General features: G+C 47.3%; 1 protein-coding gene and 1 pseudogene across 1 annotated transcript; one reads left to right on the top strand and one right to left on the bottom strand.

Annotated features, from left to right (window-relative positions):
• Positions 1-25,824: 25,824 nt before the first annotated feature.
• LOC147635122 (peptide-N(4)-(N-acetyl-beta-glucosaminyl)asparagine amidase-like) lies at positions 25,825-67,826 on the bottom strand. The gene is made up of 10 exons (XM_086804417.1): positions 67,729-67,826; positions 67,538-67,624; positions 67,371-67,426; positions 28,589-28,648; positions 28,281-28,368; positions 27,409-28,170; positions 27,255-27,315; positions 26,626-26,728; positions 26,400-26,537; positions 25,825-26,205 (listed from the first exon to the last, which is right to left on the bottom strand). The coding sequence occupies exons 6-10, from the start codon at positions 27,799-27,801 to the stop codon at positions 26,124-26,126; spliced, it is 777 nt and encodes a 258-aa protein (XP_086660543.1). The 5' UTR covers positions 27,802-28,170; positions 28,281-28,368; positions 28,589-28,648; positions 67,371-67,426; positions 67,538-67,624; positions 67,729-67,826; the 3' UTR covers positions 25,825-26,123.
• LOC147635123 (uncharacterized) lies at positions 28,809-31,313 on the top strand (annotated as a pseudogene).
• Positions 67,827-72,089: the final 4,263 nt, after the last annotated feature.

Genomic DNA, 72,089 nt, shown 5'->3' with positions numbered 1-72,089 from the left:
TAGAGAGTGGGATCTGTAGCACCTCCAAAAAGGGAGGGAACAAAGTGACGAAAATTTTCAAACATTCTTTGTGAAAGGTACTTCACTACAAGACAAAAAGGCAGTTAGGTCCATATTCCTTCCCAAGGACAGAAGATCTAATGATTAGATTACCTTTAGGCCTATTTTCTTTTTTGTAGAAAAGGAAAAATGCATTTTCAGGCCTAGGCCACTAGCTTGGTCAAAGCTTGATTAGCATTTTAAGCATTTCACTAAGTGTCCAAATAAAAGGGCCCAAGAAGACCCCAAACAAGTCCTAATGGTTCTACTGGAGCATGGGTTAGGACTAACCTTAAGGGCTAAGGTTAGGGTCAGGCATCCAAGGGTCACAAGAGTTTGTATTGGGTGATTGGGTTCTTTTGCGCTTTGAAAAAGCTAGGCTCAAGAAGATGAAAGGGTAAAGAGCGCTTATTTCCTAAGTTGAGCATGCGCTATTATGGACCTTTTCAAGTATTGGAAAAGATTGGTGAGGTGGCCTATCGCTTGAAGCTACTAGATCACTGGAGGATTCACAATGCATTTCATGTGAGTCTACTTAGACCTTTTCGTGGGGATGTGCATGAGGATGTATCAGATGAGGCTTAGCCGGAAGTTGAGGAACTTGATGTGGTTCTTATTCCAGAGCAGATACTGGCACATAAGGAAAGAAAGGTACGAGGTAAAGTTTCCCGTCGCTATCTTGTGAAGTTCAAGAACTATTCACCAATGGATGCGAAGTGGATGGAGGAAGGTGACTTAACAGATTCACCTCAGGTTTTGCAGCTTTATCTCGATGCCTTTGAGTTGGAGCCGACTCTTGTTACGGCTCATTCGGGTTCAGCAGAGCATGGGTGTGGAGCATTGCCTGATGCTCAAGAGGGGGGTAGCACCTCCACTCCCTTGATACAGACAAGCTCAGATGACATGTAGAGGCCGCTTGGTGCAGCTTTTGTCTCACCCGAAGGTACTGATGGCTGACAGTACATCTGTTTATGGGAATTCTATGATATATGTGTACTAGTCACATTGGATGTTGTGGTTGTGTATGGTTCACAGTGGTATACAACTTGGACTACTACTACGCCATTGGTTTGCAGTGAATGTTGTTACATATGCATGGCTTAGAGAGATTGGGACGCTGATCTTGCCATATTGTACATTTCACTTTGGATATTTTGCTGTATCACCAGATTGCAATCGAGGACGCTTGCCATTTTTCAAGAGGGGGGTATGTCATGACCCTGTGAAAATGGAATAGCACAAGTGTGGGCATGGTGGTTGGTGAGCAAGACAAATATTAAATGATTCATATTTGGGATGCGCGAACAAATGTTATGATGTGTGGACATCTTCAAGTGTGAAGGGGGACCAAGAACATTAATATTTTTAATGTTCTAACCATGGGTGGCCCCTAGGCATACGTGGCCCTTAGAAACTTTAATAAACATTAAAGAAAGAGGCCTAGGATATTTTTGGAGAAAGAGGCAATTCCACTTTTGGTACACGCCTCTCTCATCTCTCTCTCTCTTGCTTTTAGGGAAGCGTGCAAGCAACCTGCGTGGAAGAGGAGAATCCCTAGTTGACTGGCTGCATAGGAGGGACTGCTGGTTTCCGTACAGAACATGCCGTACAGACCCTGGCCGTAAAGTCCACATGGCTGCAAGCCGTACAGCGCTGAAGGTTGTTGCCCGTACAAAGCAAGCGCATCTTCTGCAGGAACAGGTTGCTGCGCACAGGCTGATTCAGGCGGTGCTGGCAGGTACGGACAACAAGTACAGTCCGTACTGTTGGCGGCTGTATGACTATAGGTACAGGTTGCTGCCACACGCTGGTTGCAGGCGATGCTGGCGACAAAGTACTGACAACAGGCCGGCAGGTTCAGGCGACTGCAAGTACGGTCCGTACAGTCCTGTACGGACAGGTACAGTCAGGTACTGCAGTCCTGTACGGACATGTACAATCAAGTACTGCAGACCTGTACGGACAGGTACAGGCTCCTACAAACCTGTTCCGTCCTGAACAGTGGTAGGCGGTGTTTTATCAGAGCATAGTTGGTGCATCAGTCAAGTGGTTGCAGGGAGGAAAGTACAAACACTCTTTGGCAAGGACAGACTGGTACGATCAATCCCACAGGTGCAGATACACGCATTGAATTGGTAAGCTCTGAACTTGTCCATCTTTCTTTCTTTCCACTAGCTTATGTCTGCTGCAAAGTTGTGTCATCTGGCCCCTTGTGAGAGGAGGGGTACGGCAATTTGAAGGGTGGAAACAAAGACTAGATAGTGGATGTATATTTGAACCGAGTTGTGCAACCATATTCATGGAATATGCTAGATGTGTGCTCAAGGCTGCCCTGCTGAATTGTCTTGGTTGATCAGAGGGAAGCACAGTGTGTTGCTTTTGTGGGACACAGATCTGTGTGTGAATCCTCTATGCTAAGAGGTCTTGAGGGCTGCCAGATTGGACATACAGGTTTATTCTCCTGGTTGGCTTTGTTGTACTCAGTTTTACATCTCATTGAATCTGAATAAAGAAATACCGAAAGGGGCGCCAAGCTTGGGGACCAACAGGTGTCGATTTCATTTCAGTTTTGGGGCATTCTAGCTCCAGTTAATTTTGTTATTTATTTGGACTACAAGTGGAAGGGTGACTGCTAGTCTACCGCACTTTGGTTTCTACCAGAGGCCGGTTTCAAGGTTCCGTTGTTGCCGGGACCCATCATCAACTTTCTTAAGGGGGTGAGCTCGTGGTTGACTCGAGGAAAGTCATTGCTGAAAAATTCAGCAACATGTTAGACACAAAAGATGAATATTTTTATAATGAAGAGGAAGAGCAAGAGACCTCTCTTGAGAGAAATGAATCTGAGGACATTCTTGCAAGAGAACAGGCTGCAGATGATGAACAATATGAGGATGCAACACAGCCAGAAGATATGCCTAGTAAAGAGGAAGATGATGCTGAGTTTAAAAATCGTTTGGCAGTTGTAATGGATGTGTTTATGCAGCTCACACAAAGTGAGAAGTTTGCTGAATTTATGAGATCCCATTCTGAGCCTAAAAAGAAGAAGAAAGTGCGTTCTAAGAACCCACCTCAGGGCAATAGTGGTGCCTTCCGACAGGATCCATCTTTTGGACAGTTTTCGAACATGCAACATACTTTTGGTGCTAACTCACAGAGTTCCTTTTTCGAACAGCCATCTAATCCTCAGCAGTCTATGCATCCAGGTTATTTTGGTGGTGGCTCTGTGTTCCAATCCATGACTGGGGGTTATCCTCAGGGAGGCATGGGTATTCCAGAGAATTATGGAGCTAGTTTTCAGCTTGGTATGCAAGGGAATATGTATGGTGGTATGCAGTCCGGAATGCAAGGAAACATGTTTGGGGGTATGCAACCTAGAATGCAAGGAAATATGTATGGGGGCATGCAGCCCGGTATGCATAATGGTATGTTTGGAAACATGGCTGGAATGTATGGCATGCCAGGTGTGGGAATTGGTAATGTTGACCCTATGATGGCATGAATGCTAGGGGTAGCAATCTTGTGAAGTCACTTCCTTACGATAATCTAACGCCTATGGGTAAGGCGAAGGATTATAAGGAAGGGGGAGCTGCTGTGAAATTTGACACATTCAGTGGGGCCAAAGATAAGCTAAAGGCACTTACCTTCTTAAAGCAGTTTGATGCTACTTTTTCTGGTGGTAATTACACGGAGTCCTCTAAGCTGAGAAAAGCTGCTACTTTTCTCAAGGGCAATGCATTGCAGTGATGGTCCACTCTTCTTCTACAGGACATAGCACCATCTACTTGGGTACAGTTTAAACAGGTGTTCTCTTCCGTATGGCTCACATCTACTTTTGAGGTGGATGTAATGATAGCATGGCACAAGTTGGATGCATCAAAGTGTGAAAATTTAGAGGGTTATAATAAGAAGTTTTGGGAAGCTTTACTCCCAGTTACTTATCGTGCAGTGCCTTTGTCTGAGCAGGTAGAGAAGTATTGTTGTGGGTTGCCCAAGGAAGTGCGTGACTATTGCATAAAGACTCGAGTAACGAATATGTCACAGATGATAGAGAATGATATGACAACAAATGCGTAACTCACTGGGGTCTCATCTGGATTTAAAGGCAGTAAGAGCTCAAGCAAGAAATCTAAAAAGTCAGGGCATGCTTCGCGTGATGCAAAAGGGTCTATAGAGAAGCGGTATAAGAAGTTACCAATGCCCAAGAGAACTCCTGAGGAGAGACAGGCTTTGATGGATGCTCAAAAATGTTTTTACTGTACAGAAGAGGGACATATGTCTTTTAATTGTCCCAACAGAAAGTCCCAAAAGGACTCTGACACCAAAGGAGAGCCCAAGTCAAAGAAACCAAAACCTTCTGCAGGGTTAGTTCCTGATCTTGTTGGGGAACAGCCAGGTGGTGAAGAGACTGAGTTGTGCAGGGCATGGGGCAAAGTGAGAGATCAAAATGCCTTGATATTCTTTGACACAGGTGCTAGAGCCAACTTTATTTCACCGGATTTGGCTGGCCGATTGGGGATTCGTGCAGATTACTTTGACTCATAGAGGGAAAGAACATGTTTTGGATGTAAAGCTTAAAGGGGAATCTGTTCCTATTGTATCAGCTTCGACAATTTCATCAGTAATGAAAAAGCATCTTTCCGCGTACTTGATTTATGTAAAGGATGCAAAAGATGATGAGTCTAAATCTAATTTGTCTATGTTAGATAACGACAGGACTGATTTCTTATGTGAGTTTCAAGATTGTTTTTCCGAGTCATTGCCAGGAGAAATTCCTCCGGAAAGGCCAGAAGATCATGCCATTGATCTAATTCTGGGTAGTACTCCACCAAATAGACCGCCATACTGTGTTAGGGCAGCCCAACAAGAAGAAATTATGAGTCAGGAACAGGAGCTTGAATAAAGGACTGATACAGCCTAGCTCATCACCCTTTTGCTCACCTGTACTCTTAGTGCAAAAGAAAGATGGTTCTTGGCGCATGTGTATTGATTACAGGGCACTGAACAAGAATACCATCAAGAATCGATTCCCTATTCCGAGGATCCATAAAATTTTGGACCGTTTACAGCTCCACAGTCTTTAGCCAGATAGACTTGAAAAGCGGGTATCATCAGATACGTATTAGACCCGAGGATGTGCATAAGACAGCATTTCGAACCACTTTTGGGTTATATGAGTTCTTGGTTATGCCCTTTGGTTTGACAAATGCACCTGCCACATTTAACAGAATGATAGACTGGATTTTCCGGCCTCGTAGAGTGTTTGTGGGCACATTCTTTGATGATATGATTGTGCATTCACACATTGAGGAGGAGCAGAGAAGGCATTTGGCCATTGTGTTTGACGAACTCCAGAACCATAGGCTGGTCATTAATGGCAAGAAGAGTGAGTTCTTCTTGCAAGAGATACACTTTTTGGGGCATATTGTCTCTAAGCATGGAGTCCGTATGGATCCATCGAAGGTGGAAGCAATTCTTAATTGGCCTAATTTGAGGACCGTGCATGATGTACGTAGCTTTTTGGGATTGTGTTCCTATTACAGGCGGTACATACGGTATTTTGCTGAAATTGCTTCGCCCCTTCATGCCTTAACAAAGAAGGCAACTCCATTTAGATGGGTTAATCAGGAAATTACAGCCTTTAAAAAGCTTAAAGAAAAGCTTACTTCGGATCCAGTATTGGTATTACTGGACCTCCGAAAGGCTTTTGTTGTCCAATGTGATGCATGTGGAAACAACATTGGGGCAGTTCTCATGCAGGAAGGACATGTGATAGCCTATGAGAGTCAAATATTGCAGAATGCCGAGAAGCATTTACAGGTTTATGAGAAAGAGATGTTGGCTGTAATTCATGCTCTTTCTACATGGAAACACTATTTGCTTGGGGCTGATTTCACTGCGCAGACAGATCATCAGACCTTGCGTTATTTCCTCACGCAAACTAAGCTTTCTGAGAAACATATGCGATGGGCAAACTTTTTGTCTATGTTCCACTTCCAGATTGTCCATGTGGAAGGCAAAAAGAATGTTGTGGCAGATGCTTTGTCATGCAAGCCACAGGTCTCAGCAGTTTCACTTGCTTATCATCATCAGCTTCATGAGATGAAAGAGTAGTATGCCCATGATGAGGATTTTCGAAGGTTGTATGATCAGATGTCTGAGGGTCAGCGGCATGACCATTATACTCTCAGAGATGGGTTTTTGTTGATGCATGGAAGACTGTGTGTTACCAGGCAATTGCGAGTCAAGGTTATGATTGAAAGTCATGCTCCACCGTATGCAGGTCATAGAGGTATTGATGCCACGGTAAAAGCAGTTGAGACTTTCTTTTATTGGCCAACCTTGAGAAGAGATGTCGATGCTTTTGTTAGGCAATGCATCGTATGTCAGAAGGTAAAGTTTGACCGTCAAAAGACACCAGGGTTACTACAACCTTTACCTATCCCAGATAGACCATGGGAGAGCATTGCCATGGATTTTATATTTGATCTTCCACGTACACAAACGGGGAATGATGGCATTTGGACTATCATATGCAGGTTCAGTAAGCAGGCTGATTTCATTCCCATGCGTAAGACGATCAAAGTTGATCATATGGTGAAGTTGTTCATGGCGAACATCTTCAAATATCATGGCTTGCCTTCGTCTATCATTAGTGACCGTGATCCACGGATGACGAGTTTATTCTACAGAGGGTTGTTTGACAACATGGGTACAACTCTCAAGTTTTCATCTTCATTTCATCCACAAACAGATGGTCAATCGGAAGAGGGTAATTCTACAGTGTTAGATCTTCTCAAGTGTTATGTGTCAGAGCACAAGCAACAATGGGAAAAGTATCTTCCTTTGGTGGAGTTTGCATATAACAACACCGTTCATACCTCGACCGGCAAGGCGCCTTTTGAGATTGTGGAAGGAGGGAAGAAGGTACCACCCATTTTGCACACAAAGGATAAGATCTTTGAGGCTGATCAGTATGTGGAGAATATGGATGAAGCTTATCGGAGAGTTAAGTTGGCACTCCAGAAAACTCAGCAAAAGCAAAAGAAAGCAGCAGACCGTCACAGACGTGCTTTAAGAGTTTGCATTGGGTGATTGGGTTCTTTTGCGCTTTGAAAAAGCTAGGCTCAAGAAGATGAAGGGTAAAGAGCGCTTATTTCCTAAGTTGAGCATGCGCTATTATGGACCTTTTCAAGTATTGGAAAAGATTGGTGAGGTGGCCTATCACTTGAAGCTACCAGATCACTAGAGGATTCACAATGCATTTCATGTGAGTCTACTTAGACCTTTCCGTGGGGATGTGCCTGAGGATGTATCAGATGAGACTCAGCCGGAAGTTGAGGAACTTGATGAGGTTCTTATTCCAGAGCAGATACTGGCACATAAGGAAAGAAAGGTACGAGGTAAAGTTTCCCGTCGCTATCTTGTGAAGTTCAAGAACTATTCACCGATGGATGCGAAGTGGATGGAGGAAGGTGACTTATCAGATTCACCTCAAGTTTTGCAGCTTTATCTCGATGCCTTTGAGTTGGAGCCGACTCTTGTTACGGCTCATTCAGGTTCAGCAGAGCATGGGTGTGGAGCATTGCCTGATGCTCAAGAGGGGGGTAGCACCTCCACTCCCTTGATATACAGACAGGCTCAGATGACATCTAGAGGTCGCTTGGTGCAGCTTTTGTCTCACCCGAAGGTACTGATGGCTGACAGTACATATGTTTATGGGACTTCTATGATATATGTGTACTAGTCACATTGGATGTGGTTGTGTATGGTTCACAGTGGTATACAACTTGGACTACTACTACGCCATTGGTTTGCAGTGAATGTTGTTGAATATGCATGGCTTGCCATATTGTACATTTCACTTTGGATATTTTGCTGTATCACCAGATTGCAATCGAGGACGCTTGCCATTTTTCAAGAGGGGGGTATGTCATGACCTTGTGAAAATGGAACAGCACAAGTGTGGGCATGGTGGTTGGTGAGCAAGACAAATATTAAATGATTCATATTTGGGGTGCCCGGACAAATGTTATGATGTGTGGACATCTTCAAGTGTGAAGGGGGACCAAGAACATTAATATTTTTAATGTTCTAACCATAGGTGGCCCCTAGGCATACGTGGCCCTTAGAAACTTTAATAAACATTAAAGAAAGGGGCCTAGGATATTTTTGGAGAAAGAGGCAATTCCACTTTTGGTACACGCCTCTCTCATCTCTCTCTCTCTTGCTTTTAGGGAAGCGTGCAAGCAACCTGCGTGGAAGAGGAGAATCCCTGGTTGACTGGTTGCATAGGAGGGGCAGCTGGTTTCCGTACAGAACAGGCCGTACAGCGCTGAAGGTTGTTGCCCGTACCGAGCAGGCGCATCTTCTGTAGGAACAGGCTGCTGCGCACAGGCTGGTTCAGGCGACGTTGGCAGGTACAGACAGCAAGTACAGTCCGTACTGTTGGCTGCTGTACGACTACAGGTACAGGTTGCTGCGCACAGGCTGGTTGCAGGCGATGCTGGCGATAGAGTACTGACAGCAGGCGAGCAGGTTCAGGCGACTGCAAGTATAATCCGTACAGTCTTGTACGAACAAGTACAGTCATGTACTGCAGACCTGTACGAACAGGTACAAGCTGCTACAAACCTGTTCTGTCTTGAACAGTGGTAGGCGGTGTTTTATCAGAGCATAGTTGGTGCATCAGTCAAGTGGTTGCAGGGAGGAAAGTACATATAGTCTTTGGCAAGTACAGATTGGTACGATCAGTCCCACTGGTGCAGATCCACGCATTAAATTGGTAAGCTCTGAACTTGTCCATCTTTCTTTCTTTCCACTGGCTTATGTCTACTGCTGCAGAGTTGTGTCATCTGGCCCCTTGTGAGAGGAGGGGTATGGCAGTTTGAAGGGTGGAAACAGAGACTGGAGAGTGGATGTATATTTGAACTGAGTTGTGGAACCATGTTCATGGAATATGCTAGATGTCTGCTCAAGGCTGCCTTGCTGAATTGTCTTGGTTGATCAGAGGGAAGCACAGTGTGTTGCTTTTGTGGGACACAGATCTGTGTGTGAATCCTCTGTGCTAAGAGGTCTTGAGGGCTGCCAGATTGGACATACAGGTTTATTCTCCTGGCTGGCTTTGTTGTACTCAGTTTTACATTTCATTGAATCTGAATAAAGAAATACCGAAAGGGGCGCCAAGCTTTGGGGCCAACAGGTGTCGATTTCATTTCAGTTTTGGGACATTCTAGCTCCAGTTAATTTTGTTATTTATTTGGACTACAAGTGGAAGGGTGACTGCTAGTCTACCGCACTTTGGTTTCTACCAGAGGCCGGTTTCACGTTGTCTTCTGTTTGCTTCTGCATTTGTTTGCAAATTCTTATACACAACACTAAAAATGTCTCTTGAAGTTATGTTGGGTACTTAAGCACACATAGCTTTTGATAACCTATAATTGCAAGCCTCTTACCCATCTCTACAAGCCATTCTATGTCTACTTGGTTTGAAAGGTGGCTTTGTGCATGTACATATCAGCTTCCAACACTATCTTTTGCTCTTCCTCTAGCTTTTATGGGGTAGCGTTGTCAAATAAGCAGAACCAAGCTATGAAATTAGTCACGATGGGGTTTTGATTTGCAGTATAAACATCCATGGGCTCCTGTAGGGATATGGACCCTTGAAAGATCAACATGGTCATGTATGTGTCCATTAGCACAAGAACTTGTTTGTTTATGATCTCCAAGCTAAGAAGAGAAAGAGGCACTTCTAGTGATATATTATGATAGAAGGCCAAGTGCATGCCTAACCAATTTAAGTGATATATTTTGATAGAAGGCTGAGTGCATGCCTAACCAATTAAGTACCTTACTCGGTGGTGACCCTCGTGCACAACACCACCTAGCCCTGGCTGAAGTTTTCACCATGAAGAAGCCTTCTCTCTCAACATCACTCTGTGAGACATGGTCATACTCTCATACAATGTCACGAAGATCCAAACCACCATCTCCCCATGCCAATCATTTCATCGTGATCTTGGTGCTCATTATGCAAATCACAAGATGCGGACCGCTTCTACCAACTTCCCAATGTTGAAGAGTCCAAGCCACTTTCAAAGATGACTACATCAACAAACCAAATTAGTTTGACATGTTCGAGAAGATACCAAACAAAAAGAAGAATGCTTGCATGATTACTAGACTCTTCTTTAGCATTTGGATCTATATCAACACACTCGGATGCACATTGACAATAATCACGACGTTTAAAACTTCATGCATCTCAATTATCAAGAGCCACTCCTCACGTTATATCACCCCTCACCTTTTTTTTAAAACATTTTAACGTTGTCGTGAAGTGTGCGGTACAGCCAGGAAAGTACGAAACTTCTAGCTGTGAGAGTGAATGTCAAATCCAACAAGGAAACTCACGCACAAAATTTCCCAAGGAGTATTGAACATCACTACTTCCAATGACAATTGCATGTGTCAACTTGCCTCAATACATCCTTGAATTCATCCTGATGATTGCACAGAATTGCATGAAATCCTTTGAACCATTCACATGTGGGCATAACAAGTTCTTCCAATTTTTCCAATATACATGTGACCAATTACATCCTTAACATCCAGTGCCATCAAAACCATTATTTCGAGATGCACTTTATCACCTGAAAACCTGCCTTAATATTCTAACATCTCACAAGCAAAATATAGCATTTGGCATAGCTTTAACATACTCGTAATTTCCAAAATCCATTTGAGTAGAAAGTAAGATCAATTACCCTCAACTTCAATGTATTTTTCATAAATTTCCGAGCTCCAAATTCTTTGGCTTCCAAGGTCTTTCTATTCACTTTCAAATTCTTTTTGTAGAATGGAATATACGATTCTCTCAAATCGTATTAAGTGAGAGTAATTTTAAAGGAAGTAAAGAAAAATCACTTAACTGAAGGTTAACGTGCTTCGAATCTTTTGATCATTTCATTAATCGCTAATTGCACGTCGCCGACTGTTCGGTGAAGGACATGAAAAAAAACGAAAAGTATCTCCTTCTATAGCACTCAGGATTTCCTCCAAATCTAACACCTATAAGGCACATACAGATTAAGTATTCTTGAAATAATAAAATCTGGTCGATTGGACGCTGGTTCTCCTCTCTGCAGAATTTTTCCCCACACACTGGTTCGCCGTCGTCTGCCTCTGGTATATTTCTCTTTCCCGCGGAGAACTCGGCGATGCTCACCTTTTGCAGCTATCCATGCGGAAAATTCCCAATTAAAAGCTGCGCTCGAATCTTCTCTCCCATTATCTAGTAAATTCTAATAAAAGGAAAAATATTTCCACGTATGCTGCCACCCACACTCCAATGCTTCCCATTGTTTTCCTTTTTAATGCCACACAATGTGCCCTTTAGTGTAATACTCCTAACCTTAGCATTAAGGTAAGGTGCTCAATGCAAGGTAGTTCATCTATTTTTTTATTCCCCCGCATTCAATAAGTTCCTCGACACTGCAATGTCCATTGAGTCTCCATTACTTTTGATGCCTCCATAGTGTATAAATCATCATATTGGCCATGTGATTTATAGACTCCCCAATTATTCATTCAAGTATTTTCCCATATCTTCATAAATACATTCCTTTGTGCCCTCATGTTTGCATTCCATAAGATTCACTGATTTGACCCAATCGATACCATTTGGCAGAACCATCACCCTCCACACTCATATACAAAAACTCCTAGATCTGACTCAGCCTCAGCTTGTCTTATTGAACCTTATATACAATATGAACATATGTACATGGCATCATATAATGACTCGTCATGGCACATAACCTCATGCATCTGGATGTGTATTTGATAGCCTCACATGCACGGTTTCACATCATAGACGTGCCATGGCACGACATCCACCCCCTCTAAACCTGCACATCCTCTGGTATGTGCCAAATCATCATCAAGGTCCACATATAACTGGATGTCGTCTTCATCTTCTGCAGTTCCAGGAAGATCATCCTCTTCCTCTTCAACCATATCCATACTTCCACTGTCAAGCTTCTCATCCTGAATCTCTTGTGAATTAAAAGGATCACCATCATGCCTTCTTTTAAATATCTTGATTCTTTTGCCAGCCACAAGATTCTTTACATCTGTTCCATCAAGCTCACACAGAGTATACGTGGCATTTCCATGCACATGCTTGACAATGTAAGGGCCAAACCATCTTTTTGCAAATTTTCTTTGAACAGTGAATTGGTTGTCAAGACTACTATCATACATTAGAACCCAATCACCTTCTTCAATAGGTTTTGGCCGGAGTCTGTGTCTACTATCAAATCTTTCTTTATTTTTCAGCCTTGCATCTTTCAAGCGAGCTTTAGCAAGCTCTACATCTTCAGGCCTCCTCTCCAACTGTCTTATTCGCAATGCAAGGAGGTCATCTCTGCTCAATCCTTCCACCCAGGGCAATACATTCCAAGTTAGAATTACTTCTTCAACTGGCATCACTGGCTTCTGACCATACATCAATTCTGCAAGCATGTATCCTGTCACTGAGCTATGAGTTGTACGGTCAGCCCACAAGGCATATGGTAGCAGCTTTGGCCACTCTCTCATTCTTTCTCTACATGCCTTAGCCAAAGCTTTAATGATTGGAGGATGTCCTCGCTCACTTTTCCCATTGCCCTCAGGATTGTAAGCACATGTTAGGGACAGTTTGATACCAATTCTAGAGAAGAATTCCCTTGCTTCTTCAACATCTAGCTCACCCCTATCAGCTGTTTTTTTCCCAACACAACCATATCGACAGATCACATCTTCCAAGAGAAATTTGCATACTGTTTCCGTACTCTTTGTTCTAAGAGCACGCCCTTCTACCTGATTTGTCAAATCTTCTCTTGCAAGTACAATGTACCGCATCTGCCAAATTCCCAAAGGCATTGTAACTAGATCCACTACCCATTTGTAGTGCATGGCAGGTGGGTAGGTTGGTTGCAAGCCATCACGATGCCGCACATTTGAGTACATTTGACATACCATGCATGTTTCCACATATTGGGAAATATCCTTGTACATTCCTTTCCACCAATATTTTTCCTTTATTTTGGTAAAGGTGGCCCACACACTTCTATGTCCAGCCCAGAGACTCTCATGGAATTCTTTCACAAGCTTTCCTTGAGTCTCTTTATCACATATGACTCTCTGTGGCATAGCATTCCTCTGTTTAGGATGCTTCCAGAGATACCCATCCTTTAGGAAATAACCATATGCTTTTCTGCGGATCCTCTTAAATTCTGAGTCGGACCAATTTTCTTGCCTTGTCAGAGTACTTAAATATTGACCAATAAGCAACCAATCTCCTTCATATATTTCCTCAATAAAAGACTTAAGTGCATTTGATAGGCAAATATGATCCCCTTTTGCATATGCTGTAGTATAGAACTTTGTACCCACATCATCAATGTCACTAATCATCTCTTTCTCATCTTCATACCTGGCTCTTGATAGCATATCTGCAACTGGATTATCTTTTCCCGCAATATGCTCAAACTCAGGATTTAGTGACTTGATATAAGCAATCCACCTAAGCATAGCAATATCTGGAGTGGTACAACTTACTATCATCCCAAGAAGTGGCAAGCAATCAGTTTCCACTAGTACAGATGCCCCAATAAGATATTCTTTTTCACATTTTAGAGCAGTGACTATCCCCCATAATTCTCTCTTGATCTGTGGATACTTTCGTTGCCGAAAGCTTAATACCTTTGCTCCAAATCTAATTACATACCTATGATCATCCTCATCATCTTGCCCTACTGCCCATCCTATCCCAGTAGGACTAGTATCAACTGTAACAATCACAGGCCTGCCACACTCATAATCTGCCTTTCTCAAAATGGGTGATGATTGGAGCAAATATTTCAGCTTCCGCATAGCTTTAATATGTACTGCACTCCACAAAAATTTTTGATTTTTCCTCAAAAGTTGATAAAGAGGATCTGCTACATGTGCATAATGTGGGATCCAAATAACATAAAAGACGCATGCTCCAAGAAATCTCCTCAGCTCTGTAACATTAATGCATATTTCCTTCATTCTTTGTATTGCATCTATCTTGGCTGGACAAGGACGGCGTCCACTAGTACTACAAAGATGTCCCACTATTAGCACTTCACCAACCCCAAACACTGATTTCAGCCCAGATAAAGTAAGATTCACTTCTTCAAGCCTGGATAGAATCATGTCACAATCCTTTATATGATTTGCCACAAACTTGCGGCACCCTTTTGAATCCAAATCCTCATCTTTGTCTTTCTCATCACAGCCCTTAATTGGCACATCATCCAAAAATGGCATAGTTTTTTGTGGTATGAAGTCTCGTAAGACTTTATTCATTCCATTCATCATATGTGCCACTGAGTTAGTGGCTCCCTGTGGTAAGGTACACATCCTTACTAATCCCAAAGGAGTTCAAGTCCCTGCTTTGTATATCCAGCTGGAACTGATCATATCCCGAATACAGATCACCCATAGAGTATATAGCTTTCCCTGCAAATGCTTCTGCAAACTCATCCACAATTGGACCTGCTCCCACATTCCTGATTGTGACTTTGTTTACAGGTTGCATGTCTTGAATAAAGCGCAATGTCCCATTTTTCTTTGGTACAGTAAACCATCTGTTGGAATATGGGGCACATGAAGGCTCCAAGATTCCCATCCTGATCTTTTCCTTTAGTAATTCCATCAGCTTTGGCAAGAGAGCCTTTGGTACTGGAATTGGCCGCAGGTTCCAGGGCACATGTGGAACAGTAAAGATCACCATTGGTGCTGTTACACTTGGATCAACACAACCTATCTCATGCGGCTGAAAGGCAAAAGCTTTCCCATGTTTTACAAGCATCTCCTCAAAGCATTCCCTTTCAACTGGCAACAGAAAATCCTTCTCACCAATCTTCAGCTCTTTCAGAGTTTCTTGAGTAAATTTATGCCCAATTTTCTTCGGATCTCTAAGATTTGGCTGCATAGAAGCTTCATCTATCTTCTCCTTGCTTCCCGGTGGCAAGGGCAAGGCAACTGGTTTCACCTTCTTTGCAACCGTTTTGTACTTTGTATCAACATGAGCATCCATCTCACAATTCATGTTTTTACATTCCACCCCCTCAAATTCTTGGATTATATCATACATCTCCACAGATGACACCTTAATCATTTCATTTCCACCCTGTAAGCATGCTCTTCCCATATCAAAAAGCACATCCATAGTATCTACAAATGACACCTCATCAAGCACCCCTGAAATAAACTCATTCTTTCCCAAAAGACCACACTGCTCAAAACTTTTTTGTTTATTTTGTATATGTTTTCGCATGCCATGCTTCAAATCCTTGCTTTTTACAAAAACCAGTGATCCATAGCTGGAGAATCCCTGAAAATTTGCTGAAAAACTATTTACATTGATTGAGTCCTGCGAGAACTCATTTCCCCTTGTACCATTGGAATCCCGCTTTACAATGGCACCTGGCCAAAATCCCTCATCTCCCTGTAATTCATAAACTCTCTGTTTATCTTTGGGAGTGACTGTGCCCGAAGAGACTCACGATTCCTTTCATGATTAATGCAAACTGTCAAAAACTGAACAGCTTTTTTGCCATCTTTACTCCTTATTCTTGCATATGCTGAACCATCATCCAAAACCTTTGTTTCCATCCTTACAGCTGTAATGTAGGGTTGCCCAAGGATAAGGGGATACGATGACATCTCCTGAACAAAGAAATTCTGATCATCTTTCACATCCCCTATAGTCACCCTTACATTTGGACATGCTGCATAAAGCTCTCCAGATGAGTTATTAGCTGCTTTAATCATCCATCCATGATCCACATCCATTGGCCACTTACATTTGTTGTAGAGATTTTTAGCCATAAGATTTATTTCAGACCCATGATCAATTAGAGCGACATATGGCTCTTCCAAATCACCTATCTTGACAAGGGTTTCAGTGGTTGCTCTTGCCCAATGGCTCCTGGAGTAATGACTCTTTGTAAAAACTTCTTTTTCATCATCCTCTTCCACAAAGCGCACTTGTCGTGCCCCATCAGCAGAGTGATTACATTCCACCACATTTTCTCTCTCTTCCTTTTTCTGTACCTGTACTCCATGAGTCTTGGAAGTGCTTGCCTCCCCTTGTGATGGAATAGATTCAATTATGGACTGCCTTTTTCTTCGTATAATATCAATTATCTCATCATGAAATTCTTTCTTTGGAATCCCCAAGACTTCCCCTAGTGTGAATTCCACCCTGCTGTTTAGAATCCTTTCTTCAAGTACCTTTTTGAGATCTGTTGCAACTTCAATATCAGATTGAAGCTTGTAGAGTGGACTTTTCCCTTTACCCTTCTTCTTCATTTTTGCTGGCATTTCTTCCATTGAAACATCCTGTGGAGGTCTGCTATGCTGTGGAGGCATATGTGATGGCCCAGGATCCTTCTTTTCACTTCCACGTGTAACTCTTTTTGATGGCCCTCCTTCCTCATTTTCCCTTTTACGCTTCTCCTCTACCTGTGCCTCATTATTTTGGCATTTGGCAATATAGGCATGAATGGATAAAGAATCCACAGGCTCCTCCCAGCCAGTCTCAAGACGTATACAATCACCTGCCTCATGCAAAGCTTGCTTTGACACTTTCTTTGACGCAATTAATTCCATTGTTGATGGCCAAAAATTCTCATTCTCATAATCCTCATCATTCTCAAATCCCTGCTTTAATTGACCAACCTTTAATCCATAGGTTGCTGCCTCAACCATAGAAATGGCATGACTAGCAGCCATATCCTCTACCAGCTTTTTCATCCCTCCTTTCCCAAAGTTTGTACTCAATGGAAGACCAGTCTCTGTAAGATGGATTTTCCCATCTTTGAAAAACACAAGTTGATTTTTAAGGGCTTCTTTATAGCTAGCACAATCTTTCTTTGCATGCTCTGGGTCATCACACCATATGCATCTATATGTAAACCCTTCTTTGCTTTGAGGCCTTTGCATAGAAGCCTGCCCCAATGGTAGACCTTTTTCTTCAATCCTGGACATCTTCAATTTTAAGTCACGCATACCCTTGATAAGCTCATCCATCGGCCTATCTATCTTTGGAATTGTAGCAGCTGGTTTGGATAGATTCTCGGGAGTAACAGCAGTTATTGGGGTTGCAGAGCCCATCACCATTTTATCCCTCCTCCGCTGCCGCTTTGCTAACATAGTGACTGCATCCTCAACATCATTCCAATCACTCTTTAATCCCTGCTCTGTATTCTTATCCTCAAGGAGGATTTCCAATTTCTCCTGGAGATCTTTCCCAGCTGCTTGCAAGAAGAGCTCTGTCTCTTCTCTGTCCAAAGTTGCACGCTCTATCCTTGACAACTGGGCATAACGCTTCTCAAACTCTCTTAGCAATTCTGTGGCAGAAATTCCCATTTTAGATTTTGTGACCCATTCCAAGAAAGTTCGTTTGGTCACTCGCTCAGAATCCTCCATGAAATATTCATCCTTTAAAGCAAGCTTGAACTCTTCCCAATTTCTGCCACCATGTGCTGTCTGCAATCCTTTTATGCGCTCTCTTATTTAAGGAACACATACCAGCTCGAAACTTCGAACCATATCCTCCTCAGTCACCCTGTTTAGCTCCATCTCCTTTATATAATTGCGCAGGTACTTTGTAATGTCCTTCCCATCAAATTGATCCACCTTTTTCACAATTGATTGTAATGTCTTGGTCATGGAAATTTGTCCCCTCTCAGCAGCTTGTTGCTGTTGCATGTACATGGTAAACATTTGAAACATCTGCATAACTCCGGGGTCAAAATGAAACCCCTGACCCTCAGAATTCTCAGCCATAGCTTCCCTGTATATTTCACCACACTCTCACCCCAGCAGTTTCACGTCGGGTTCACCAAAGTGTTGTCGTGAAGTGTGCGGTACAGCCAGGAAAGTACGAAACTTCTAGCTGTGAGAGTGAATGTCAAATCCAACAAGGAAACTCACGCACAAAATTTCCCAAGGAGTATTGAACATCACTACTTCCAATGACAATTGCATGTGTCAACTTGCCTCAATACATCCTTGAATTCATCCTGATGATTGCACAGAATTGCATGAAATCCTTTGAACCATTCACATGTGGGCATAACAAGTTCTTCCAATTTTTCCAATATACATGTGACCAATTACATCCTTAACATCCAGTGCCATCAAAACCATTATTTCGAGATGCACTTTATCACCTGAAAACCTGCCTTAATATTCTAACATCTCACAAGCAAAATATAGCATTTGGCATAGCTTTAACATACTCGTAATTTCCAAAATCCATTTGAGTAGAAAGTAAGATCAATTACCCTCAACTTCAATGTATTTTTCATAAATTTCCGAGCTCCAAATTCTTTGGCTTCCAAGGTCTTTCTATTCACTTTCAAATTCTTTTTGTAGAATGGAATATACGATTCTCTCAAATCGTATTAAGTGAGAGTAATTTTAAAGGAAGTAAAGAAAAATCACTTAACTGAAGGTTAACGTGCTTCGAATCTTTTGATCATTTCATTAATCGCTAATTGCACGTCGCCGACTGTTCGGTGAAGGACATGAAAAAAAACGAAAAGTATCTCCTTCTATAGCACTCAGGATTTCCTCCAAATCTAACACCTATAAGGCACATACAGATTAAGTATTCTTGAAATAATAAAATCTGGTCGATTGGACGCTGGTTCTCCTCTCTGCAGAATTTTTCCCCACACACTGGTTCGCCGTCGTCTGCCTCTGGTATATTTCTCTCTTTCCCGCGGAGAACTCGACGATGCTCACCTTTTGCAGCTATCCATGCGGAAAATTCCCAATTAAAAGCTGCGCTCGAATCTTCTCTCCCATTATCTAGTAAATTCTAATAAAAGGAAAAACATTTCCACGTATGCTGCCACCCACACTCCAATGCTTCCCATTGTTTTCCTTTTTAATGCCACACAATGTGCCCTTTAGTGTAATACTCCTAACCTTAGCATTAAGGTAAGGTGCTCAATGCAAGGTAGTTCATCTATTTTTTTATTCCCCCGCATTCAATAAGTTCCTCGACACTGCAATGTCCATTGAGTCTCCATTACTTTTGATGCCTCCATAGTGTATAAATCATCATATTGGCCATGTGATTTATAGACTCCCCAATTATTCATTTAAGTATTTTCCCATATCTTCATAAATACATTCCTTTGTGCCCTCATGTTTGCATTCCATAAGATTCACTGATTTGACCCAATCGATACCATTTGGCAGAACCATCACCCTCCACACTCATATACAAAAACTCCTAGATCTGACTCAGCCTCAGCTTGTCTTATTGAACCTTATATACAATATGAACATATGTACATGGCATCATATAATGACTCGTCATGGCACATAACCTCATGCATCTGGATGTGTATTTGATAGCCTCACATGCACGGTTTCACATCATAGACGTGCCATGGCACGACATCGTGCACATTTGCTGCATAAGTTTTGTAGTGAAATAGCATACACTAAGGTTCAAAGATGGTTGTTTAGGTAGAAGACATTAGTTATAAGGACTCAATCAAGGATTTAGTGAAGGTGGAAATAATCGTTGGAGAGGTTATGGAAGTATGTATTATTAGCACATCTGTGGCTTGCGAAACAATAGAAACACTTACCACAAAGTTTGAGTCATCCTCTCACGTATTGCGACCATGACTTTAGTTTTCTGCGTGTGTTCTCTGATGAAGTTTTTGAGTAAAATCCAATACTCACTGTCCCAATCCCCTAAAAATTTTTCTTTCAGAAAGAGACTTCTATTAAGTATGAGAAAAACATACAACAATCACAGCTATAAGCCGGAAAAGAATAGAATCACCCCAATATGTAAGGTGATTTCAACCATTGAGGAGCATCATGATGCCATGTAAGACTCGTGGTACTAGAGGAAAAGAAGATGCCATGGTCCTATTCCCGCATAAATATCACACGCTTCGCCTGCATAGAACGAGAGGGCCCCTGAATGCAAGCCCAAGTAGCCATAAGAGTGTGGATGATATCACCCCATATAGTACTAATACACTGAGACCCAAAAATCTGGACACCCTCAATAGCCTCCGTGCATCTAGCTCTCCAAATCTGCCATGCTGTAATACTGGCAATAATCTCCCAACTGGTGTCAATTCTCTGTCTAGGGGGTGTATAATCAGAGTGAGGAACATCCTGCAATAAACGATGCTGGGCAATACCTCTACGAATGAAAAAAGCAGAATCTCTACCACTGCCCTCGTAAAAAAGCTGCGGACCGGACTGGGAGAGCCAAGCAACTGCCCCCCAAGTCGCATGCATGGCTCGACCACTCAGTTTGCCCATAAGTTGGGCTACAGGACCCCAAATCTGCTGTGCAATGCTGCATCCCCATAGACAATGTTGTACGGACTCAGAATCTGCCGCACATCTAGGACATGAAGGTGCTACACCGAAAACTGATCTCCACTGATTGGTGGGGAGACCATGTAAGAATAACCAAAAGAAATGAGAGATCTGGCTCCTTTTGTATGAGTGCCAAAGTCTACGCCAATCTGCACTGTATCACTGGAGAAATATCATGGCTCTCCCAATGAGGCCCGAGAGTAGGGATTCTATGCATCTGTCGAGTGAGGAGAAGCCTGGCATTCCGAACAGTGAAACTTAAAAAAGGAAGGCTTTTCAAAGGATCGAAGGCATCAATCCACTCCCACTCTCCTGGATCCCACTGAAGATATCTAATAGGACTGCCACCATATAGCCACAAACATGAAGAGCCATGAGTCACTATCTGAGGAGAAGGGTCAATGAACTAGTGCTTTCCCGAGCGACCAACAATCCTCACTCGACTAAGCCTAGTATTTGGGATGATCTCCTCCATACTACATCTCCTCAATCTCCCACCAAGCATGATAGAATAAATGCGAAAATCTGTATATTCCTGGCCCGGGAGAGCAATGACCTGCAAAGGTTTGCCTATCCTTGAAAAAACTCCCAACCAACTCGAATGATAGTCTCCGTGAAAGGTCCCAGAAAGCCACTCATGCGGAATAGCTGCATCAATCTGATCAATACGAATGTGAGAGCCCCTAAGATGCTGAGTGGATGCAACTCTCCCATCCTCCGGAAGACTCTTAAAGGTATTCCAAGCAAGAACTATGTATGCACATCTCTCCCATCCTGACCATTGCAAATAACGAGATACACCAAGTGGCCGACCAGCCTCATCCCTAATGAACTCGTCACACATAATAGGTTGTCGGTCAGCCTCGACCAAAGACCTAGGAAGCCTTTGTCGCAAAAAATATCTCATGCTTCTCCATACTCTGATAATGGCTGCAATAAGAGGGAAAGATGGTGCCCTAATATCAGCCTCTGTGAACAGAAAACGTGTGCTGGGCATCCACTCTCTCCCGACCCTAGGTGTACATATCGAAATCTGAGACAAGAAAAAATCCTTCCAAGCCTCAGTGCCTGGTAGGAAACCTCTGACCACAAGTTTGCAAAGCAACGCCCTACACTCAACATCCGGATCGATAATATTCAAGCCCCCCTCTCTTTTGGGCTGAATAACTGTGAGCCAAGCTACCCTGGCACGAGTGTTCGAGGTGCCATCCAAGCTCGACCACAGAAAATTGTGGATTAATCTCCGCAATTGACCAATGCACGCACGAGAGAAGCACCAACAAGAGGCAATAAACCAAGCTGAGGCAAGCAAAACCTGATTAGCCACCAAAGCTCTGGAGGCTAAATCTAATCTCCTGGAGCTCCAATGGAGGAGCTTCTTCCGGATACTCATAAGTACTGGAGCAAACTGCTGTGCAGGAGAAATATCAATCCATACTTGGCATCCCAAATATTTAGCAGTGCATCCTTTGCTGAACCGCTCATCTCTATCCCTGCAAGCAAGAACTCTACTATGGGCATCACGATACATGCATGAAACTCCCTTGATCCATCTCTGAGAGAAGCCCATATGACTAAGAGTACCCTCAAGGAAGTCCCAATCCACTCTATCATAGGCCTTCTCAAAATCCAAGAGTAGAATGGCTAAGGGCTGATTGCTCGCTTTAGCCCATTCGACAGCCTCCCAAAACGAGAAAATGTTATCAAAGATGCTCCTACCATGTAAGAATCCATTCTGGATATCATGAATAACATCCTGCAAAATTGGCTGCAACCTGATGCTCACTGCCTTAGCAAGAATCTTATAGGCAGTCCCAAGTAAGGTGATAGGTCTCCACTGGCCAATCAATGTCTTATCCCCGCTCTTAGGAATAAGATAAATAAGCCCCTCAGTGAGAGAAGAAGGCATAGAACCTGTGTCCCACATCTCCTGCAAAGCCGATATGATCTCAGCCCCAATCTCATCCCAAAAAGTAATGAAAAAAACAGGGGAGAGGCAATCCTCCCCTGGACACTTATCATGAGGTAAGGCATGAAGAGCATGACTGAACTCCTGCATAGAAAAAGGGGCATCCAGAGCGGCACACATCCCTCAGTGATCAAATGTGGCAATGCATTCCAAACCTTCCTCTGTGCCCTGTGTCTCAAATCAGAATGCGGCTCAGCACTAAGAAGCTGGCAATAGAAATCGGTGGCAATCTGTCTAATAACCATAAGAGGATCTGAGTGAAGAGAGTCATGTGAATCCTGCAACTGCCTGACACTATCTCTGGCATGAGATGGGCCGTGATAAGCAAAGAAATGTTTGTTACATCTGCCACCCATCTGTGTCCAAAAGGATTCCTAGGCATGGAAATGGTACTCCGCGCGCTACTCAAGAGAGTGATGAAGTTCTGCTCTAACAGTACATAAAGAATCTGCAACCCATTGAGCATGAGGATGTTTCTCGTGCTCTTTCTGCAAGGCAGCCAATCTACGTCTAATAGCCCTTTCTAAGTCCAAGGCCTCTTGCCTCTTAGACACGGCACGTGTGATAAAAGTCCCTAATATCACAGAGAGCAGAGGCCAGGCTTTGAGAGGCCTGTAAGAAGTCACGAGATCTCCAAATATTAAGCATACGACGCAATAGCTCTGCATCTGAAAACAAATGATCAGGGATGCGTACATGGGGTGCTGATCCATGGCAATTCGGATCTCTAATACATAAAACCACTGGGCAATGATCCGATTTGGAGGTGCCTGTAGCAATCAAAGTATGTCCACCTCTGTCAAGCACCAAATCATCCACATAAAATCTGTCTAACCGTGCATAGATACATCCTACATCTTTTCTCCTGTTAGACCATGAATAAAGAAGAGTGGATGGACTCCTCAAAATGTCATGCTCATGCCAACAATCTCTACCATAAATGGAGAGTATAAACCTCTCCCAAGATGCTCTTTCAAGAGGATGCACCAGGCCCTCATGTCCACCTCTTTTATCCGTTGGCATCTCAACCATGTTAAAATCCCCACCAATAATCCAATGGTCGGCAAGAGGCATCGATGTAGTGAGAGATTTCCAAAAGGCAATCCTCTCACCTCTATGGTTAGGAGCATAGAGGTTGAGAATACCAATGCATGTAGTACCCTGCATAAGAAGGATCCACTACGCTCTCGCAGGCAAAATGACACCATGTCCAATGATGCAAGGCAAGATCAAAGCTGAAACAGAGATACAAACACCACCCTTGGTACCAACAGCCGGTGACCAAAAGGTGTGTCCCGAGAGAAGCTTGCCTGATCTCCCACACTGACTAGCATCCATTTTATGCTCTTGCAATATATCCATAGGTCCACTTGTGACTGCACAATGAAGCTAGGTTTTTACAATTTGTTTCTGTCGACGCGAAAAAAAAAACCCCCAAGACCTTGAATGTTCCAAGAGACAATCCTCATAAAGACTCAGAGTAGGAACGACCAGATCTCGTGGTCGACGCAGGACCCCCTTTAGAGGCGGAAGTACGCCTCACATAGGTAAGGGAGGAAAAATCTAACGATGTAAACCTTACCTCTCTCTCCCACTCCAGGGAAAAGCCAGGGCTAGTCCTCAGAACTGGAGAGGTACCATGACAATGCGAATGTGCAATATCATCCTCAAGGGTGCAATCATCCTATAATTGTAATGCAGCATCCTCCTATGAGGGATCCAGATCATGTGCCTGCAAGGCCTCATCCTCCAAAAAAGGATCAACATCTTGTGAGGCAAGAGCTACATAGGGGTTAGGGTGCTCCACAGGGGGTGTGGGTGAAGGGGCAGGTACAGGGATCCGAGGGTGCCTGCCATCCCTAACCACAACCCAACGCTGTGTGGTTTGCTGTGGCAATGGAGCAGCTAGAGTCTCGGCATCTACAGAAGGCCTCTGATGGGCAGGACCACGCCGCCTCCTAGCATGTCCCCTCGATCTGGGATAATCTCTAGCAATGTGACCCTGTTGACGACAAATCCGACACTGGTCAGGTCTGCCCGCAATCTCCATCCTCTCGTGGAAATGAGATCCATTAGGTCTCTAAAGCATAACATGATCATCAGTAATCGATGGATCAGGAACAAGCACAAGGACCCGGGGTACACCATCAAGAGTGGCAGTAACGGCCGCGAAAGCTGAGGCGGGAGAGCTCGGGAGAATTGGTACCTTTAGAACCTCGCCAAAGGATGCCCCTATGGAAGCTAAAAGCTTCCAATAGGACCGAGGAAGAGCAAGGAACCGTAGTGAGACCGGGGTAAGGTGCTGATCCTCCACCACTAGATCAAAGCCCACCTCGTACTGAAAGAAGAAAATCTTCCTAGGACCAAGAGGAAAGGGGCTGCTAGCCAAAGCCTGAGAAGTAGCTTCTGAAGAATGAAAGTCCACCTAGAAGAAGCCTCAACCAAGTAAACGAGTATCCTAAAAGTGCACAATCAGCTCCAAAGGGAGAGCTGCAAGAAGCCATTCACGGGCCTGCGAACGAGAGGGGTGGGAACCATAAACTCTCACAACAAGGGAGAGCTGCTAGAAGCCATTCACGGGCCTGCGAACGAGAGGGGTGGGAACCATAAACTCTCGCAACAAGGGTAGTCTGGACCTCAAGGTCAATGTCGTGCTGAAGAGAGGTGAGCTCGTCTTGTGAAAAATTGATGATTCTCCCGGCCAGTGGGGGTGATGAGAGATTGGCTGCGGCAGAAAAAGCCATAAGACCAATCAAGAAAAGTGGGCGGCCGACTTGAATCCAGATAAAATAGCTACTGGGACAACGGGAGCAAAGGAAGGGGGGCAAAGGCGGGGAGCAGCTGGGGAAGCAAGGGCAAAGGGACAGTAGAGGGGCAGGTGGGGACTGAAGAAGACGGGGCGGGCAGCAAAGGGGGAGCGGGGCAGCAAAAGGGGGGCTGGCGGGGGCAGCTGAAGGGCAGGCAGGGCAGCAAAAGGGGGGCTGGCGGGGCCAGCAAAAGGGGCAGGCGGGGGGCAGCTGAAGGGCAGGCGGGGACTGAAAGGCTAGCGAAGGGCAGGCGGGGATTGAGGAAAGGCTAGCGAAGGCTGCAGAGGGACAGACGGGGGGTTGCAGAAGGGCAGGCAAAGGCAGCAGAGGCAGGCGGGAGCAGCAAAGGAGCAGGCGGAGGCAACAGAGGGCAGGCGGGGGCAGCAGCGCAGGTTCACGTCACTTCAGCACGTCAGTTCCAATCCCCAAAATTCAACAGAATGGCATTGAAAAATAGCAACTTCACCTCACCAGGTCTACACCACCAAATGTTGCATGGTTTTTCATGTGAAGTTAAAAAACACCAGGCACTTCCAGCAAAGATTTAAGGGCCAAAGCTAGCAGGGAAGAGAATCGAGCATAAAGATTATGTGCAATATTATGAAATAGCTGATAGCTTGTGCTGGTTATAAAATCTCCCTGCCCACTGCATGTTTGGACAGCCCCCAATAAAATGCAGCGGTACAGCTGACAGGTCAAAAGCCTATTGGTATGTAATGCCAGTTGCATTGCAAGCCTTTATTGTTCAGTCAATGCATCAATAGTATAAGATGATAATTCTGTGACGGTGCTGCCACCCTTGATCTCTTTAGTTGGTTTGTATACAATACAGAAGGAAATGGTTTGAAATCAGAGCAACAGCGACGCTACTTTCTTTTATAAAAGTCGATGCAGGACAGTTGTAGCCGTGACTGCGATGAGGAATCTCGAACAGCCAAAAATCTTAACCTAAAAAAAGAAAGGAAGGAAACAGAAATCCCAATTTCAATTAAAAAAAAACACTAGTTTTCGTTAGGTGTTGTTAACACAATGGAGTAGCCTCCAACCTCATAGTATGCTAAACGTGTGTGCATGCATGTGTTTTACTGTCTGGTCATTTAGTACAGTGTCACTACTACATGAGATCTAAAAGTCATATATACCTGAACGCATTGCACCTGATTCTTCTTTCCTGAAGAATTTTGAAGGATTTTCTCTCGTAGCGTCTGCTGAACAGCTGCGAATCGCGTGCATCGAGTACAGTCCATGTGCATCCGCTGTCATTGCTTCCCTCCAGCACCCTGTCAAGGCATGCAATGGCTCATCAGCTTCAATAAAATGCATCATCAAAAATATGACCATGCTTTTCAGTCAAAATTTGATCTATACCAATCCTTTGGGTCACGTTCTGGGCAGTCGTTGGCAGACATCAGTTCATAAACTGCCACCTCAGCTTCAACATTGCCTGGCAAGTAATACGTCAACCAGCCACCTATAAAACGAATGTACAGGTCAAATTCCTGCAGATTTATTTTCATTTGAAATTTTCTGGACCATGGTTTACTCTTCATACGTAGCATGGTCCAGAATTGTCAAAACTCTTGCCTAGTTGTAACGACGTACTGCCACAAAAAAAGCACTTTATCAAGGGGGTGCTAGTAAAAGGATGATGCTTGAGACAATTTGCTGCAGCTCTGCAGATAAACACTACCCCCCCCCCCCTTCCCCTTTTCTTGTTTGAGGTAGTTCCCTTCGAGAGCGGCCAGCCAGGGAGGAGACTACCCTCACCAATGTTTTTCCTCTATTGGAGGTTCTGAGCATGTACTTCAGCCTGTTGGCTGGTTTTTTATATAACCAATAGAAGGATCTATTTCCCAGTTTAAAAAAAGAAAACAAAAAAGCCAAAAATGCCATTGATCTCCAATGTATCAAGGGCTTCAGTGAAAGAGAGACTCATGAATGGAAATTTCAAAAACGGAGGAAAGGTGCAAGAACAGAAACAAATATGAGTTTGTTACCTTTGGCTCCATTGGGTTCTTCCCATTTTGTGGATTGCAGGCCATCAAAGGCCGAACTTGCCTTCAAAACAAATCCACTTGTTTCACTTAGCAAGCAACTGAAAGGAAGAAAAGAGAAATAAAGCAGAGGTAAAAACAGGCAACATTTACATACAATGCCTAAAGGTGTTTCCTCTCCACTTGCTCGAGTCCATGCACCAGACAGCCTCTCATTTTTAGAAAGAAATGTCCACCGCTCAAGTACAGAGTCAAGCCCCTGACTGTTCTTTGTTGCACCTATCATTCTTTCTAAGTTCTCGAGCACAACAGGGAGAGCTAAAGCCGTTTCAATAGGATTTAAAGAAGATAAAGAAATTCCCCCACTTTCATTTCCCCTCTGCGCCAACCCAAGAGCTTGGAACAACCGCTGCAACGTATCAGTATCAAAGGCGGCCACCAGTGGAGACACTTCCAACTGCAAGCTAATTTGGACTTTCCGTGTTTTGTACGGAGCTTCTTTGAGCTTCTTGAGCATACTAAGCAAAGCCTCAACTATGCCGTCCAGCATATGCACTGATGAATCCTTTCTACAAATTGTATTGAGCTCTCCGAGAGCCCCAAAAACCTTGCTGACATGATCATCCACACATGGCCGCTTGGGGCCTGCATTGTTTACTGAATCAAGGGGCAAAGTGGAGCTGCCGAATTCACCTCGGGCTTTGCGCCACTCTTCTGTACCAGTCAGCCTGCCAGGTAATGCTTCCAATGCTCCTTCATATTTGTGGTGAGGTTTGCTAAGCTCATCAGCTTCCTTTTCATCACGTACTCTCAGTTGTTCCAGATACTCTAGTGAAAACGTGCTTCTTAGCTGGGATGTCAAACGAGCAATAATCTCTGAAACATTCTGTTCTGAGGTAATGGTTCGCCGAAGCCGTACCTTAAGTTTACAATCAGAATATCCAAAATTTCGCTTCTCTTAGTGTGTCCATTAAACCAAAAAATTTGATATGGCAGGTGAATTGTTTGACAGCTCAAATAAATATATACCTCTTCCCACTTCTTGGTATAACGCTTTGTAACATCGAACACTCCATCTTTAGAGAAAGCAATCAAGTAATTCAGCCTTTTCCCCCATCTATCAAGAGAAGGAATACAAAACCATCATTAAACCCACAATAATTTAACCACAATGTGCTTTAAGGATAGGCTCAAAGAACCTGATCAAGCGTGCTCATGCGGATGTGCACAACACGCGCGCACGCGCGCGCGCACACACACACACATGAAGGACAAGATATCGTCGAGATTGTCAAGGGCCCTAATAATTGATCCACAATACAAAAGGACAAGTGTACCCTTTTTCATATAGTAAAGGCTTGTCAAAGGCCCCTTCACAAGGATCCAGGTGTATCCACCTGTAAGAAAACATGTGTCAAACAATTGAAGGCAAAAAGTTAACAAACGCCACAGTTCAAGTAAAGCATTCAAACCTATGATACAGCTCTACTTTTACTCCGGCGCCTCACTTCTAAGAGAGCCCCCCTAACACGTCCATGTGAAGCCCCCCATATTCAGATGTTGAAAGAGACACAGATGCAACAACAGGAAATGCTAGAGGCTGCCCCAGTGATAGGGGAACTCCGAGCAGAAATGGAAGCCCTAAAGGCTTCGATCAAGGACCAGATAGTGGAGGAATGGGAACTAAATATTGAGGAGGGTCTAAGGACGGACTTGAAGCAGTTGAAAGCTGTGAGTGATAAGCTGCGGGAAGAACTGCAGACCACTAAGAAAGATTGGGTGGAGGTGGTGAAGAAGCACAAACCCCCACAGAGCATCATACATGAGACTCTCGAGGAGGAGAAACGCAGGAAGGATAGGGCCCTCCATGTGGGAGTGAGGGGGCTACAAGCGGGGGCTTCCCCAAGGAGGATGCCATGATGCTTTACCAGATGCTAGGAGTGGACGGGATCGCCCCCCGCCTTTGCGGATACATGGGGGGCAGGCAAGGATATGACACAACAGTGGCCCCTCATCATTAGAATTCCTAATGCCACTGGTAGACATGCCTTCTAAGACAGGCGGGCTGCCCTCAAGGGCACACAAGTGTAAATGGGAGATGATCTCACCCTAGCACAGGTGGCACACCGGCATGAGGCGATGGTAACAGCTCATGAGGCCTGTAGAGTAGGCAAGTGGGCTATCTACAAAGACAGTAGGGTTCATTATCACTGAGCGCCATCCCAAATAGGGATGTGGGGTCTATGAGACCAAACACCTAAGGTTAGCACTATGGAACAGCAATGGCATGATGTGGTCGAATCTAGGAGGTTTGAGCAAGATTCTCAAAGGAAAGGATGTCATTTTCTATACAGAGACTCATGAGAGCCTTGAGAGGGGCTTCGGGTATGAGTGGGAGTCACCTTTCCGAGGCGAGACCCACACATTAGGAGGAGTACGTGGCTCTAGAGGGGTAGCTGTCCTTTTTAGATCCCATCTTTGACAGATTCTCAGCATCGTCCGGAAGGACAAGGATGCACGGTATGTTTGGGTGCGGCTACAACTTAGTAGTGCCAAAGTCATCCACATTGCTGTGCTTTATTTTGCACCACACCACTCCCCTTACACCACATAGCATGGCCAGTCACCGTACTTACCATTATATGGGGATATTATGGAGTTCTCACAGCTGGGGGAAGTCCTCCTGCTCGAGGACTTCAACGCCAGGACGAGAAGTTAGCAGGTCCCACTACTCGATATGGATGACCCTATCAGACTACAGGAGCTGGACATCACTGACACGGCTGTAGAGATCATCACAAGACTGTGAGGAGGTCACATTGTTTCCCCGTCGCCCTCTGCTCTGGGCGCCGCCCATCGCCCCCTGTTTCGCCTCACCTGTTGTGCCCAGCACACCCCACCATCTCTCTCTTTTTCCCTCTCTCCGTTCGCCGCCCGCTGTTCGCTACTGATCGTAGACGTTGTTCGCCTCGCTACTGCCGCCCGCTAGCCCCTCCGCCAAACTGCCCTGCTCGCGCTATGCTGGCCCATCTGCTTGTCCGCTAGCCCATCCGGCTCAGTTTTCCCACCCACCCTTCCTCAGGCCCCCAAGGCAGCAACATAACTCTCTCTCTCTCTCTCTCTCTCTCTCTCTCCTCCCTGCCTGTGGGAAGGGCTGCAGAGTAATCTCGTGGAATGGCCCCGAGTCTCCAAGAGAAGCTCAAGGCCCTCAAGACGGCAATGAAGGCACTAATCAAGGAGAACAAGATGACATCCGATTCCAACCTCAATGAGGTGGAGAACAAACTACACCGGCACATCATGGCCCTCGAAGCACGGGTCACAGACCTTGAACAAGAGAACACAGCACTCAAGGAGGAGGTGAGTGAATTGAAAGTAGAACTGGTAGCCGTCAAGAACACCGAGAAGGAAGAAAGGGAGATCAATGACAACACTCTCACGGCCATCAAAGAAGAGATCACAAAGGACATGGAGGGAAAACTCGAAGCCAAGCAGTAAGGATGGGTTGAGGTGGTGAAGAAGAACATCCGTAAAGAAGTGAGGGAGGAGACTCAAAGGGAAGAACACCAAATCATTCACACCACCATTGAGGAGCAGAAGATGAGGCATGCCCGCCGCCTCAACATTCGAGTAACAGGTATAGCCGAGACACCCGACTCCACTCCCGAGAAAGATGGACAGCTTCTATGCATGAAGCTCGGCTACAGGGAAGAGGAACCTCTCCCCTTCACCAAAGCATGGAGAGCCGGGAAAGACTCAACACGCAAGCGAGCCCTCATCCTACAGTTTGCAGGAGAAACGGAGAGGGTCACCTTCATGAGGAAGAGGGTAATTCTACGAGGATTACAAGGAGATCGCATCTATTTGGATGACGACCTTACAAGGCTGCAGATAGAACATAGGAAAACATGCATGCCGAGAGCCCTGCAAGCTCGGAAAGAGGGCAAGAGAGCATTCTATCGCGATGGCCGTGTCATCATTGATGGCAAGGCCACCGATTAGCGCCAGGCGGCCTATGGGACACCGGCTATGGAGGATCCAAATTCACAGATACAGATAGCAGTTTGGAACTGCAATGGAGCACTTTGAACACATCCTCGGAGGATGGAGGAGGTCATGGAGGGATGGGACATCATACTACTTACAAAGATGCACCAGAGCCCAGAGAGGGGGCTACCCAAAGTAGAGGGCTATCAGTGGGAGTTTACATACAGGGGGACCACACGGCAGAGCACATCGAGAGGATCTGGAGGTATAGCCGTACTCTTCAAGCGAGAGCTACAAGAGCGCCTACAGGTGGTAGCACGTCACCAGGAGGCTAGATACATGTGGATTAGACTGCAACTCTCAGCAGACATGGTGTTATACATTGCTGTATGCTACTTCTCTCCTAGAGGATCGAGATATGCCATGACAGTAGAGGATGAGAGTAGAGGCGGGGAGGAGGACACAGGGCCATTGGGAGAGTCACCATATGCAGCCCTTTCAGATGAGATCATACACTACTCCAACCTGGGGGAAGTCCTCCTTATGGGGGACTTCAATGCACGGACACAGAGCCGACAGTGCGATATTTATGATTTCGAGCACCCCGAGGTGATGCACACACTAGAGGTGGAGGACACGGGAGCTTGCAGGGTGTCAAAGGACATGGGGCCGGATAACACCAGATATGGTCATCACTTATTTGAGTTGGGAGCGCGACACCATCTCGTTATTTATAACGGGATGAGATAGTGGCAGGATTCAGGAGCACTGACATGCTTTCCACGATCAGGGGGGGTAGCACAGTGAACTACATCATGGGGTCCATGGAGACCACACAGGCAGTGACGTCTTTCACCATCCCCCCGTCCTATTGGTGCGGATCACACGTACCTCTTACTGTCACTGGCGAGCTCCACACCAGCACCCACACAGCCCACACAGGCATCGCATACAACTTTCTACTTCACCCATGACTTGGCAGACATATATGAGCATCATGTATATGATGGGCTATTCCAGATGGATCCCCTATCACCTCTAGACACACTCACCACCCAGCCGTCATCTCTACTACATATGGCTGCCACCCGTAGCTTCCCCCATCATACACACATTGCACACACAGATAGATCTGGGAGCATGCCCCAGAATCGATGGTATGATGATGAGTGCAGAGAGCTATATAGACACCTCCGTGCCCAGAGAGCACTGGGGACCATTACACAGAGACAGGCGAGCCGACAGATGAGAATCCTCACACGCCGTAAGAGGCGTGCATATGAGGAGGCACAGTATTGGGATATATACCACCTACTCATGAGCAGAGATGCAGCCACTGCATGGCGCAAGATGAGAGAGCCTCGCCTCGTACCCCGATTGAGGATCCACACACATGGCACACATATGCAAAGAGCCTCTACCATATCCCTCAGTAGCTGCCCATACCATAGCCACAGGAATCCCGCCCTACCACCTCTACTTTCTTTACCGCCTCGATGGTAGAGAGAGCTATCCGCCGGTTACAGCATGGGAGATCGGCTGACCACACAAGTATACAGAGTGAGCATCTTATTTATGCAGCCGACACACTGAGACCCTTTGTTGCTCACCTCTTTAATAGGGCACTACTGGAGGGCCTACCAGCTGAGTGGACTATGCACACCATCGTGCCTCTCCACAAAGCGGGAGACATGCTAGACCCCAGCAACTACAGACTATCATGATTGGTCATACGTTGGCCAAACTTTATGGCGCAGTGCTCGAGGCAAAGTTGAGCTCATATGGAAAGAAGGAGGGACTGCGAGCACCAGGGTAGGCTGGATTCCGACGAGCTTTCTCCACTATTGAGCATATATTCACTCTGAGATGTCTGATTGACCAGGCTAGGGCGCGGGAGAAGAGATTATACTGCTGCTTTGTGGATTTCCGTAAAGCATTTGTCACGGTGCCACGAGAGAGACTCTTCCAGCGCCTACAATCATTGGGGATCCCATCAGAGATGGTTTGGGGCATCTATGCTTTATATGAGCAGGTCTTCGGGCGCATACGATGCCCCGAGTGGCTATCTGATGTTATTGCTAGCACATAGGTGTGAAGCAAGGATGCCCACTCTCTCTTACACTATTTGGGCTATACATCGATGAGGTGGCTGACTTCATTGGTCATGGTGGTGGGGACAGGGTAGACATCTCAGGTACCACAGTCCACATTATGCTATATGCAAATGATATTATTCTAGTCTCTGAGTCGCGGATGGGACTACAGCACCATCTCCATGCACTCGATGACTTCTGCACACAAAGGGGGCTTACAGTGAACCTTCGAAAAACCAAGGCCATGATTTTCCACACCTCAGGGCCGGTTCAACCACAGGCCATCTTCACACTAGCAAGAGGACAGGTAGAGGTGGTAGACTCAAATGTGTACCTGGGGATTACATTTACGACTCAAATGTGTACCTGGGGATTACATTTACGACTCCACCAGGAAGATTTACTATGGCAGAGGAAGTCACGGATAGACTCACACGAGGGTATGCAGCTCTGGCCATGCTAGAGAGACAGTGTCACCAGGGGCACTTCCAGGAGCCGCGCACGAAGGGGTGGTTGTTTGACACACTAGTCACCCCTGCTTTGATGTATGCTGCAGCAGTATGGGCACCTGGGCTCGCCACCTCCGCATGGTCTCAGATAGAGAGGCCTCAGATTCTCATGCTCTCACGGATGATCCGCAACAAACCCTCCGTCCCACATGACATTGTCCGGACGGAGTTTGCTGCACCTCCTATGCTAGTAGAGGCCCTCTTCCAGACGATTTGCTTCATACAGAGGATCAGAGATATGCCATCAGATCGACTCTCACATAGAGCTTTTGAGGCGTCCAGGCAACTCGCAGAGAGTGGAGATAGGAGATCATGGTATTCACAGATGATATAGTGGCTCACTGAGCATGGTCTTGACATGCACCACACATCCATCTCTCTCACAGTGAGAGGAACAGAGTCCTTCGGCAAGATTTATGGCAGCGATACACTCAAGAGACTTGGATTACAACCAGTCAGCCTCTACCGCCGAAGATGCTATACTACAGAGATCAGTTTATGCGTATCTCAGCGGATGGATTCATACAGAGACCTGGATACATGGATGTGTACATGCCTCACAGTGCCCGAGTTGTGATTGGCCAGCTCAGAGTGTCATAACACCAGCTTGAGATTGAGGCAGGTAGGGCAGCACGGATCCCCAGAGCAGAGAGGATATGCAGACTATGCCAAGAGGAGGTTGAGAGTGAGGAACATTATGTATGCAGATGCACAGCATATAGTGTCATTAGAGAGAGATACACCACCATCTTCAGTGGACATCCCTCACTCCGCCAGATCATGGAGTCCGCACACCAGCGCAGATTTGGCCAGTTCTTGCTAGAGACAGCACCACAGAGAGAGACTGCTACGGACTCATATCACAGGGAGAGGTGGGCGACAGCTCCAGCTCACTGATTTCTTCCAGAGATCTATCCTGACACAGGAGGGGGTTACACTTCAGCGCGCTGCGGACCTCCGAGCCAGACGGAGATCGAGAGCACCAGGCTACCAGACTCCTAGACTACATCAGAGGGAGATCACAGAGATACGGGCTCGACATCAGCACCATATCCAAGAGCGGCTACCTCACTTACACTCACACCCGGAGATCATGCTCCGAGGTATTTTTGCCTCGCCATCGCCTATGTATCACATATTAGGCCCCCATTATGGTACTCGTTGGAGCTAGACAGATCTGCATTGCATTCTTGTATACCCTGCGCATATAGGTTGCATACTGAGCCTCTAGTAGTAGTGCTCCATCCATCACACCCCCCCACTAGCTCAGTACTTTCATAGTTTATTTCATGTTCATTTTCTCCTTTTTTTTTCTGGACATCGAGAAGACATTGATTTGTCTCATAGGTCGAGTTCGGCCTCTAGTAGACGTTAATACAGCTTTCTCTCTCTCTCTTTTTTTTTCGTGAAATGGTGTTTTATATTATTATGTAAAAATGTACATCAGCCACATGGCTCACACAGAACCTATGGCCCCAAAAAAACCGCCCACAAAAGATCCTCTAAAGGATCATGACCATGTAAACCTGTACACTAATAAGAAAGCCTCCTAGCCAAATAAGCATCAAAGATGAGCCAACCGAGCCGCCGTAGACCATAACGAAATAACATCTACATCCAGTAGCTGAGCTGAGCTGAGAGAAGAAAACTGCCAAAGCAGCAAACCGCGGATACGTAGAATGTGCCCATGTATTCCAGACAAGGAATCAAAGATGAACCCATTCCGTGTAGTCCAAATATGCCAAAGTCCTGTCCATCTAAGGAAATGGAATATCACAAGGTGACTGTCCGAAGTAATGACTTGAGGACAAATCCCAAATATCCACTGATGAGCCGAAACAGTAGACCTCTCTACTGCCTCCCAAACGCGAGAGACAAAAGACCAAATCTGACGGGCCACTGGACAACTCATGAACAGATGCATAACTGTTTCAGTGCATGTCATGCAGAAGAAGCAAGAGGCCATTGTAATTTTACGACGGCTGAGCTGATCCCGTGTAGGTAACCCTCCCACCAACATCCTCCAAATGAAAACCTTACCTTGGTAAGGGAGTTGAGACTGCCAACCACGCATAAGAGTTTTCTGCCACCATGATTTAGACTTGTGCAATCCCCACACCTTATTGGCCTTGGCTGAAACCCAATCTTTCTCTGATACGAGCTTATGATAGACCTGGTTAGCTGAAAGTGATATCAAGTCACCAGATTTACATAGTGCCCAATCAAGCCAAGGCTGGTCTGCAGATGGCCGAGGCAATGGAGTAACAGGCTCAACTGCATGCATGATGTCAACCCATAGTGGCTGAAATGTCCGAGGAACCCTATAGTGTTGCCGAATACGATGAAACGAATATGGCCTATCACGACCAGGTATCACAGCATCTCGGATTCTAACCAAGCCTAACCTCACCATGCGGTTGAGTCGTATGAGTGAAGCATCTCTGTCTGGCCAAACAATGACACGCGACTCCACAAATGTTTCGAACTGCAAAGAGTTCAAAAGTAGTCTTTCATGACCAGGATGCCACCGAGCCAATAGTAGAACTTCATGCAAAGAAAGGAGAATATGCGATAAAATGTGAGATGAGCGAATACGGACAGGATGAGCCGCATTCACAATGTCCCACCGTGAAGCCTGCACACGTGTCCGTCCATGTGACAATCCCTCCAACTCAATCAAGTCACGAGCCATGAATACCCAAGACTGCTCCTGCAAACACATATCCTGAAAAAGCACCCACCTACGCGCCACCATATGCAAGCGGACATCCAGTAAAGCAGCCCCACCCATTCTTTTGGGCGTCGTAATGTGATTCCAAGCTATCCATGTTTGACCCATAATATTTCCTTGCCTCTTCCACAGCATAAACCGAATGGGAGCAACCAAACGGAGAAGAGATTTATGCGTCCAAGGTAGCAAAGGCAAAAAATAGGAAATCATGCTAAGCATAATAACCTGAGCTACCTTACCCCTCACGTGCATAGGCCACCCTTGAGCTTTCCAATACACAAATTTATCCGAGATCCGAGCAGAAATCCAAGCAAGAAGCGCTTGGGGGTCCACATCCACACCCACCGGATACCCAAGATGACGAACAATGTCTCCTGTATGCACCACACGGCCTTGCCACCCTAATGCCTCAAGATCAAATTCCGTGCATACAATGAGGGCTGATTTTGTTGAATTTATTTTCAGCCCAGAAGCCAATGCAAAATTATTTCAAGCTTCCATTGCTCGATCTATATTGGCTTTTTCGGCCCTGAGAAACATAAAAGTGTCATCCGCGTGGGCTTGAGCAACCAATTGCTTGCCATGAGGGAGATGCAAACCAACCACTTCACCATGCGATGCCATAGCATCTAGGCGAGATAACATAGGATGAGTGGCAATGGCAAAGAAAAGAGGGCTAAGAGGACAGCCTTGCCGGAGAGAACGGGTGAGAGAAATACCATCCGAAAGTCCTCCATTGAGCATAATCCGCGTGATAGAGCTAGAGCCAAGTAAATGCACCAAATTAGCCATTTTGGGACCAAAGCCCATGGCTGTCATTAACTGAGAAAGGAAAGAGCAGCTGACATGATCAAAAGCTTTTTCAAGATCCAGCTGCACCATCACAATCTCTTGCTTCTTTGCCTTGGCATAATCCACTCCAATTTGAACATTAAGAATATTGTGCAAAATATTCCTGCCATGCACAAATCCATATTGATATGGATGAATAAGAGTAGGAAGCACCTTCTGCAAGCGATTGGCAAAAATCTTTGTAAAGATTTTATACATAATACCCATAAGTGAGATCGGGCGCCATTGAGCCAAAGAAGTAGGTGAAGGGACTTTGGGCAACAAACGAAGTATGCCCAGCTTCCAATCGGCAGGCACATCCCAAACCCTTTGACAAATAAGCGTCAAAGGCTTTGCAAGCTGATCAGCATATTTTCGGAAAAACTCATTTGTCAAACCATCCCAACCAGGGCTCTTTCCCATGGGAAGTTTGGAGAGAACAGCTTCCACTTCCCCTTGAGTAACAAGAGCATCAAGCTGAACCGCCACATCAGGGTCAACTTGATATCGTACTTCAGCAAACAATGACTCCTTGCAGCCAGGACAGCCGGCGAGACATCCTCTCGAGGGGCAAACAAATCTTCATAAAACCTGATGCAATGCTGAATAACCTCAGAAGGTTGAGTAACAAGGTTGCCTTGGGCATCCATCAACCTAACAATATTCTCACGCATATGTTTTTGATGCAACTTATCATAGAAGCGATGAGATTGACAGTTAGCATCCCGCAAAGCATCAAGACGTGCAAGTAGTTTAAAGCGAACATATTGTGCTTCCTGCACCCTAGATAGCTCCTTTTGCTGCAAAAGCTTCCCACGCCATTCTCTCCGGGCCATCCATTACAGAATGAGGCGACGTGGCTTGCTCCTTGGAGACACACATATTAAAGTCTCCCATCACAAATTGAAAGAGCACACAAGTCATTCCACAGCAAACGGCGTGCACGAGCATTATTTGGAGCATACACCCCTGACAACCATAAAGGCGTATCATCCCAAACAATCTGTATCACTAGAAATCTTCCATGAACATCTTGAATCACAAGAGAAGGCTGAAACTGCGAACGAACAGCAAACATAACACCTGATTGCGAAGCAGGATGTCCGCTGTAGAAAACATGAAACCCCTTATATACATAGGCTTTGCCAGCCAACTTATGCTGCTTATGTTCAACTGCACACAAAACATCCCAACCACGACAAAAAGTTGTACGCCAAAGCCTGAACTGCTTTTGGCGCGAAGAAATACCCTTTACATTCCATTGTACAATTTTCATAGGCCTTCCCAGAAAAGGAATCAACAAGGCCGTGTACTAGGCCCAAGACAATCTGCCAAATCACGAACCTTTTCAAGCATTGCATTTTTAGACATGGTATTTGTGATCTCAGACTGCCCTTGGAGTTCCCGAGCACGTGCCGAAGGGTAATGACCATCCCATGGCGAGATGACCTCACCCTTCGAACCAAACACAAGAGGCAATTGTTGTTGTGCTTCTTTTGTTAGGCGACTTCTAATAGGATAGCGTTCTACTCTATCCACCCCAAGAGCCCCTGTACCCTGAGAAAGTTGGCCTCCCGGCCTCTCAATCCTGGTATGTTGCTGGGCACTTGAACCCAAAGGGCGACGAGCATATGTATGTAAGGGCCCCTGATGAGTACGCAAAGGCCCCCGCCAAACAGCATCTGAGAAATCCTCCTGTGGGGAAACAAATCGTGTCTTTTTACCACGTACTTCCACCCATGGCTGCTCAACCTCATTCTGAACATCCACATGTACATCCATGTGCTAGGCATCATGTAAAGGAGCATCATGCTCATCTTCCACGTGCAACTGCCCATCAACGATATCCTTGGTAGCAAGGACTTGTTCTTTCTTAGGACATTCGGAGACAAAGTGGCCCATCTCACCACATTTGAAACAGTGGCGAGCAAATGTATCCCACCTCAATTCATACATTAAAGGTTGCAACCTAGCCATATTGACACGCAAATGTGTCGGCCTAGGTCTCCCAGTATCCCACAACATGCATAGACGATTTCAGTTTCTAGATGTCATTCGAGGCACCACCAAGACATCACCGATACCTCGCATGAGACCTGGTAAAACACGCCAAAACATTGGTGGGAATTGTTTCACTTCAACCCAAACTGGGCACGCCTGGCGCAACATATCTTGGTACTCTGCCATAGGCTTCCACGGAACCACATGAACCAACTGCCCATCCAAAAAGAGTGGCACCTGCTCCAAGACTGCCCTACGGGCTTCCGAAGTGCGAAAAAGTATTTCATAAAAGCCTCTCGGACCATCATAAATCTCCTCAAGTGCCTCAGGCGACACCAAGCGGCCCAACCATGCTCTAAGACGAGGCAACAACAGAATACGTTCAGTAAAGAAGAAAATAGCAGCACGATCATGAAAATCTGCTAGCTGTTGTAGCAACAAAGGAGTCTCCGGGATCGACTGATCGCTCGCTGAAGCTCCCGCCTTCACCCTGCACACGCTGCTCGCTGCTCGCCTGCCCTCCCTTGCGCCCCCCCCTCCTTCCCCCGCCTGCCTGCCTTCGCTTCTGCCCCCCCCCCTCATCTCGCCATTGCGCCCCCCCCCCCTCATCGCTGCTGCGCCCCCCCCCCTCCTCGCCTGCTCGCCCCCCCCCCCCCCCCTCCCCCCCCCCCTCCCCCCCCCGTCTAGCCTCTCCGCCTGCTCGCATCCCCCCGCCTAGCCTCTTCGCCTATCTTCAGCAGCGCCCCGCCCCCCCCCCTTCCTTGCGCGTTGCTGCCCTCCCCCTTTTTTTTCTTTTCGCGTTGCGCCCCCACCCCCCCCCCCCCGCCTAGCCTCTCCGCCTGCTGGCCCCCCCCCCCCCCCCCCCCCCCCCCCGCCTCGCCTCTTCGCCTTTCTTCAGCAGCGCCCCGCCCCCCCCCTGGTTTTATCCTTCGTCTTTTCGCCCACTCCCCCCCCCCTCCTTCGCGCTGTTTTCCACCCCCAGGGGGTTTTGTGTTTTTTCCCTTTTCCTCCGGTCTTCCGCCTCTTTGTGTGCAGCCCGTTTCTTGCAAGTTTTCCGCTTTCGCCTCGCCTTCGCCTGAGCTTCAGACTCTGATGGAGACTCCTCCCGCCTCGTCTCAGAGGGACTCATCCGCAGCCCCCTCGCCCGCCCCCGAGGTCATCCCCATCAGGCTTTCTCTTTCGCCGGAAGAGGAAGCGAGCCTCACCGCAGAGGTGGAACGCCTCCAGGCTCATTCCACCATCTGCCGTATAGTCGGCACTCGCCCCAGCAGAGGGGAGATCAGGGATCTTCTTCAGGCCCGCCTTCTTGCAGATGTGGGCAAGATCCTGGATGTACAGCTCCTGGGCCGGGGCCATTATCAGATTGAGTTCGAGGCCGCCCAGAGCGTTGCCAAGGTCCTTGCCATGAGTCCTCTGGACATCAGGGGTGCTCGGGCTTTCTTCAGACCTTGGCAGCATGGATTTGACCCAGCAGCGGCGGAGCAGGGAGAGCGCCTCTTCCATATTACAGTTTGTTTCCCTGGTCTCCGCCGGGAGTATCTTCCGCTCCTCTCCAGGCTCGGAGCATTGGTGGGCTCGGTACTAGAGACGGGTCCCTCTGCTGCTTCAGTGGTGGCCAGAGCAGCTGGGCTACCCTCGGTCAGAGTGTTGGTGTCTGACATCTCCTCCCTTCCTAAGGTCATTCAGCTACCTAGGATAGGGGGGGGGGTGGATAGATCAGAGAGTGGAGTTCTCGGGGCTCCCGAACCAGTGCTTCATTTGCAGGCAGGTCGGTCATCTGGCCAAGGCCTGCCCTCGCAGGAGACCTCGACCCTCACCACAGCAGCAGGCTACTGATGGCCCGCCCACAGATTCGGCTCGGCAGGCTGCCTCAGGGACGCTTGCTCAGGCCACAGAGACCTCGGAGTGGCAGCCTGGACAGGGGCGCCGCCGAGGGAGACAGCCACAGCAGCACGCCCAGAGACCGCTGCAGCAGCAGCCACAGTCTCAGCCTCACTGGGTTCCCGTGAGGAACAGCTTTGCTCCCCTTCAAGAGGAGACCCTTGCAGCGACCGAGGACCAGGAGATGCCAGCTCCCCCTCCTTCACCCCCCCCACCCCGTCCCCTCCCACCGCCTCGCTTCCACCATCGCCTCCTCCCGCCCCCGCTCCGGTTTCGGCAGCGGCTCCCTCTCCGCCTCCCTCGCCTCCCCCTCCTCCCCCTCCGCCCGCCTCACCTTCCCGGGAGACCCTGGCAGTTCCCTGGCGCTCACCTGCAGTCCGGAGAGCGCTGAGCACTGACCTCGCTCGAGCATCACAGAGGAGACCTATGCCGATTAGGGCCTCACGGATTTCATCTATCCGCAGTCGGCTGAGTCGCCTTGGCATTAGACAGCGCTCGGAGGCCTTTGACTATACCTTCACACGGCTTTTTGGAGCAGAGGGCCCTCATGAGCCAGCACCCATTCGAGTTCATGTAGTGATACCTCCGGCCCGAGAGGAGGAGGCACTAGACTCAGCGGTGGCCTTCTCGTTCCCTCTATGTGGACCTTGTGATCGGGAGTGGACTCTTGAGCTCGCTCTCAGCACTTTGAAGACTCAGGCAGTTGAGTTTTCTCACCACATGAGCGATCTGGAGGTGACAGATGTGATAGGTCGACTTTGGGAGTTGGCTCATTTTTTCTTGGATCCCGGGAGTGTGGATATCTCAGGGATTCGGCATTTGGTCGTGCGCATAGTGGCAGACTTGGCACGCGACCCTGGATATGTGAGTATACACGAGGTTTCTCTGTCAGAGCAGGAGGCAGTCGCCATGGGCCACAGCCACTGGCGCCTGATCCGGGATTCTTGCAGTACACCGGGTGGGCAGATTCGCAGCCGCTCGGATGGGGACTACTCTCCATCCAAGCCGCTTGCGAAGGCCCGCCGTACGGCTGAGACAGCATCCACCTCAGCAGGGCATCCATGAGGATCATCTCATGGAATGTACAGGGCCTTGGCGGAGCACACTTTATACGCTATCGAGGTTGCTTGAGGCAGGAGCTTCAGAGGTGCCTGGTTGGTGGCAGCATTGACATTTTGATGATGCAGGAGCACCACTTGGGTGAGAGCAGGATCCGGAGATATGGTTCGGTGATGCCTGGTAGATGGGACACTTTTTGGTCTGCAGGGTTTGGTCCTTTGGGTGGCCAGGGAGGAGTATGCATGGTTATTGCAGATGTATGGCGGCAGGCCATTGTGGATCGAGGGGTCATTGTGCCTGGTAGAGCACAGTATGTCATTCTGAGGATGCATGATGAGCTATTGGGTGTGCTCAACATCTATGCGCCCAATCATGCTAGTGCCAGAGCAGAGTTCTGGACTCGGGTTACAGATGCATTGCCAGAGGCCGCACATTGGTGTGTTGGGGGAGACTTCAACATGCTTGAGGACCCGGCAGATAGGGTGGGAGGCAGTCATGTTACAGTGCACGGTTGGGAGCTTGCAGCTTGGGACCGGTTTTGCATGTCACTGAGGATCACTGATGCATGGCAGCATGGGGCTTTCTCCCGGTCTTAGGACAGTCTTAGTTTCTCTCGGTCGGATCGCCGGCAGGGAGGGACTAATCTATCACGGATTGATCGCTTTTATGTGGGCGATTGGTTAGGGGAGCGAGGGGGCTCCATCAGCATTCTCGCTGGCACCTCATTTTCAGATCATGCGCCAGTTATATTGACATTGGAGGAGGGGACACGGGAGCCCAGCTTGCAGTTGAGGATCCCAGAGAGGGTACTTGCAGATCCCAGTCTCGCTGAGGACATTGAGAGGATCTAGCATGATAGTCAGTGCTCTGACCAGGATGCAGCGGGCCAGTGTGCCCAGGGACTCATTGATCTTAGCTCTTTTCTGCACGCTGCAGCTTTGACACGACTGGGAGAGATTCGCGAGCGGGAGCAACGGCTGAGACGCAGCCTTGCTTCGCTACAGCGCCTTCAGGAGCAGCAACCTGCATGTGAGTGGGTGGCGTCCCAGCTGAGCCAGGCACGCCAGGAGGTTAGAGAGGTAGAGGAGCAGAGACATGAGTTTTATTATCGTCGTCAGGCCTCTCAGTGGACGCAGCTTGGAGATAGAGTGACTGGGGAGTTTTTTGAGATCACTGGACCCCGTCATGCACGAGCAGGAGTCCGTCATCTTGGTAGACCGGATGGATCGGTAGCTACTGAGCTCGGGGAGATCAGAGCCATTGCCACTGCTTTTTATAGTGACCTGCTTTCAGCGGAGCCTGCCACTGAGGATCGAGACGTTTGCAGACAGACTGTGTGGGCCCATGTGCAGAGGAGGGTCACAGACCATATGCGTACAGTTCTAGGTGCGCCTCTGTCAGAGATTGAGCTTGCCGAGGCCTTGAGGATCCTGCCGCGACATAGTTGCCCAGGGGAGGACGGACTGACGCCGGCCTTTTTTATGCGCTATTGGGACCTTTTGGGGCCAGGCCTCCGCAGGGGCTTTCAGCATGTTTTGGACACTGGGGTGATGCCGCAGAGCTTTTCAGAGGGCTTGATCTATCTTATCCCCAAGGGGGAGGGAGTATCAGATGACATTCGGCATTGGAGGCCTATTACGATCCTCAATACTGTCTACAAGGTCTTAGCAAAGGCCTTGAGTTTGAGGATCCAGCCCTTCCTGGGGGAGTTGATTCATGCTACTCAGACAGGATTTGTCAAGGAGCGCAGTATCCTTGACAACATCTTTACTTTCTGGGAGGCGACGGCCCGAGCTAGATTTCTTGGCGAGGACTTGGTCGTGATGCTTCTCGATTTTGAGAAGGCATACAATAGAGTTGATTGGGGATTCTTAGAGGGCACTATGCTTCGCCTGGGCTTTGAGCCAGGATGGATCAAAGGGGTGGCAGCTCTGTATTCCACAGCTCGCAGCCAGGTGCTGATTGCAGGAGGACGAGGGCGGAGTTTTGAGCTGACCAGATCAGTCCGTCAGGGGTGTCCTCTCGCCCCTTTCCTTTTTCTCTTCTTTGCGGAGGCTATGAGTATGTATTTGACGGCAGAGGAGGTTGGTTTGAGAGGACTTCAGCTCCCAGTCCGGGGAGAGGATTTGCTTGATGCTGAGTTTGCAGACGACACGGGCTTATTTTTGCATGGCCAAGAGGCCAATCTTATTCGAGCTGAGCAGTCGCTCCAGGTTTTTAGTGCAGCTTCGGGAGCATTGATCAATTGGCGCAAGACAGTGGCCTTTTGGATCAGTAGTGCTCCCACTCCGGCATGGAGCCCGGACCCCGGTTTTAGATGGATTCCTCCAGGCACAGCAATGCGGTATTTGGGATGCCAGATTGGCCTCGATTTGTCACCTGAGCAGCAGATTGCCCCGCTTCTTCTGAGCATTCGGAAGAAGCTATTGTATTGGAGTACAGCTCGACTATCCTTGGCTGGGAGGGTGGTGGTGGCAAATCAGGTGCTGTTAGCGACCATGTGGTACATTACGTCTTGCTAGATTTTCTCGAGCTCTTGCATCAGCCAGGTAACAGAGGCTGATCAGGAACTTTCTGTGGTCTGGGCGGGACGGTCAGCCAGCTCGGGCAAAGGTTGCATGGGCAGTTATTACACTTCCGCTGGCTCAGGGCGGTTTGGGCATTATAGATCCAGTCGATCAGAGTAGAGCCTTATTGGGGAAGCTCATTGTTCGGGGGTTGCTTCCAGGCGCTTTGGCAGGAGTTGATCCACACCCTGCGAGGACAGTACGACCGCATCCGCCGGGGAGACTCGGATGAGGCGATCTTACGACGCCAGGCCTTTCACACCACTTGGCGCTGTGGCCCGTTCTACACCTTACACACGGGATCCCCCCGTTGGCACTACAGGCCACCTGTTTGGCTCTTCCCCCCACCTATTGTATGATTTAGCCGCTCAGTTCTATATACTGATGCTTGTATTTTGCAGCACCTAGGGAGAGTCTCCCGGGCTGCCATGATGTATTCACTGCTCTTCTCTCTCTTAGGAGCAGGAGAGATCTTTTGTAGCCCTACGGGCGTTTTTATATAACTAATGAAAGGATCTTTTCTCGGAAAAAAAAAAAAACAAAGGAGTCTCCATGCATACATCAGCCACAGCACCATTATCTACTGCAACCATTTGCACGCTATTTGCCTTCACATATTCTTGCAGAAGCTCACCAGTGATCTGCAGCAAACGTGCAAACTCCGGACAAGGTGCCTGAGAACTTTCCTCTGCATTATCTCCAACATTCACCGGAGTGTAGCTTGCATCAACATCAAGCCTTTGACGTTTTTGTTGCTCCGAGGCACCTGAAGCATAGCCCACATCCTCTCGATCATCTCCTCAATAAGATCCATGTTAAGGCTATTGGCAGCCATGCCACCAACAGCAACACCCGGGTCATCCAAATCCATGACAAAAGCAAAGAAAACCCGTTCTCTCAAACCCTAATTCAGCACCTGCAATCCCTAATTCAGCAGTCGTATCTCTGCTTAGCGGCCTACTGATGGCGACTATCTGCTGGGGGTGACGACTGCCTGCTGATGGCGACTATCTGCTAAGGGTGACAACCGCATACACACACGCTTCGTTGCTTGTACAGAGACCCTCTCTCTCTCTCTCACACACACACTCACTCACACACTCTGACGGGGATGTACAGAGAAGAGAAACGAAAGGCAAAAAAATCAAAGGGTTGCAAGAAATAGACGTGCAGGACAGAAGTCAGGTCTGAAGAAGTAGGCATGCAGGTCACAAGAAGCAGATGGCAGGCGAGCAGAGTCGAGCGGGTCACACATCAAAAAAAAGTTTGCTTCTCTCTCTCTCTCTCTTCAAAAAGCAATCTTGAGTATGGAAAATTTCAGCCCTCCCTTCAAAAAGCAATCTTGAGGATGGAAAATTTCAGCCCTCCTTTCTTGAAGAGCTGAATACCATCAAGGAGCAAATGAGGATCATTCGAGAGGAGGAGGAGCAACATAAAGAGAAGACATCTTCATGGGTGGAGGTGATCACAAAGACACAAAAGAAGATGGACAAGGCGGAGAAATGGATCGAGGTCGCCAAGAAAGGGAAAGGTAAAGAATCGCCACCCATCCCCACTCCCACCATCATCAACATGACCCTTGAAGAGGAGCAAAGGAGGAAGACCCGGGCCTTACATGTACGAGTGTCCGGTCTAAAAGACCGTGATGATGTGGAAGGGGAAACCAAGCACCTCTTCTCTATGATGAGCATTGAAGCCACGCACACAAAGGCATGGAGAGTGGGAAAGAAGAGAGAAGGTAGTGGTGGCGAATCTTCTAAGGAGAGAGCACTTATCATTCGTTTCCCCTCCGTGGAAGCGAAGAAGGACTTCTTGAAGAGACATCCTACACTCAAGAAGACGGGAATATTCCTTGAAGATGACCTCACACTCTCGCAACTTGCCCACATGAAAGAAGTTATGCCAGAGATAAGGGCAGCCCGAGAGAAAGGGAAAGTGGCCTTCTATAGAGATGGTAGAGTGGTGATTATGGAGAGGCGCTCTTCATGACGGCGCGAGACCTATGGGACTACACTCAAAGTTGCTACTTGGAATTGTAATGGATCTCTACCTCTTGATGTAGGGGCTTTTGAGGATAGTTTCACTGGGAGGGACATCATCTTCTACTGTGAGACGCATCAGGCTCCTGGACAGTCCATGCCACATGTTAGTGGATACCGATGGGAGACAGCTTGTAGACAGGAGACTCGTTCAGAGCATAGAGGACGGGGCTCAGGAGGAGTGGCAGTATTGTTTAGAGAGGAGCTACAGCCACTGATACATATAGTCCGCAGAGATGAGCAGGCTAGGTACATGTTGGGTTAGATTGAGGGCAGAGACGGGCAGATATCTCTACATTGATATATGCTATTTTGCTCCTAGTACATCAGTGTATGCATCACCTAGCGGGCAGTCTCCCTTTTCTATTTTGGATGATGACATTTGGGAGTTCTCCAGGGATGGTGACATCATTCTCCTGGGGGACTTCAATGCCAGGACCGCCCATAACCAGACAGTATTTTATGATACCTCAGAGGAGATGTTGAGGGAGCTTGATGTTAGGGATATGGGCCTATCTAGACTCTCACAGGATGAGGAACATACAGTGTATGGGCGGTATTTGATAGACATGGGGACTGCACATGGATTGGCCATCCTGAATGGCCTACAGAGATTCCCGACATCGGGCGGTTTCACTTGCTTTCCACATAGGCATGGTGCTAGTACAGTGGACTATGTTATGGCTCAACCCAGTCTCATTCCCTCTTTTCAGGATTTTATGGTAGGCACTAGGCCGGTTGGAATAGCAGTGGATCATGCTATCTTGTCCTTCACTCTCACATTTCAGTTCAGCACCGCTCCATTGGGACAGGTCTCCACACACACTCGTTATACCTTTACGAGGGAGACTGACACCGTGTACACGGATGAGATATACAGACGCTTATGTGCCGAGGAGCCGGGACGGCCATTAGATGAGCTCACTCAGATATTGATAGATACGCTTCATGTTGCAGCATCAGAGGCATATCCCCATAGTCAGCCTACACGGAGACGATCTGGGAACATGCCCCAGAACAGTTGGTATGATGAGGAGTGCAGAGAGATGAGGATCAGATTAGAGAGAGAGGTGCTCATGGGTGTTACCACTCACAGACAGTCACGGATTACCTTCCGGCACCTAGTACGACGGAAGAAGAGGGCTTATCTTGCTCAGTTAGAGAGGGATTTGTATCAGCTATTTATGAGTCAGGACTCAGGCGAGGCATGGAGACTATTCCATGAGCATTCACCATCACCAGCCATTACCTCCACAGAGATTTGGGGTGAGTATGCAGCATCCCTGTACACAGCACCAGGACAGCCGCCCCTGCCAGACCCATCGGAGCCATGCCCAGAGACATGTGCTTTCTTTACTGCTGAGATGGTAAGGAAAGCTATTGACAGGATGAGGACTGGGAGAGCATATGATCATGATGGTTTGGTAGCAGAGCACTTTATTCATGCCAGAGATATGCTTGCAGAGCTTATTGCTATGATGTTTAACCGAGCTATGTGTGAGGGTTTTCCTGAGACTTGGAATATGTCCACGATTGTGCCTATCTTCAAGTCAGGGGATCCCATGCTTCCTGGGAATTATCGTACCATCATGATTGGTCACACATTGGCTAGATTATATGCATCTATTCTTGAGCAGGAGTTGAGTAGATGGGCAGAGAGAGAGGGCATACGTGCATCAGGGCAGGCAGGGTTCAAGAGAGGCTTCTCCACTCTTGACCATATCTTGACACTCAGAGCTATTATTGAGGAGGGCAGATTATATGGCAAGAGGATTTATTGTTGCTTTGTGGATTTCCGCAAAGCTTTTGACACAGTACCGAGAGCCAGACTGATGCGCAAACTACAGGAGATGGGAGTGCCCACAGAGCTGATTTGGGGAATCATGGCTTTATACAGGACAGTTGTGGGACAGGTACGTACTACTCAGGGTGTATCTGAGATGGTTCACTCCACTATTGGAGTGAAACACGGCTGCCCCCTTTCTCCCACCTTATTTGGGATGTACGTGGATGAGGTTTCAGACTATGTAGAGCGGGAGGGTGACAGAGGAGCACAGCTAGCAGGGACATGGATTCCGCTGTTATTGTATGCTGATGATATTGTGCTGATCTCAGATTCTCCAGAGGGGATGCAGCGTCATTTGGATGCATTGCACACATTTGCACAGGACAGTGGATTGTCTGTTAACCTTGGTAAAACCAAGGTGATGGTGTTTAATACCACAGCACAGTGGGTTAGGAGGTCAGTACCCACCTTTACATATGGTCAGGAGACAGTGGAGTATACAGATGCATATACTTACCTTGGTGTGGTTTTCAGTGGCCCACTATTTTCCTTGAGGAGAGCAGCGGAGACCAGATTGACCAAAGCTTATGCACCATTGGGGAGACTAGAGAGGATGTGTTCGCAGGTTCAGTTTCAGGAACCTTGAACAAAGCTCTGGCTCTTTGACACTTTGGTCACTTCAGCCATGCTGTATGGAGTGGAGATATGGGGACCCTCAGTGGATCACCACAGCCGAGTTGGTAGCACTGATGGATGGAGACATGGAGAGGCCCTTGGTTTCTATGATTTCCCGGATGATTAGGGCCAAGGCCTCCGTACCACATGATATTATCCGTGCAGAGATGGCTGCCCCCCCATTGGTGGTAGAGGCACTCACTCGATCAGTCTCCTTTATACATAGCACTTGGGCTCTCCCTAGAGACAGATATGCTCGCTTAGCCGTGGAGTCTTCACGACAGTTGGCATCACAGGGAGACGGATCATGTTGGTATGCACAGATGACAGCTTGGTTCCAGTTGCATGGCTTTAGTATGGAAAGGCTACCTCCATTTCAGTACTCCCTGGATGCACCCTCCCTCTCTCTCACACGGGCAGAGATTACCAGACTTATCAGGCAGGACTTGATTGAGCTGGACACTAGGAGGACATGGATACAGCCGACACAGGAGCTTGGTACGAAGATGGCTTTCTATAGAGATCATCTTCTCCAGCTCACGCAGGATGGGTTTGTGATTAGACCCAGCTACATGGATACTCATCTTTCTCATGGGGTACGGTGTGCTATTGGTCAGATGCGCACATCCTCACACCAGCTAGAGATTGAGACTTGTAGATTCAGAGGAGTACCAGCTGAGGCCAGGATTTGTCAGCTGTGCCAGATGGAGCCAGAGACAGTTACATTACATATGTCACTGTCCAGTATATTATGAGATACGAGGCCGTTTTCACTGCCTGTTTAGAGAGGGTTTCGGACCACTTTCTAGAGTCATGAGATACCAGGATCAGAGATGCCTCGGATTAAACTTGCTGGAGCTTCGTAGACATAGAGAGGGTCTCTTGAGAGGGATGGGATCAGAGAGGGAGAGACACCTACAGAGGCAGATTACAGACTTCTTTCGACCAGAGATTGAGCAGTCAGGCCAGCAGGCATCGCAGCTAGCCCCAGAGTATAGCCGCACTAGAGGTACACTGATTGATCGGGCTATAGAGCTGGGGCGGTCCAGGCGCCCCAAGATGAGAGGCCCATCTCGACACCGGCGGAGACTACATCAGAGAATCAGGACCATACTAGCACGGCATGGGAGACGTCCAGTCAGAGTACTCACCATGGAGGACATTGAGGATATCCGCCATCGACCGATGAGAGACATCCTTGGATAGTGATGTGTATGATGCTTACCTTTGTTGCTGGAGTTTTCCTCCCAGATGTTATATCCATTAGGAGCTCCTAGTACCGTACTTTTCCTCACAGTTATTTCAGTTTCAGTTAGTTGTTTTTAGCTTTTCTTACACAAACATTGTATCAGATCCACCAATTGTTGTAACCTTTTTGGTCTCATAGGTCATTTTGGCCTTTTGAAGACGTTAATATATCATTTCATTTCATTTCTCTCTCTCTCTCTCTCTCTCTCTCTCTCTCTCTCTCTCTCTCACACACACACACACACACACACACTAGCCCATAGGTCCATTGGGTTTTTAGGAGGCAGCAACAACACAGATCTCAAAGACGGACGGATGAGGGATAAGGGCATATGGAGAGACCACTGATTATGATGATTGCCTGCATGATTCCAAGCAAATCATCGGTACCACATGAGATTGTTCGGGCTGAGCTGGGTGTCGCACCAGTAGTGACCGAGGCCCTATTCCAGGTAGTTACCTTTTTACAGCGGCTATGGGAGCTCCCTCAGCAGAGGTACTCCCGAGTGGCATTGACCTCATCCATACAATTGGCAGAGGATGGAGATACTCATTGCTGGTATGCTCAGATGAGATCATGGTTTGACCTACATGGCTTGCGGATAGAGGCACTCCCACCCCTTCAGTACAGCTTGGATTGTCCATTTTTGGATCTCACCCACTCAGAGCAAAACTGCATGATTAGGATGGATATCATCAGAGTGGACACGGAGAGGAGACATGGACTAGTCCCCTTGAGCCCTTAGGCACGAAAATGGCTCCTTACAAGAGCCATTTTTTGCACCTCTCACCAATTGGTTTTATCACCCACCTGACGTACATGGATGTACACCTATCACATGGGATACGTTGTGCCATTGGACAGATCCGGACCTCATCACACCAGTTGCGGATCGAGACAGGGCAATATGTGCATCAGATCTCGGATGACTGCATTTGTCAGCTATGCTACCAGGGGGCAGAGACAGAGGAGCACTACATTTGCCGATGTCCAGTCTATTATGAGATCCAAGGGAGATCACTGCCTCTTCCGAGAGGGTTTTGGGCCGTTATGTAGGGTCATGGAGTTTGAGGATCAGAGATGCTTGGGATTGTTCCTACTTGAGCTTAGGAGACACTCCTGGCAGACAAGAGACCGAGCCATGATGTACCTAGACAGAGGATCCTCACAGATTTCTTCAGCACCAGCACCCAACCCACACGCCTCCTGATACCTCGTCCATTGGGCCATTAGGTTACCAGCCACGCTCCCAAGGACTCACCATTGATAGAGCAGTCGTCTTATGTCATGCTCGTGGACCACGCCCACAAGGATCCCGACCACGGTGTGAGGTGAAAAAAAGAAACAAACACCAGGCCTCTATAGCCTTCCACCTCGCAACTTTGGAATACAACAACAATATGGGGGCACCAGAGACGATATCACACACGTCTCACTACACTCAACTCACTCTCAACCTATGGGAATGGCCAGGTCATCAAGGCCGGAGCTCGGCGGCTCAACGTATCCTCTCCTGCAGCCGAAACCATAGACAATGGGGCACCACAATCCCCAACACAACACACTCTTTCTTCACACTTCACACTTCACCCTTCCCAAACCACCCACAAAATAACTCACCCCATTAAACACATAAACAAGAGCCCACACAGGTTGCCATCCAAAAATGAAGGCACACACATACCCACAGCCACCCTTTTCTTGTCCAGAGGCGGCTACCACCTCCTTTGCTTCAGCTACCAGCTTCTGCTTTGCTGCCAGCAGCTGCCACGCATGCCATCAAAACCAGAGACCCTGCCCTTCACTCCTTTTGTCCACCTTCACCCTTGCCCATAACGCCAAAACCAAAGCACCGAAGTGGCTCCCTCTCTTCACACCTAGGCGGCTCTCCTACCAGTCGGAACCACCTGTCACCACAGCAGCCTCCAACGCTGCCTCCTGAGGTCTTCATCGCCAGCCAGCGCCAGCCTCACGCCAGTCGACCAGCCACCGCCAACAGCTGCAACAACCTCTTAGCGGCTCCCCAGCAAGTCGCCTTACTTCGCCTTGACGCCAACCTGCAAGTCTTTGACGCCAAACTTAACACAATCGACCAGCAGCTTCAGTAGCTCACCCCAAGGCGGCTCCTCTGCACGCCTTCGCCAGCTCAACACCAAGAAAAAACGGCCACCTTCCCTGTACTTGCTCTGTCCGCTCCAGAGAGGCCTTCCTGTTGCGCCTAGCCACACACCACTAGTGCTTCTCTTTCCTGCGCCTGTTGCTGCTGCCCTAGCCGAAGAAGCCTCGCTTCACCTACGCCGGCCGTGTCTTGCAGAATTCCCCTGGCTTCGATTGCAAGGCGGCCACTTCTACCCTTCGCTAACTTCTAGAGACTCACGCTGGCAGCCACTCAGGCCTCCACGCCAACCTTCCAACTGGCCACTTCAATATTTTTTTTTTTTTATTTTTCCTAAGGCCTAGAAGATGGCCTCACAGCCTCCTTTTCACACCAATGCTTTTGTACCATCCCTTCCTACTTTTCATATACGTGGCCATCTGCATCCTTCCATGTCACAGCAAAGCTCAAGGCAACATTGGCCCTTGCTTCCACGCCCTCTTTCAACTGCAGCCTTCCAATGCCCACTCATCCTTGAGACGCGCACACATTTCCAGAGCCATCGAACGGCTGATACCACCTCCAGCAGCTACGTTCCGGACAGGCCTGCACAAGCCCAAATCAAAACCATCTACCTTGTACACCTAGCAATGCCCTCAAAAGCCAAGCTCTTCACAACTGCCACGCACACGTATGTACACAAGCCCAAAATATCTTTCAGAAAAACGCCTGACATACTTTGCCAACCCCCCAGCCTGCTAGAGCATTCATGCTCAGCAGAAAACAAGAACTTGCATTCATATTCCTGGATCAAACGGCCAAAGTTGTATCTCCCAACTTAACATCATAGCATACCACATCCACCCACCTGGGTCAAAGACCATCCTTTTAAATTCACCATGCCAGCATAAAGGCTCTTGAAAGAACAAGGACTGATCAATACACTGCCACCACTTGAGAAGATAAGCACCCTCAACATCTGCATGCAGACCATGTCCAAAATGCATGGACCACCCTTCAACCTTAACATCCAAGAGTACCTGTTTTGACCATATATCCATCTTTTTCATTGAAAGCTTCTCCTTTATCACCACACCATTCTCACCCATAGCAGCTAAAAACCCCTTTGTAACATCCTCATCACACATCCTGTCCTCTTTGTCCAAAACTTTGGTCGATTCCCGCTTCAAAGCATCACATAAGTGATAATCCACAATGCATAGACTCATCTGTCTAACCTTGCCCATGGTCCACATCTTGTCCACATATATAAGCATTCACATCATCATCCTCAAGTGAAAAGCTCTCTACCTTGTCCTCCTTGGCAATGGTTTGTATAGAAGAATCATCAAAACAAATATCATTCGGAAAAGCATCTTTTCCATCAACCAAAAGAACTTGCTTACCCTCCCACATGGGTGTGTCACCACACATATGTTCAACATCCACAGCTACAATCAAGTCATCACCAAGAGAGCATTCCAAATCACTTTCCACAATAGCATCAACATACGATTGCAAGGACATCTCTTCCTCTACACAAATTGGCACCTCCATCTCTTCATTCAGCATAATAACGTCTTCGTCGACAACCCCGCTTTCCAAAAATGATGGCTTCTCTTCAAGACCTGTCAAGCACTCCTTTTGCTTTGGCTTTTTAACCTGTATGGAATCCTCATTCGGACACCCTTTCAACCACGAAAAGAACCCTGACGGCTTATCAAGCATACATTTATTCTCCTGCTTTAACCTTGAAGGCATTCCTTCCAGCAAAAAAGATTTGGCATCCTTTCCAGCATTAAAGAGATCCTCATGTACACCTCTGAATGCGTACCGAGCTCTGCCATCTTCTTCATCTTCCACTCCTTGTCCCTTGCAATCTGCACAGCATCCTCAAACGTTTTGGGTTTCTTCCCTTCGACCTTGAGCTTCAACACAGGAAGCAAACCACTTACAAACAATCCTTTCTTCACAAACATCGGCGAAGCCTCACTCCGCAAAGACAAGCACCATCGATCCCACAACCCTGTGAACACATGCAAAAAATCATCCACGTTTTGTCCTTGTCCCTGTCGCAAATCATTGAGTTCCTGCCATAGCACACTCGAGTCTTCAACTCGCTGGAACCGCTCCAAAAGAGCCTCTGTCAACCTGTCTAATGTCAAAACACTAGGTGGTACAGCCTTAGCTTCCTTTGCTTCAAAACCTTTGAGCCAATCTCTAGCATCACTCTTCAAAAAGATCCTCAAAAGCTTCAACACCTGCTCTTCATTATCAACATGGTTGCTAATGCACGCAACCTCGAACCTCTCAAGAAAATCTGCTACATCTTCATCTTTATGCCCATAAAACCCAAGATACATCAACATCCCTAAAACCAACACAACACTGCAAGAAAAAGTAGCTGACGAGTCGTGCTCCTATGAGGCATACACCCTCTGGAGGTGGCTTCAAGTACAACTACTCCCTGCTAATCAACACCCTCAAAGCTGCTTCAACATCAACAAAACAGATACCCAAAACTTCCAATGATCCCATTCTCTTCCACTAAAAACCGACGAGTTGTGCTTCTACGGGGCCTACACCCTCTAAAGGTAACTGCAAGCCGCGTCCTCAGTGCAAGAAAAGAGCTTGGTCCTCCTCAGTGGGGGCACCAAAAAGATGTGAGGTGAAAAAAAGAAACAAACACCAGGCCTCTATAGCCTTCCACCTCGCAACTTTGAAACTCTCAAGAAAATCTGCTACATCTTCATCTTTATGCCCATAAAACCCAGGATACATCAACATCCCTAAAACCAACACAACACTGCAAGAAAAAGTAGCTGACGAGTCATGCTCCTATGAGGCATACACCCTCTGGAGGTGGCTTCAAGTACAACTACTCCCTGCTAATCAACACCCTCAAAGCTGCTTCAACATCAACAAAACAGATACCCAAAACTTCCAATGATCCCATTCTCTTCCACTAAAAACCGACGAGTTGTGCTTCTACGGGGCCTACACCCTCTAAAGGTAACTGCAAGCCGCGTCCTCAGTGCAACAAAAGAGCTTGGTCCTCCTCAGTGGGGGCACCAAAAAGATGTGAGGTGAAAAAAAGAAACAAACACCAAGCCTCTATAGCCTTCCACCTCGCAACTTTGGAATACAACAACAATATGGGGGCACCAGAGACGATATCACACACGTCTCACTACACTCAACTCACTCTCAACCTATGGGAATGGCCAGGTCATCAAGGCCGGAGCTCGGCGGCTCAACGTATCCTCTCCTGCAGCCGAAACCATAGACAATGGGGCACCACAATCCCCAACACAACACACTCTTTCTTCACACTTCACACTTCACACTTCCAAACCACCCACAAAATAACTCCTCCCCCATTAAACACATAAACAAGAGCCCACACAGGTTGCCATCCAAAAATGAAGGCACACACATACCCACAGCCACCCTTTTCTTGTCCAGAGGCGGCTACCACCTCCTTTGCTTCAGCTACCAGCTTCTGCTTTGCTGCCAGCAGCTGCCACGCATGCCATCAAAACCAGAGACCCTGCCCTTCACTCCTTTTCTCCACGTTCACCCTTGCCCATAACGCCAAAACCAAAGCACCGAAGTGGCTCCCTCTCTTCACACCTAGGCGGCTCTCCTACCAGTCGGAACCACCTGTCACCACAGCAGCCTCCAACGCTGCCTCCTGAGGTCTTCGTCACCAGCCAGCACAAGCCTCACGCCAGTCGACCAGCCACCGCCAACAGCTGCAACAACCTCTTAGCGGCTCCCCAGCAAGTCGCCTTACTTCGCCTTGACGCCAACCTGCAAGCCTTTGACGCCAAACTTGCCACAATCGACCAGCAGCTTCAGTAGCTCACCCCAAGGCGGCTCCTCTGCACGCCTTCATCTTTATGCCCATAAAACCCAGGATACATCAACATCCCTAAAACCAACACAACACTGCAAGAAAAAGTAGCTGACAAGTCGTGCTCCTATGAGGCATACACCCTCTGGAGGTGGCTTCAAGTACAACTACTCCCTGCTAATCAACACCCTCAAAGCTGCTTCAACATCAACAAAACAGATACCCAAAACTTCCAATGATCCCATTCTCTTCCACTAAAAACCGACGAGTTGTGCTTCTACGGGGCCTACACCCTCTGAAGGTAACTGCAAGCCGCGTCCTCAGTGCAAGAAAAGAGCTTGGTCCTCCTCAGTGGGGGCACCAAAAAGATGTGAGGTGAAAAAAAGAAACAAACACCAGGCCTCTATAGCCTTCCACCTCGCAACTTTGGAATACAACAACAATATGGGGGCACCAGAGACGATATCACACACGTCTCACTACACTCAACTCACTCTCAACCTATGGGAATGGCCAGGTCATCAAGGCCGGAGCTCGGCGGCTCAACGTATCCTCTCCTGCAGCCGAAACCATAGACAATGGGGCACCACAATCCCCAACACAACACACTCTTTCTTCACACTTCACACTTCACCCTTCCCAAACCACCCACAAAATAACTCACCCCATTAAACACATAAACAAGAGCCCACACAGGTTGCCATCCAAAAATGAAGTCACACACATACCCACAGCCACCCTTTTATTGTCCAGAGGCGACTACCACCTCCTTTGCTTCAGCTACCAGCTTCTGCTTTGCTGCCAGCAGCTGCCACGCATGCCATCAAAACCAGAGACCCTGCCCTTCACTCCTTTTGTCCACCTTCACCCTTGCCCATAACGCCAAAACCAAAGCACCGAAGTGGCTCCCTCTCTTCACACCTAGGCGGCTCTCCTACCAGTCGGAACCACCTGTCACCACAGTAGCCTCCAACGCTGCCTCCTGAGGTCTTCGTCACCAGCCAGCGCCAGCCTCACGCCAGTCGACCAGCCACCGCCAACAGCTGCAACAACCTCTTAGCGGCTCCCCAGCAAGTCGCCTTACTTCGCCTTGACGCCAGCCTGCAAGCCTTTGACGCCAAACTTGCCACAATCGACCAGCAGCTTCAGTAGCTCACCCCAAGGCGGCTCCTCTGCACGCCTTTGCCAGCTCAACACCAAGAAAAAAAAGGCCACCTTCCCTGTACTTGCTCTGTCCACTCCAGAGAGGCCTTCGTGCTGCGCCTAGCCACACACCACCAGTGCTTCTCTTTCCTGCGCCCGTGGCTGCTGCCCTAGCCGAAGAAGCCTCGCTTCACCTACGCCGGCCGTGTCTTGCAGAATTCCCCTGGCTTCGATTGCAAGGCGGCCACTTCTACCCTTCGCCAACTTCTAGAGACTCACGCTGGCAGCCACTCAGGCCTCCACGACGCCAACCTTCCAGCTGGCCGCTTCAATATTATTTTCTTATTTTTCCTAAGGCCTAGAAGATGGCCTCACAGCCTCCTTTTCACACCAATGCTTTTGTACCATCCCTTCCTACTTTTCATATACGTGGCCATCTGCATCCTTCCATGTCACAGCAAAGCTCAAGGCAACATTGGCCCTTGCTTCCACGCCCTCTTTCAACTGCAGCCTTCCAATGCCCACTCATCCTTGAGACGCGCACACATTTCCAGAGCCATCGAACGGCTGATACCACCTCCAGCAGCTACGTTCCGGACAGGCCTGCACAAGCCCAAATCAAAACCATCTACCTTGTACACCTGGCAATGCCCTCAAAAGCCAAGCTCTTCACAACTGCCATGCACACGTATGTACACAAGCCCAAAATATCTTTCAAAAAAACGCCCGACAACAGCATCCTCACCATTGCCAGATCAGAAACATTATTGCTCGACATCGGAGGCGCCTATGTCGCTTCTGCGACCTCTCCATTCTAGACAGCCCCATGGCGGAGATAATTGATCTGAGGAGGGCAACACTTCAACTGATCAGCCTACATGAATCTACTTGATATACATTTTCCAGTATTTTCTACTCAGTATCATCTAGGAGTCTTACTTACAGTTCTTATAACTGTAAGATAGTTAGTTTATTGTACTTTTCAATTTCATTTGGTTGTTCTCTTTGATGAGACACCAACTTCAGATGTACTCTCAGTTTTGGTCTCATAGGCCATCATGGCCTTTTAGCAACATTAATATATCATTTCATTTCATTTCTCTCTCTCACCAAAGTGATACAATAATGTCCATGGCATGTCTCATCATGAAACAGAAAATAAAATAGAAACAGAACAAAGTTATCTCACGGGGGTGATACAAAACTATCCATGGAATCTTATCATGGAAGACCAAGAACATGGAACATGAAAGAAGCATCAGCCCCAATAGATGGTATACCACTCTCCAAAATACCAAGCATGGGGCTAATGAATATGGCCGAGAGGCCTCCCTCAGCTAAATCACGTGGAAAAGTAGCTCGATGGCAGTGGAAAGAAATGAAATGATATATTAATGTCTCTAAATAGCCACGATGGCCTATGAGACCAATACTAAGAGACATCTGAAGTTGGTGTCTCATCAAAGAGAACCAAATGAAACTGAAAAGTACAATAAACTGACTATCTTACAGTTATAAGGACTGTAAGTAAGACTCCTAGATGATATTGAGTAGAAAATACTAGAAAATGTATATCAAGTAGATCCATGTAGACTGATCAGTCGAGGTGCTGCCCTCTCCTCAAATCAATTATCTCCGCCATGGGGCTGTCTACAATGGAGAGGTCGCAGAAGCGAGGTAGGCGTCTTTGACGTCGAGCAATAATGGCTTTGATCTGGCTATGGTGAGGATGCCGTGGTTGGGATCCTAGTGGGCGTGGTCGACGAGCACGACATAAGACGACTGCTCTATCAATGGTGACACCTTGGGAGCGTGGCTGGTGTCCTGAAGGCCCGATGCACGAGGTATCAGGAGGCGTGGGGCTGGGCTACTAGTGCTGGTGCTAAAGAAATCTGTCAGGATCCTCTGTCTAGGTATATCATGGCTCGGTCTCCTATCTGCCAAGAGGGTCTCTCTGTGTCTCCTGAGCTCAAGTAAGAACAATCCCACACATCTCTGATCCTCAAACTCCATGACCTTGCATAGCGGCCCAAAACCCTCTCGGAGGAGGCAGTGATATCTCCCTCGGATCTCATAATAGACTGTACATCGGCAAATGTAGTGCTCCTTTGACTCTGTCTCCTGGTAGCATAGCTGACAAATGCGATCATTCGAGATCTAATGCACGTATCGCCCTGTCTCAATCCGCACACACACACACACAGAGAGAGAGAGAGAGATTTTATTAACGTCTTCCAAAAGACCGAACTCGGCCTATGAGACAAATCAGTGTACCTATGTGGGGTATCCTCTGTCGTCCCAACAAAATGAAAAAGTACTTAACTAAAAAGCTGAATTTGGGTGTGCAATAAGTACAATGAGTGGGGGAGGTGATGGAGCTCTACTACTAGGAGAATGCAAAGCTATATGCATGGAGTATACAATCATGATATGCAACCTAGCTAGCTCCATCCTGTACCATACTGGGGGTATAGAATGGTATACATCAATGAAGGGGATGTCCACAGCTCCCTGAAGAACATGCCTGGGTCTGCTCTGAAGCGAGCCAGTCGCTTTGCACCCTCTCTGTGAAACTGAGTTCTGATCTCTGTCATCTCTCTCTGGTATAGGCGTGGTGTCCGCCGAAAGCCAGGTGTCCTCTGTCTCCTGCGGGCTCTGAGTGTCTCTGCTCTCTGGAGAGTAATTCCCTGCTGTGTAGGGGCTGGGAGTGGGGTGGTGGATCTCTGAAAAAATGTAGTAATCTGTGTCTGTCGTCCCCCCTCTGGATCTGTCTGAGCCTGTAATGATGTCTCTCTGTGACGTTGTATGTCTAGAATGAATCTCCCCAGTATGCGATGGTCTGCTGCCTCAAAGATCTGGTGTAGGGAATGTGGCTCTCTGAATAAAATGGGATATCTCTCTCTGATGGATGTATATGCTCTGCATCTGCATACATAATGCTCCTCACTCTCCACCTCCTCTCTGCACAATCTGCATACCCTCTCCTCTCGGGGGATCCGTGCTGCTCTGCCAGTCTCGATCTCCAATCGATGCGATGAGACTCTAAGCTGACCAATAGCTACTCGAGAGCCGTGTGGTAAAAAGCCCTCCATGTATCTAGGCCTCTCTATAAATCCATCACATCAGTGATACTCATGAAGTGATCTCTGTAGTATAGCATCTTTGGTGGAAGAGGCTGTGTAGGCGATATCCATGTCTCTCGTGTATAGAGCTGCCATAGGTCCTGTCTCAATACTCTGTTCCTCTCACTATGAGAGAGATGGATATGTGGTGCGTCCCTGTCATACTGGAATGGTGGTAGATGATCCATGTCTAGGCCATGTTGTGAGAACCAATGTGTGACCTGTGCATACCATGATCCTCTGTCTCCTGCCTCAGCCAGCTGTCTAGATGCCTCAAAAGCTTTGTATGACAATCTGTCCTGTGGCATCTCTTTGAATCTGTCTAGCAGGCATATAGTCTGGAATATGGCCTCTACCATCATAGGAGGCGCAGCAAACTCTGCTCGGATAATGTCATGAGGTACTGACGGTTTGCTGCGTATCATGCGTGCCATCATGAGGGCCTGTGGTCTCTCTATCTGTGTCCACCAATGGGTAGCAAGTCCTGGCACCCATACCGCTGCTCCATACATCAGTGCCGGTGTGACTAATGTGTCAAATAGCCACCCCTTTGTCCGGGGCTCCTGAAAATGCGCCTGGTGGTACTGTCTCTCTAGCATAGCCAATGCTGCATATCCCCGTGTCAATCTGGCTCTGGCTGCTGAACCCATGGTGAAGCGCGTGGCTGCTGCAGAGAAGGTAACCCCTAGGTACATGTATGATGTCACCACCTCCACCTGGCGTCCTGCGAGAGTGAATGTCAGCTGACTCTTGCCCTGTCTCGATGTACGAAAGACCATAACCTTGGTTTTCCCAAGGTTCACAGTAAGACCCCTCTGTGTGCAGAAATCATCGAGTGCATGTAGATGCTGCTGAGACCTCCTGGAGACTCAGACACTAATACAATATCATCAACATAAAGCATAATATGTACTGAGGTACCTGCTAGATCAACTCCATCTCCGCCTCCCCGTGTAATGAAGTCAGCCACCTCATCAATGTATAACCCAAATAGTGTGGGGGAATGTGGGCATCCTTGCTTCACACCAATGGTGGTAGCAATAGTCTCGGACATACCTCCTGGGCATCTGACTCGCCCAAAAACTTGCTCATATAATGCATAGATGCCCCATGTCATATCTGCTGGTATGCCAAGAGATTGCAGGCGCTGAAAGAGCCTCTCTCGTGGTACTGTGTCAAATGCCTTGCGGAAATCCACAAAGCAACAATAGAGATTTCTCTTCCTCACTCTGGCCTGATCAATCATACATCTCAAAGTGAATACATGGTCAGTGGTAGAGAAAGCTCTCCTGAAGCCTGCCTGCCCTGATGAGCGTAAACCTGCTTGCTCAGCATATAAGCTAAGCTCTTGCTCCAACACTGCACCATAGAGTTTGGCCAATACGTGGCCAACCATAGACGTCTTGTAGTTGCTCGGATCGAGCATATCCCCTGTTTTGTGGATCAGCACAATGGTGTGCATTGTCCACTCCGCAGGCAAACCCTCTACTAGTGCCCTCTTAAACACGTGTGCAAGAAAAGAATCTACTGCATATATGAGATGCTCACCCTGTCGGCCCATATGGTCGGCGGCCCGTCCATGTTGTAGGCGGCGGATAGCTTCCTTTACCATCGAGTGGGTAAAGAAGCTAGTTGTGGTAGGTCAAGGCTCCTGTGGCTGAGGTATAGGTGGCTGCTGTGCGGCGTGGTATAGGCCCTTTGCATATGTGTGCCATGTCTGTGGGTCTGCAATGGGTGTCGGTGTCCGGGGCTCTCTGAAGTGCCGCCATGAGATAGGGCTATCTCTACTCATGAAGAAATGGAAGATCTCTAGCTCCTGTATCTCTGCGAAGGCCCGCCTTTTGCAGCGAGTAAGTCTCCTCATCTCTCTCCTCGACTCCTGCAAAGCCGTGAGTATAGGGCTCTGCACTCGTCATCATACCATCTGTTCTGGGGCATAGTCCCAGATCTCGCAGGCTCTCCTGAGTGGACACGATGTGGGAAGCTCTGTAGTGCAACCGTGTGTAGGAGTGATGCCAGCTGGGCTGTAATGGTATCCATAGGTGCCAAGGGATCCATGAGTAGGAGCCCATCCTCTACTCTGCCATGTCATGTGTGAAGTAGATGGTAGTGTGTGGCGTCGGTATGTGGGGGGCTGGTGATACTGGTGATCCGGCTAGTGAAAATGCCAAGTATGTATGATCTGCCCCAACAGGACGAGGTGGGATGGAGAATGAGGTGACAAGCTGTGATGCCTCCAAAGACCCCATAATGTAGTCCACCACCGTGCCTTCGGTCCGTGTATGACCCCCATGTGGGAAGCATGTCAGCCCTCCTGATCCCGGCCACTGTAGCATCCCGTTATAAATAACAAGACGATGCCTAGCTCCCAACTCTAGTAAGTGGTCCCCATAATGTCCTCTGTCTGGTCCAGTGTCCTCTGATGCCCGACTAGCCCCTATCTCCTCTGGATCCACAGGGTGGAGGATCTCCATGTCATCATAGTCATACACCTCACACTGTTTGCTCTGTGTGTGGGTAATGAAGTCATCCGTAAGAAATACTTCCCCTAGTGTAGAATAATGCATAATCTCCTCTGACAGACAAGTGTATATGGCGAGGCTCCTGTCTCCTCCTCCTGTGGCATGTCCTCTATAATGACATAGGAGGATCCACATGGAGAAAGTAACATAGGGCTATGTATATAACCCTGTCCTGTGAGAGCTGTAAGCTGTTCCACATGTATCTGGCCTCTGGATCCTGCGCTACCACTCTCAGTCTCCCCTGTAGCTCCCGTCTGAATAGAACTACTACTCCCCCCCCCCCTCTCGAGGTACCCTCGCGTGTGGTCCTCCTGTATGCTGACTCCCACTGGAATCCCTCTACTCGAGGTAGCCCTCTCTCTGGGCTCTGATGTGTCTCTGTCAGAAGTATGATGTCTCTCCCCACCATAACATGCTCCAGTCGTCCAGGATGCACCCATAGTGAACCATTACAGTTCCATACTGCCATGTGTATCTCTGTCTCGGTGGCCTGGTCTATGTCCCATAGGCCCCAAACCGCTAATCCATGGGCCAGCCATCAATGATGACCCGACCATCTCGATAGAAGGCCTTCTTGCCTTCTCTCCTGGCGTGTAAGACTCGTGGCATGCAAGCTCTCCTATGCTCTAGCTCCATCCTCGTGAGATCATCATACAAGAAAATAGGAGAGCTCCCTCTAAGCCTCGTAGTATGACCCTCTTTCTCATGAAGGTGACCCTCTCCGTCTCTCCTAAAAACTGTAGGATGAGGGCTCGCTTGCGTGTTGAGTCTTTCCCGGCTCTCCATGCTTTGGTGAAGGGGAGAGGGTCCTCTTCCCTGTAGCCTAGCTTCATGCATAGAAGCTGTCCATCTTTCTCCGGAGTGGAGTTGGGTGTCTCGGCCATACCTGTGACTCGAATGTTGAGGCGGCAGGCATGCCTCATCTTCTCCTCCTCAATGGTGGTGTGAATGATTTGATGTTCTTCCCTTTGAGTCTCCTCCCTCACTTCTTTGCGGATGTTCTTCTTCACCACCTCAACCCAGATCTTTGAGGCAGCAGACCAGCGCATACTAGGGAGATTCATTCTAGACATACAGCGTCACAGAGAGACATCATTACAGGCTCAGACAGCTCCAGAGGGGGGACAACAGACACAGATTACTACATTTTTTCAGAGATCCATCCCACTCCCAGCCCCTACACGGTAGGGAATTACTCTCCAGAGAGCAGAGCCACTCAGAGCCCGTAGGAGAGAGAGGACACCTGGCTTTCGGACACCACGCCTATACCAGAGAGAGATGACAGAGATCAGAGCTCAGTTTCACAGAGAGGGTGCGGAGCGACTGGCTCGCTTCAGAGCACACCCAGGCATGTTCTTCAGGGAGCTGTGGACACCCCCTTCATTGATGTATACCATTTTATACCCCCAGTATGGTACAGGATGGAGCTAGCTAGGTTGCATATCATGATTGTATACTCCATGCATATAGCTTTGCATTCTCCTAGTAGTAGAGCTCCATCCCCTCCACCACTCATTGTACTTATTGCACACCCAGATTCAGCTTTTTAGTTTAGTACTTTTTCATTTTGTTGGGATGACAGAGGATACCCCATACAGGTGCACCGATTTGTCTCATAGGCCGAGTTCGGTCTTTTGGAAGACGTTAATAAAATCTCTCTCTCTCTCTCTCTCTCTCTCTCTCTCTCTCTCTCTCTCTCTCTCTCAGAGATGCCTCGGATTGTACTTGCTAGAGCTGCGTAGACATAGAGAGGGTCTCCTGAGAGGGAGGGGATCAGAGAGGGAGAGACACCTACAGAGGCAGATTACAGACTTCTTTCGACCGGAGATTGAGCAGTCAGGTCAGCAGGCATTGCAGCTAGCCCCAGAGTACAGCCGCACCAGAGGTACACTGATTGATCGGGCTATAGAGCTGGGGCGGTCCAGGCGCCCCAAGATGAGAGGTCCATCTCGACACCGGCGGAGACTACAACAGAGGATCAGGACCATACTAGCACGGCATGGGAGACGTCCAGTCAGAGTACTCACCATGGAGGACATTGAGGATATCCGCCATCGACCGATGAGAGACATCTTTGGATAGTGATGTGTATGATGCTTACCTTTGTTGCTGGAGTTTTCCTCCCACATGTTATCCATTAGGAGCTCCTGGTACCGTACTTTTCCTCATAGTTGTTTCAGTTTCAGTTAGTTGTTTAATTGTTTTTAGCTTTCCTTACACAGACATTGTATCAGATCCACCAATTGTTGTAACCTTTTTGGTCTCATAGGTCATTTTGGCCTTTTGAAGACGTTAATATATCATTTCATTTCATTTCATTTCTCTCTCTCAGCCTCATCCTCACAACAGACTATCGACATCTCTAGCCTTCTTGTATCACCCATGATGGACATCCTCGATGGACCCTTGCCTAGCATACAAGGTTGATTGACTGTTTTTATTCAGCTCTCCTATATCCCATCACTTATTGTACCCTATACCTGGCATAGTAGAATCTAGATTTTTCATCTTGTATAATCTCAGAGTTTGAGATCGTAGCTTTCGGTTTTTTCAGTTTTAGTTTACTATTGCTTTTTCTTATTTCATCTATGATGAGGTTTCATAGACACTATGTACACATTATTTTGGTCTCATGGACTCTTTGGGTCTTTTGAAGACATTAATGTAACTTTCTTTCTTTCTCTCTCCTGTTTTCTACCCCCATTTCTTGCACATTAGGGTTATGCCTAACCCAAACAATAGTCTCATACTAGCTTTCTAAGTCCTTGCTTCTATAATTGTGGAGACATGTTGAACCATGGTCAACATGCTATCTTCCACGCTAGTGACAATAGCGCAAAGAGTATCTCCATCCCTTCGTCTCCAAGCTTCAACAAGGTTGGCCATAGATAGTACAAGGTTTTGTAAGGTTAGTCCATAGTGTGAACCCGACTACAAAGCTGGTGCTATAACTATGCCAAACTCTAGGAATCCAAATATGGTTTACACAGCCTATCATCCACTAGTGGTATATCAACCAGAATCTAACCAACCATGCCAATGGTGAAAGTGCAAAGCTGTCATCTTGGTGTATCACCAATATCCGCACTAGCTCAGCTCGATATCTCAACAAGGTAGCTAACCTCGGAGACTGTACCAAAAAGCTGGTGATCCCATAAATTCTTTGGTATGACCTAAAGTTCCGACGCAAAGGTCCATACAAACAAAGCTTGGGTCCTACTCTCATTCTGAATAAAATCATAGCCAGACATATATTTTCTCTAAACATTACGTCTTGGCTACAATAGGTGTTGATAAGCATTGAGCTTAAACTTCTAGAGAAAAAAATTGGTGCCATTAAGATAGTAGAAGCTAGGGAGTAAACTCACAATGATGATTGATGAACTATGAGGAGAAAGGGACTAGTCGTGTATCTGTGTAGGCCAGAATACATGAGGCGGCCATGACATGATCGCGTAGGTCGGCAATTATAGTCGTTGCCACCATCCGCGGTGTAGACGCAATCCATAAAGATGAACTAGAAGCTACTCTGTAGTTGGCCCACCTCCCAGAGCCATCCGGGCTCAACTTGGGCCCATTCGGACCCTGCAATGTCACGACAAGGTGTCTAAGAGTAAAATCTACCTACTCCATGAGCGGACCGTTATGAGATAACAGACCAATGTAGCACGTAGCCTATTTGGCAGTGTGCCGAATCTCATCCAATCTGTCTCTAAACCATCTGGCCTCCTAGGCCACCTTCCCCTGTGAATATAAGGATTCCGGGTGCCTGGGTTGCGCAACCATGGCTACTCCTCATAATGGGGTCCATACAAACATGAGCTAGCCAGTGCCTGGGCGCAATACAATATATGAGGGTGGAGCATTGATATCCAACAAGGACTAAGTACTTAGTACACCTCATTTAAAGAACGATCTCCTTTGCACTCAAGTGATATCACACATTTTCTCATGACACTCCTAGGTACTTTACCTGCCAAGGAGATTTGAATAGCATTCTGTCCATAAATGATCTGTAAAGTCTAGGACCTGTCCCAAAAATAGAATTCTAAGTACTCAATAGATGTTGATAGAGCATGAACCAAAAAGAAGCTATTTTTTTACATTCAGAAAGCTTATCTATGCATCCAAAAAACCAACCAGGCGTGCTTGATAGCCAAAGGCTCTGCAGTATAGTGTGAAACAATTTGCCCACTCTCCACAGCGGCCACTTCTTGTCTCTAACAGCTGAAGCAAATTTACTTTTTACAAGTCACTATTATTTGAAGGGGACTTTATAAAGTGACAAACTTTTGAAATATTCAAAAACGAGAGGTGTACTGCATGCTAACCTTTAGTGTGTCATTGTAGCGAGGGAAGCGAGTGATAGCATAGCACCTTTTACACCTATTATAATATTCAATTCATGAGACACATATTCATTAACCATACAGACAAACTGTATCGGTCGATAGATTTTCAAAAAAACAAAACAAAACAAAAAAACAAAAAATTTCAACTCAAAGCAATTACAAGCATTGTAACTGTAAGATATAAAGCCATGCATATTTAAACTCTGTCATGATTCATGACATTCTCCACATCATACATGATGATCATGTATACATCTGCTCTTGGAGTGTCATCTGATAACCCATAAGAGTATTAAGGCCCATCTGATCCCACATCCTGTTGTCCAAACTTCATCTTTCTATTTCCACCAACTGCTCTCACCAACATCATAGGGTATACATTTGAACCATACTAATACAAGATTGAGAGGAGATCTAGGAGACGATTAGCCAGACACGCCCTCGTGTTCCCCCTGCTCCCCGCTAAGCGTTGGACATGGCCCTAAGAGGAGAACATTTTTTACCTCTATTCAGTAGCCCAAGACAAACTTCAAACTTTCAGAGAGCAGGAGTGGAGCCTTCGATACAGCCAAGATTAATTGCAGGCAAGTCTCCATGAGCAGACTTTTAATAGCCCTATATAGTGGCACAGATGAAGGCTGCCCAAAATTCTCTTAAAGCCATGGAGAGAGCCTCCCAGTCTCTTTCTTCCAGCTCTTCAAGGATGGCCTCCCAGCTCTTCAAGGATGGCCTGCTTCTTCTTAGAGACGACTTCCTCCCAGTGGCTTTTTAGATCGGCCACTCAGGGAGTCTACACCCCACAGGCACTCCATTCGAGGAGGATAACAGCACTCCTCTCTAACGAGTCCACGTAGTATGCTTCTATGGCAACTAAGGCACATCAACCCCTCTCCCCTCGAGGTGACAGAGGATCCATCTTGCGATTCCTCGATTTGGGGAAATTGACCCCTACAAGTGCACGTTTGCAATGTGTGGGACCCAATGGTGGTATATGACGACACATCACCACTTAAGTAAAAAGTGTGAATGCTTGTCTGTAGTTGATGAGGCAGTTGCATGCCTAAAGATCCAGTGATGTGTAACACGGGGTTACCAACTGGACATGGGGCATGTGAGTATGTTGTGTAGCCATCAAGGTACACACTCCACACCTGAGGTTGCTGGTATATATATGTATGTATGTACACACACACACACACACACACACACACACACACACACACACACACACACACATTTAGGTTTTCAAACAAAGTATGCCATGCTAGGGTTTTCATCTATATTTTGAAAGCTCTCTTCTTCTTCTTCTTCACATTTTTGCATGTAGGCAGATTTGCTAGGGAAAGGCTTTTTCTTGCAGGGAACCTCACAAGCCCCTCATCTGATGTAGTGGATCCGCACTAATGGCACTGGAGAGATCCCACGGCCCCCTACAGCAGCACCTAAACTTTCATTCTTTTTCCTACTACACCTGACTGGGTGGGAGGATAAAGTTTCACATGATTTGAGGGAACACTGCCCCACCCAACATTGGAAAGCTCACTGCATTTCTTTCCAGGTCTTCTTCAATTTTTCAAAGAGGCTATGGAACAATTCTCACTGAAGGAAGATTTCCCTTTTTATCTAGTTAGTGTCAAATTTGAGTCCAATACCGGGCACTTGACTAATGATAGCTGGTCTCCCCGCCACCTGAGGTAGATGTAGCACCCCAACAATGCCTTCGGGATTGCATGAAGGCACAGCAAGTCTAATGGCAGATGTTCATGATGGACTGAGTGGCAGCTCGCTATATGACTTGGGCCACCATTACCGCCACTCTAGTGTGCGAAGATTGGCAAGGGTCACGTTCTCATATTAACTTGCGCATGGTGTGTGCAATGCACGATATGAGTCAAGCTAGACAGGTATATTGTTATGTAACATGTTAGACTTACATAACTTTCAATGTTTTATTATTTAGCCCCTAATCAATTATGAAACTTGTAGATAAACGTCGACGAATTAAAGTTGACGGTTGACACTCTTAAAAGTGTCCACAAGGAGTATAATGTAGAGGAGGAGGCCTTATATGCAGAGCTCTACAAAAAGCTAGAGGAGATTGATAGACGAGTCTCTCGCACTCGTTGTGGCCGCCGAGCTAGAGGTGGAGTACAAGTTCGGCCTATTCTTACTTTTGGCTCCCGTGGCTCTGCTCGCCCAGTTGTTACCTATGTCAGACGTGGCTCCACGAGTCGGAGCTCTACCCCCACAGCGATTAGAGTTGGGGATGCTTTCATTACGGAGTCTTCTTCGGCAGTTCATGGTGGTATTAGGAAGCCTGAATATAATGATGAGGGCAACGTTCTTAGCAATGGGGATTTTAGTGGGAGCTCTGAGGTGTTCTCCTCTAGTGAGGATATTGAAGAGCCTAGCGATAGCTTTGAGTCCAGACTCTTGACATAGATGGTGACATAGGCATTTAGCCTCTATAGTCCTCTATGGGCTTTTTGCATTTTTGTACGCACATTTTTGTACTTGCCATGCGGCATGCCGACTTTTGCGGCTTTATATATATTCATGACTCTTTGACATGTCACATGTACATTTGTCTACTTTCATTTTCTATGCCACTTGCAAGTTGCAACATTCTAAATTTTTAAGTTTTGGGTAAGTTGTAAGTTGTAACTTCTCTAACTTTTGCATCTATATTTATATTTTTAAGTATTTTTTAATAGACCGTACCCTTACCGTATTTTTATCTTCAAAATTTAGCGATACGTTCCGAGAACGTATTTGAACGTACCGTGCCGAATCGAACTTCTCATACCTAACAACTATGGAAACAAGTTTCTACATGGTGCTTACATGTATTTCTCATATGGTGGAACACAAAGAGATCATCTCCTAAAATTTAGGAAACATTGCTATTTTTAGTAATCTCCGATGGAATTTCCGTTTGCGTCATTATCTTCGGAATTCGGTAGAGATCGAGGATTGCCAAAGCGCCATTGTATAATTAGCTATCATCTCGGATATTTTTAGAGCTGAAGATTGTGGAATTTTTGGCCTTTAGATTTGGGACATGTGGCAGATAAGAGGATAAAAGTGAGACAAGTGTCCTTACACTTGTCAACTCAGCTCTACACATGGCATTGTAGCATTTTCTTGCTTATTTGAACATGAGAGAGTCATCTCTTGGGCGAGTTTGAGCTTCAATCAAGTTTTTGGAGGCTGAAAAATCCGATTTTTCACCATTTCTCTTCATTTCTAAGCCCACCATAGCCATATCCAGCTTGGGGAAGATGATTTTCACTACTCTACACCATCTTGCACACCCCGGATGGCTGAATTTCAGCAAAACAGTCCTAAAGCTTGCTGAAATTTTTTGTTTTATGCAATATACAGGTTGTTTTGGTGCTCATGGATGCAACATACAGGCTGTTACACTGTTTTGTGCGCTCATGGATGAGCCACATGTGCTGGTTTACAAGTTTATGAGCTCATGAATGAGCCACATGGATTGGTTTATAGGTTTATGACCTCATGGAAGAGCCACATGGGCTGTCATACAAGTTTATGCACGTATGCGTATGGAATGCCATGTGGGTTGTTATACATGTTTGTGTGCCTATGGAAGCATCCATATTGGATGAAGGACAGGTTTATGGTTGTGTATGGATAATCAGGCATCTCCCATGGGGAGTGTAAGGCCCTCAAAGCTTGTACGTGATATAGAGGGAGAAGAGGGGGGGGGGGGGGGGCACGAGAGAAGGCTCAGAAAGGTGGCGCACGTGGGGGAGAGGGGGGAGGGCACAAGCGGAAGAGGGGGGGCAAGCAGGTGGGGAGAGGAGAGGTACAAGCCTCAACATTCACATATACCCCCTAGAGGTACAAGCCTCGCCCCTAGAAGCAAACTCCCAAACATAACTTGACAACATGGGCAGCTCTCATTAGGTCTCTTGGCAAAGAGGGCTGCCTTGAAAGGCACCAAGATCTATGTAAGGGATGACCTTACTCCTCTGTAAGTAGAAAGAAAGAAAGTCATAGTCACAAGGGACGGGGGACGGTAACAGGGGACGGGGATGGGAACGGGACGGGGGACGGCCATATGTAGGGAACGGGGACGGGGGTAGGAACGACACTTAAAAATTACTTTGCCAGTACCACCCACTCGCCTATACGGGCAAAGCTTGCATGTCCATGGCTGTGCACCACCTCCATGATGAGGGGATGGGGTGTGATTGACCTCATCCCACCATGTCCATCCCGTCGTCCTTCTAGAGGTAGTTGGAACTTGAAGAGCCACTACCACATGGAGAATGTCGTGGATGATGGATGCCTCCTTGTGACTTGATAGCTTG

This window comes from Cibotium barometz, chromosome 10 (genome assembly GCF_041138505.1).
Source record: "Cibotium barometz isolate CiBa-2024 chromosome 10, ASM4113850v1, whole genome shotgun sequence".
In the NCBI taxonomy this organism is placed as follows: domain Eukaryota; kingdom Viridiplantae; phylum Streptophyta; class Polypodiopsida; order Cyatheales; family Cibotiaceae; genus Cibotium; species Cibotium barometz.
This window is presented reverse-complemented; position numbering and strand designations above follow the sequence as displayed.

What these genes read in the sequence shown, in the direction of transcription:
- LOC147635122 (XM_086804417.1), bottom strand. Translation starts at nt 27,801, where the DNA reads ATGCTGGACGGCATAGTTGAGGCTTTGCTTAGTATGCTCAAGAAGCTC. An exon ending in AGGAAACACCTTTAGGCATT is followed by an intron (nt 27,316 to 27,408) that starts GTATGTAAATGT and finishes TTTGTTTTGAAG; the next exon opens with GCAAGTTCGGCCTTTGATGG. An exon ending in GAACGTGACCCAAAGGATTG is followed by an intron (nt 26,538 to 26,625) that starts GTATAGATCAAA and finishes ATGCCTTGACAG; the next exon opens with GGTGCTGGAGGGAAGCAATG.